The 72,089-nt window shown below is 40.2% G+C and overlaps 3 protein-coding genes across 3 annotated transcripts; all 3 read right to left on the bottom strand.

The window, feature by feature from the left end:
• Nucleotides 1-19,646: 19,646 nt before the first annotated feature.
• Nucleotides 19,647-21,780, bottom strand: LOC124260318 (chymotrypsin A-like). Its single transcript, XM_046694597.1, has 4 exons — nt 21,654-21,780; nt 21,264-21,422; nt 20,469-20,626; nt 19,647-19,985 (listed from the first exon to the last, which is right to left on the bottom strand). Exons 1-4 carry the CDS (start codon nt 21,778-21,780, stop codon nt 19,782-19,784), a joined length of 648 nt encoding a protein of 215 aa, XP_046550553.1. The 3' UTR covers nt 19,647-19,781.
• An 8,896-nt stretch (nt 21,781-30,676) lies between these two features.
• LOC124260332 (plasma kallikrein-like) lies at nt 30,677-38,837 on the bottom strand. The gene is made up of 6 exons (XM_046694619.1): nt 38,701-38,837; nt 37,705-37,912; nt 35,725-35,885; nt 34,597-34,755; nt 32,898-33,055; nt 30,677-31,067 (listed from the first exon to the last, which is right to left on the bottom strand). Exons 1-6 carry the CDS (start codon nt 38,759-38,761, stop codon nt 30,870-30,872), a joined length of 945 nt encoding a protein of 314 aa, XP_046550575.1. The 5' UTR covers nt 38,762-38,837; the 3' UTR covers nt 30,677-30,869.
• Nucleotides 38,838-46,579: 7,742 nt separating this feature from the next.
• Nucleotides 46,580-71,751, bottom strand: LOC124260317. The gene is made up of 17 exons (XM_046694596.1): nt 71,380-71,751; nt 69,661-69,997; nt 68,999-69,019; nt 68,538-68,724; nt 67,871-68,001; nt 67,145-67,291; nt 66,262-66,419; nt 65,763-65,909; nt 58,031-58,118; nt 56,411-56,631; nt 51,294-51,630; nt 50,619-50,639; nt 50,108-50,294; nt 49,437-49,567; nt 48,163-48,309; nt 47,134-47,291; nt 46,580-46,782 (listed from the first exon to the last, which is right to left on the bottom strand). Exons 1-17 carry the CDS (start codon nt 71,749-71,751, stop codon nt 46,633-46,635), a joined length of 2,940 nt encoding a protein of 979 aa, XP_046550552.1. The 3' UTR covers nt 46,580-46,632.
• Between the last annotated feature and the right edge of the window lie 338 nt (nt 71,752-72,089).

Genomic DNA, 72,089 nt, shown 5'->3' with positions numbered 1-72,089 from the left:
GTTGGACCCTCCCTGCCCTCATGATCACCATTTGTCCATCCGCTTGCAAATATCTGTTGCCACATTAAGTTTAAGACCAACACTTCATATTGAAACACGTTTTTAGTCACTGGGTAGATTTATAATTTTCATATTTAGAAAAATCTACCACAAAATCATCCAGGCAAATGCTGCCAGATTTCTCAGTCCACCTTGATGGCTTCGGAAAGTGCTGGTTAAACGACTGATTCTGATTTAATTTGTAGAACCCCATGAATCTGACAAAAAGTAAATAAATATGACACTCGAAAATAAGTCCATTCGTTCTGGTTCCATGACGTATTTCAACGGCATTTAGAAATGATACACATAAAGGGTGAGACTTCATGAATGTCAACTTATTTATTTTGAGGAACATGACGTTTTGGAGTATATTCTGAATCCTCCATCAGTAAATGAAAAACTAGAAAGCAGATAGCATGTGAAACAACAACAGTTATAACATAACGATGGTGTGCACTTAAGAAGGGAAACCAATAGTTAATTGACTGGCAATGGCAATGAAGAAGAAGCCTGGTATTAATCCAAGCACAAAAAGTTTCATGACGTCATCATCTTTGATCCTGTTTGCCCTTTAAATCACCAAACTGCAATAGTTGAACACGAAAACGTCTTTAAACTTGTCAACTCTTATAATGATACAGTCGTAACGTTTATTCAGACGGGTAGGAGGTACACTGTACAGAAAAAAATACGAAAACATTGTCATATTCCTAACCAACTCTTAAAAGCGGTTTCCATTATACGATTCTGACTTCAGCACAAACATGTGTTAACGAGTCACTATCAAAAAGTTAAGATACCATGTTTTCGCGGTGAACGTATCCTGCCCCACCGGTTGCAAACGCACGAAATGGCTTGTCAAAAAAGTCCAGCTCGTGAAAGCATGCTGCCGTGACACATGCAGCTCAAATTACTACGTTTATTCAGGCTTTCAGACAGCTAAATTCACTGAGCGATGACTACGACCAATACGAACTGAACGGTTTATGGTGGCATAATAAAGTATAAATCTGTGTTCCTTAGTTCGCTATAACACTGGAGCAAATGTATGAGACCGACAAATACAGGAACACTGTGGACCACTCGCGAGGAGAAGTGGTACTGCATGAATTTACTGTGAACAGTGTAAAGACATATCTCGACGCATAGCGTTCCTTTATCGTGATGGTAGTTCGTGAAGAGCGTGAAGGCACGGTGTTCTCTGTTTAACCATAAAATTATGTATAGCATACACGTTAATTTAACGACAAATGACCCCCGCTGGGTCGGTTGTCTTACGCGACAGTCGCATGAACGAAACAACTGTTTCAGTAAGTATTCCTGCCGGTGGTACTTGAGGTCGCATTAGACTGAGGCTAGTAGAGTTAAAATGGATTTGAATCCATAGCCAGTATATCAATGCAGATCAACGCCATGAAATTATGGGAAAGAACATTTTATTGAACTAATATAATCTGAGCGACATATGTCTCCTCGCTACTGGAATAGTTGTTGGCGGTGGAGGGATAGGTGGAGTGGTTGGAGATGTCGATGGTACCGTGGTTTCTGAAGTGTCTGGGCTCGTCGATGATGTCACGGGTGTTGTTAAGCTAGTCGGAACAGTTGTTGTTGGTGCTGTGCTTGACGGAGTAGTTGGTGATGTCGATGGTACCGTTGTATCTGAAGTATCTGGAGTCGTCGATGATGTCACGGGTGTTGTTGTTAAGGTAGTCGGTGTTGTTTCCGAGCTCGCAGTTGTTGAAGTAGCAGACGAAGGGGACGTTGTCGTAGGTGTTGTTGTAGTTGTTGTTGTCGATGCTGGTATTGTACTTGTTGTTAGGGGTACTAAAGCAGAAACCAAAATAAGCATCGATGAATAATCTTTCGTTTACACAATGGATTGACAAAGGAATGACAAGAGATATAAAATTGTTACTAGCCTGGAAATGGTCGCAAAATTCATATCCAAGAACCATCAACGATACCCCCATTACACAAGTCACAGCGAAATACTCTTTGCATTTGTTATATTTTAAGCCACCATCAAATATGGGTGTTTACTTTTTTTTGACTTGTAGTATATCATTGACATCAATATCACCCCGGCACTAAGGTCTTGCTAACGACTGTTTTCAGACTAAATCGGATTTTCTGGTCAGGTAGGCAGGTTCCATGTCATACGGCGGGGTATTCATGATATCAGCCACCGGCGTGAAATAGCTGATAATTCTGGCTTTGGCGTTAATCAACAACATTTAATGATAAGTTATCTTACACAAAAAGCACCCTGGCCTGCGACATTGTCCAGTCTGACTACTTTCTCCGAGGCACTGCCCAAACTGACATGTCCTTGACCTTGTCCTTACTCCATCACCGCAGGATGTTGCGCAGGTACTCCAGGCTGTCCATGCCGCCCATATTCCAGCAGACCGATCTATGACAAACATACGTTATTTTTGGTTTACATATCATATCCATCGACGCTAATGTCAGGCATGTCGTATTTGTATGTTGTTTAATCTTATCTTATTCACATGACTAGTATTCCATGCAGTATGTGACATTATCCTCATGTAAACGAAATATGTATTAATTGTGTTTTAATTGTAAATCTGAAGGGATAAAACAAATTAGAAATCAAGATTTTGTGAAAAAGGAATTGAATCAGACGAAGCTCTTTCTGTTTAATAAATAAATAAATACATTCCATTTTGTCTTTTCTTTGGACCGTTTATTACAGTTGTATCCGCAATTTATGTGAATTCTTACCAGATTTACAACACGATCCTCCTCGACAGAAAAGGACTGAGTCGGGCACAGGAAAACGTCTTTCAGAGCCAAGACATATCGTTCGGCATGTTCCTCGATACAGCTGCCTACACACTGCAACAAAATCACACACGTCCTTGAAAACAGCTTCAGCGGGAAGAGAGCAAATTCTGCCAATCATTTTATCATGTACCAGAGTATTAAGCCACAGGAACACTTCATCTGAATGTCCACACCTTGATCAGTGTAATTTCAGTTTTTCACGGCGGTCCGTGAACGTCAACCATATCAGCGAGTAGATTGAGTATAGTTTTACGCCATTTTATGCAATATTCCAGCAATATCACGACGGGGACACCAGAAATGGGCTGCACACATTTTACCGATGTGGGGATTCGAACTCGGGTGTTCGGCGTGAAGAGCGAACTATTTTACGAGACTTGGCGACCTACAGCTCACAAGCAAGTAGAAGCATGGTCAAGGCCGATATATGACTACTTCTTCAAGCTTTTTTTCACGGTTGTTAGGCCAATACACACATAAAAGCAAAGAGGAAACATGTATGTGTATTTGCTGTGGGTTAGTGAGTGGGTTTTACGTCGCTTTAATTATATACCCTGTTTCAGGTTTACGTGACAAGAAATCCCCAACTGATGCAAGTCTAGGACGTTCACGACATTGGTGAACTGAGCCAGGAAAAAACCCAATAATCTACGTCACGAGGAATTTGAATCCCGAACCCACTATGTTGCACTCTTGTTTCAGTGACGCTATGGCTGAAACATTGCCGATGTGACTCTAAATCATAATCCCCTCACTCACTGTGTTGCACTCAGTTTTATTCATTTGTTTTTTAACGCCGCACTCCACCAATATTCCAGCAATTAGGCGGTCTGTAAATAATCGAGTCTGGACCAGACAATCCAGTGATCAACATCATGAGCATCGATCTACGCAACTGGGATACGATGACATGTGTCAACTAAGTCAGCGAGTCTGACTACCCGATCCCGTTAGTCGTCTTTTACGGCAAGCATGGGTTGCTGAAGACCAATTCTAACCCGGATCTTCACGGATATATTGCACTCCGGCAAGCCGACAACATATATCAAACACAAGAATCCGGAAGAATTTAAACCAGCATAAGTATTTGATAATGTTTAATACTTACATGAGTTTAGTGCGAACTGGGGACGAACTTGGCGTATACAGAGATACGTTAACGAGAATACTAAGCAAACTCGTTTCACTAACATTTTCAACAAAATCAACACCTCTTTGGCTATAACAAATGCAGTCCCCCTTATAAAGGAGTTATGCACAATGCCTTTACGACATCGTAGTCGTCTTAACACGGAGACACCCATAGCTTGAGGCGTCTTAAGCAGCTGTTGGGAGACAATGCCTTTGGTATTCGTACCTGGTCGAGTTAGGTGACACGAACATGCACGACATAAACTGTCCAGGGTCTTCTTTTCTTGTGATGTAATCGAGGTATGTCTTCTTTCAAAACAGCCACTCATCCTTCATTCTGTACATAATGAAGACTTTCACAGATGAATTGTTAACCGGATAACAATGCGTGTCATGGCGGGGCAGGAAAACCCATGTGATTATCTATTTCATTATTTGTTTTGAAGTAAGTTCTTACATAAGCAACCTTTTGGGAGGGTGAGTAACCGAACAGAAAGAATACGTGTCGTGATTTCATGTTTCAATTGAGGTCAGTTTCACAGGTAAATTTGTTGAAATGAAATGAAAATATTTTTCAAAATGTTATCATAATTTTTCTATATTTTCCAGACAATACAATAAATTCAAATAATATAGTGTCATTGGTATTGCTATGTATATGAATGTTTTATCGTATTCAAGTAATAGCGACAATACGCAATCCGTTATCTGTAGTCCCTTCTACAATTCTGGCCCTTTCACAAGCACGTGATTATATATAAATATCAACCAATGTTGATGATAGGCTTTCGACAAAGGGTAAACGTATCACCACTCATCAGAAACACGTGCAAAGGCAAGTCAATTTTTCACTGAACAAAACACGGTAGCATGTGGTAAGTCAAAATGAACTTGGTGACTGAAGATTAGATTTGGAAATATTGAATGCCTTGAATGTGGTCTATCAAGCAACTTTTGAGCAAGAGCTGTATGGTGTCTTTTGGAATTTCTGGAAGGAGCAATACTGCTCGACATGAAAATGAAAACAAATCTGACTTTTGGAAAGCCGAGGTTATGCCCCTTGTCATACCGTCTTATGTATAGTTCCCTCTGAATCGTTATACACCGATGTAAATTTAGAATAGATAAGGTGGTTCCAAATGTCTCAAATGTCTAGCTAGAAAGGGAATCAGTTATTTGTACATTCTCGAACGAGATCATCGACATACCTGATGGCCAAATCCCCTTGATGTTAGGAGTCCGAGAAGAGTCATATGCATACGGAAACTGATCAACAAGACATGGAGCACAATAAGGGCGCATAGGAGTGCCTACAGGTAACAGTTCTCTCTAAGAGAGGGATGTCATAATGCCCCAGCGGTCGTGTGATGGTTTCTTTGTCGTGTTAAATCGTGATGTACAACGATAAAAAATCAAATGGTAAAATTAAAACATCGTACTTTTCCGAGACTAAAGACTAAATTTTGGCAATACTGCAGTATTAATGCCATTTGTTTCAATGCTGTCTGTGCATAAGAAGCCCTTTCTTGTTACGGAATATGGTTGATCTTTTAGACTTGGATGTGGTACATTTGCTGGAGATATAGGAGATGTGGGCATAGAAGTATATATCTGTTCAGAAAAAACGTCACTGCATCTTTAAGATTTTTATTGGTACAACGTATACAGCAACAAAATAGGCCTGTAATAACACATTATCATCACGCTGAGGACTCGATGCAGAATACATTTAAAACACTGTCTGTCCGACGTTGCTTCACACAAACCGATTTATGCATAGGGTTAATGACAATAACCTATATTACTAACTGGGAAAGTGAGTATTGTTTTGCGCCGCTTTAATCAAAGTTGAAACGCGCCATGGGGGTAGAGGGCACCGAAAATGGCATATTGTCACTTGTACGCGGATGACAACCAACTATACTCGTATATCGAACCAGTACGCGCCCACCATGGTGTGACTACAATTGGGAGCTTGTATTGCCGATATAAGAGAATTGATGGCGCTTTACTACCTCAAGCTGAAAGACAGCAAAACCGAATTTTTAACTCTCAGTTCAAACAAACAGCTTCAACAACTGCAACCATCACCCTGTGTCACAATCGGCGACTGTGAAGTACCGGTGTCAGCCAGTGCCAGAAACCTAGGGGTACCATTCCAGAGCAACATGTCCATGGAACAGCATGTCAACCAACTCTAAATGGCCTGTTTCTTCCAAATTCGCAGCATCAGCAAGGTACGATATCTCCTGGACACAGCCACAACTAAACTCATGATGCAAAACTCTCGTCACTTCTTGCACTGGCTACTCCAACGCTGTCTGTGTCAACATCTCAACCTCACTCATGTCAAAACTACAGAGAATTCAAACTGCAGCAGCACGACTAATCTCAAGAACGAAACGATCTGACCATATCTCCCCAGTTCTCAAATATTTCCACTGGCTTCCCATCAAACAACGCATCAGCTTCAAGATTCTCCTCCTCACCCATAACTGCATCTTTGACGACAATTCCTGTTCTTATCTCAAGGACCGTGTCATTCTCCACAAACGCAGGCGATGTCTTCGCTCTGGCGACCAGTTCCTTCCCTCCACTCCACTCAGCAAAACAGGAATGGGTGATAGAGCGTTCTCCATCGCAGCTCCCCATCTTTGGAGCAGTCTTCCACTATCACTCAGGATGCCTATGACCACCACAAAGTTCAAATCTGATCTGAAAAATCATCTCTTTCTGCAAGCATTTCAATACCTCTCACTCGTGTACAGTGCCACAGAGCACCTTCTAGATGGCTTTTCGGCGCTATATAAATGTATTATTATCATATATTACCAACACTGGGAATAAAACCCAGGCCTTTGTCTCGACTACCCTACCCGACTTCCTTACATGTAAAAGAAAGTATTATATTGTGTTTTCTAGTTATCAATACGTGCATACTATTCAGTATTACAGCCACACCATGACGGGGACATCAGATAAGGGAGATTAATAACATTTAAATATATCTAAAACGTTTTGTGGAATAATTTGTTGCAAACATGACCAAAGAGTGTATATCAACTGGTTTAAGAAGATGTGATCATATGATTTTCATGTTTCGGTGCTTACAACGGGAAAACGTTCGACATTTGTAATGACAGATGTCACCGAACATACTTGAAACAGCAGTGGAAGTCTTCCATGATGCATCCATCTTTCGGGATGCATCCGTGGAGAAGTCATTCCAGAATCCTATGGATGTTATGTAGGCTTGGTTGGCAATAACAGGTCTGTGCAATGTTAACTGTGGATTTGTTTCAGGAAAGTTATAATAATTGGGCCGCTTACGTGTGTAAGGAAGTAAACTCAGTTTGGACTTTAGGTCTTCCAGCCTTTACTATCTTGAAGTACAAAATGTCTTTCGGGGAATACCAAAGCAAATATAAAATTCGTTCAAAACTACAACCAAGTTTGGGTAATGGATTAACGTTGTAATGACGTACTGAGTGACCATGAGGCCTTTCAGAAATACCAAGGGAGGACTATTAGAAAGCTGTCTCTGAACCTAGCCAATATCTCAAAATGTTTCAAAACTATTGTATGTGTAATGCCAAACCGTGGCATAATAGTTACAATCTTTGGTGATTCCGGCCTTGGTAAAAGAACAAACCATCGGCGTTTGAAATGGTAAACCCAAAAAAGTCACATATTTTCGAGGACCTCTCCGATCCAATTAGTGTACATCTGTTTTCCCTGAAATATCCCTTGGAACCTCGGGTCACACCGTGTGTTTGCAGGCTAGTGAAGGTTGGAATGTTGTTCCTGTCGTCCAGCATCCAACTGAAGTCACTCTGAAATGACAGAATCAGTCAAGTAAAACTCGATTGTCTATATGCCACTGAGATAATATTCATTGCCCATCTTGACTAACTGCCACTAAATACCATGTACGTTTTGTCTAGACATTCAGGGTTAAAATAGGTCCCAAGAAACCTATACTTCTATACCATATGGATCATGTTGATCAGACTGTGACTTGGCTGACAGCGTGTTATTGTACTCAAATGGCGTAGGAAGTTGATTATTGCCTCGATCACTGGTTCCCGTCAAGACTGTCATTTACAGGCAAACATCTTAGGGCTACAATATTGCTGAATGCGACGTTAAGTATCAAACAAACTTCATTTCTTCACTTCATGCATACCAAACCCTAACTATAGCTTCTGTTGAGCTGATGTCCGAGGTCACTGTGGTTTGTTTGTTTGTGTGTGTGTTGTTTTACGCCGCACTCAGAAACACTCCAGCTATAGGGAGGCGGTCTGTAAATAATCGAATCTTGACCAGACAATCCAGTGATCAACATCATTCGGATACGATGACATGTAAGTCATCGAGCCTGACCACCCGATCCCGTTAGTCACCGCTTAAGAATTCGATATATCGATGATCTGATACCGTAAACGGTCAAATAACATACCCCTTCCCCTGATTAACGCCCCTAAAATTAGAAATATTAGACACAAATGAAAACGAATCGTTTCGTTCATAATTGCATCTTTGCACAAAGATTTAAAGTAATAGTTTGAACTCTGGACCAGAGTGTATGACAAGAAGGATGGCATCAACTGTTCGATATTGAGCTTACAGCAACACTATTCCAGCAGTTCTAGCCTTTAGGGTTTAAATTTCACATTTCCTTAAGTACAATCGAACATTGCCTTCTTACAGATATTTCAGAAAGGCATATAAGCATTGTTCAAAAGGTCAACGATCAAGGGTTACAATACACAGGCCCTTATTAAAAGTTGTATAGTAGGCATGTAGAGGACATTTCCATATTTAAAGTATCACTGACAAAAATGATGTCTGATACGTATACAATTGTTTGGAATCCGAGAAGGGACATGGCGCGTTGTTGGATTGTCGCCCTCTCAAAAACAAATAAAATGAGGCAAAATATACCAAAACGCGACACGCGACATCGCGACATTTCGCCTATTTTTCGCATTGTCGCGATGTCGCGTGTCGCGTTTTGGTTAATTTTGCCTCATTTTGCTTGTATTTGAGAGGGCGACAACGCGACAATGTCCCTTCCAGGATTCCATACAATTCCCTATTTGTGTGTGCTGTATGTTCCCATGATGTTTCTGATGAACAAATCACATAAAAGAATTTAATAATTACAGCCCAGTCCTTGTACGACGTGTCCCAGTGTGATCCAAGCTATTGAATATTCTATAACTACAGCTGCAACTACATGGCAAATGTATCACATCGTCGGTGTTCTAGCCGTTACTATAACTGCTTTACAACCGTAAAATACACGCGTTTGTACGTCGATCTGACTGTAACTGCAACCTGTATGTGTAACATTTATCCTGAGACTTTCTATGGATTTGATCTAAGATCTATATTGCGTTCGATCGTGTTTGTGACTGATGCGACGATAGCCCTACTGAGGTTTTCTCTTTCAGGAACATCAATTTCAGTTGCGGCCAAAAATCAACATTTGAAGTCAAACATTACATAGCAGCTCTGTGAAAAACACCAAGGAATCAGATGATACAAATGCTTATTCAAGATGCATTCTAGGTCATTATGTACATATGAGTTTAAACAATACCAGTACTTTTTCCTGTTGTCAGTTCAGTTCCATTGCCTGGAGATGACGATCTGGAGCTCAGTGGGCATTCGCCATTGTTGCAGATGTCAAAATCAATCATTTGACCAATACATCCCTCTCCATCACACTCGCGGCGTCGTAGTCTCACACCGATGCCGCATGAAGAGAAACACGATCCCCACTCCGCCCAAGGGGACCACGTCGACGCCGATGTAGTGGGGCAATCACCGGAGATGCAGAAGTCAACGTCGGTGCTCGGACCAATACAACCTTGGCCATCACAGTCACGGCGTCTGAGGCGTACCCCGATACCACATGCAGTCGAACATGACTCCCACGCCGACCAAGACGCCCATGATGAAGACACTAGAAAGTGAACGAATGATTACAGCATAGCAAGATGTAGAATCTTCACAGAGATGATCATAAACAAATCTTAAATCCCTCAACCGAGAACAAGGGAACGCAAGAATGCTTACCCGAGTCTGGAACAATCAATTTGACACACATGTAAGGTTATTAACCTTTGATTCAAGAAATGCTTTAGCTGCCCTTTACGAAAGAGGATTGATCATGATAGCGGTATTACAAAAACCCAATTGACATGTTAAACTATTATGTTTATGCAACGTCTATTGACGTTAAGTCATATTAGGACGGGAATAACGTTGCAAAATCCAGGATTTTGGAGAAGGGGGGAGGGGGGCACCCAACCTCTGGATCCGGCCTTACATCGGTGCACGTGAAGTTTTATTTCCACCAGAGTTCCATATAATCTTAGACTATTATATGTATCGACCCTGTTTGTGAGCTGAAGGTGAAGATGGCTTTTACGAACATCATGACATTAAGTAAAACGTTTTTTACAACCGTTTGATAAGTACGAAGGACACTTTATATCACTCTTTACTGAACTTTACCCTGACATATTGCTTATTACTACCGTACTAGCATCGCTCCAGCAATGACCTGCTGTGCAATGCAGTGTCCCTCTCACCTATCAAAATGCCTATGTAGTAATGACAATGCAATGCTAGTTATATTCCGCATGGGTTTTTAACGACACCTGTGGACGGCGTTGTGGTTGCTGATATTGCGGTAGTTGTAGTAGTTGTTGCTCTTGCACTTGTAGTTGTTGTTGCTGTAGTTGTAGTATCTGCTGCTGTTGTAGTTGTTGATGCTGCTGTAGTTGAAGTTGTTGGTGTTGCTGTGGTAGTTGTTGTAGTTTCTGTTGTTGATGTTGTTGTGGTTGTAGTTGTAGCTGTTTCTGTGGTAGATGTTGTTGCTGTTTCCGTAGTTGTTGTTGCTGCTGCTGTTATGCTGCAGTCGTTTGAGCAGGCCTGTGTCTCAAACCGGGGTCCGACACATCTGTTACCCGGACAAGTACGATATCTGAATCTCAGTCCTGACCCACAGCTCTCCGAGCAAGATCCCCACTCACCCCATGATCCCCACTCCGGGGTAGCTGCAGGCAGAACAAATGCTTGAGACACATTATTTAACATTCTGAAGGGGTCATGGGTTCCTTTAAAAAAAATTCTAGAAACTGTTGGAAAACTATACCTGTTTCAATGTTCATGAAACATTGGTTTGCTGGATTTATGCTTGTATTGATCAAAATATCTTGTGAAAATAACATATTTATTACACTCCCACTTTCCTCCAAAGCAAGTGTTTGCTTATTAAGACAGTAACATAGATACTTTCTTATATTTATTCTTCGATATATACTCGAACCAAAAAATACCAGACACAACCACAGTTTTGATTTTCAGAAAATATTATGATCAGTCTCTCCCTCTTTCCCGCTCTAAAAAATAGTATATAAATGCATAAATGAATAACGTGATAAAATAAAAATAAAATAAATAAATAATTAGATAATAAATAAATAAATAAATAAATAAAATTAAATAATAATACATAATAAATAATAATAGACATAAATAAATAAATAATACACAAGTACACAATTAAATAAAAAACGTGATATGAATATTGCAATAAATCATATCGCTTTCAACAATATTTTAGTTAGTCCCGACGTGTGAGCTTGATGCGGAAGGGAAGTCTGAATGTGTGCTTCCATTAATCGGAATGAGAACGGGGTCACGTATAACGTCTTGAAGACGTTACGAAATGAATACGTTTACTTTATCTAAAACCTTCAACATTCGTATTTCCATTATCACTATCAGTGGAAGATTGTATACCAACATGGAGATGTACCCACCTTGCTGACAGCACACACCAACTGTACATAGGCTGGCAATGGGTTGTTCTGATACTGGGGAACCACATTCAGTTCGACATGTTCCCCCATACAGCTGGGCACACACTGAAACATTGCAATGAGTGTTTGATATGTTTACCGCATTTCCGAACACCTGGTGTCAACACTGATTTTCTGTGATCCATCCATGTAATGTTTAGGAGATAAACGTACTGTGTTTTGAAATTAGATGAATGTTAGACCGAATTGATAGTCTCTAAATTTCATTTGAAGCCGAACGCGTAGCGTGAGGTTTCAAATGATTAATTTAGAGACTATCAATTCGGTCTAACATTCATCTAATTTCAAAACACAGTATGTTTATCTCCATTCTACCATAACCGATTTAACATCGAACTTCCTCGTCCTGCGGAAGACACGGCGTAATCCGGCATGGGACGAGAAGGCGAATTGAACTCGTCTGTGAAGGGAGTGGTAGGTGCCGTTCGTATTTTGTTAACATTGCAACATAAAAACTATTCTGTCCAAAGAAAACAAACTACTGTTTATTCAATAGAATAATGTAACACCTAAGAGCTTGGTTTTTATAATCGTAACTCCACACGACCGAAACCAGCCTATTGTTTTGTGTGCCGTGTTACTGTACCCCCCTGGCCACACTATAATGGAATCGTCTGACCTACTTATTTTCTTGGAAGTAGACAGTTACGCAACAGTTTGAAATGGCGGACGAGCCAGTGTTTACATTTTGCGAAAGGTTGAAATTCGAAGTGACAGTGGAAAATACTTGACTGACTGTCGAACCTGAAGAATATATCCTTTTCTGATCGACCTATGACCTGTAACTCATCAAAGACTGTTGATTTTTATGACCGGCGAGTGTCGATCATAATTTCACGTACCTGCCTCCACCCCGGCATGCGACAAAAGAGTGTCAGTGACAGTACTGCTTTGTGTACATTCGACTAACTTGGGATTCCTTGGAACATTGTTCTCATCATTTTGGACTGGATTGTGGCCAAGCTTTTCAAAATGTACGAACATAGCAGTGACAGCCTTGAGGGGAAGGTGGCAGAGCGCGGAATACTCGTGGTTCAATTTTTGACATTTTGAACGATGCAACGGGACATGATGGAGTATGAGTGGCCTAAATTTTGTGTTTCGCCTGACCGTTATCTTGCGAATTTCTCATTCTAAACGGAAACAAATATACCATTTACCAGGTAGGTAAATGTTTACGAACGTTTTGCCGCACAAATAGGGATAGATAGGGATGTATTTTTAATTTTTTACAAGGTTTTGTGATTTATATGTTAGATATTGTTTGTTTTTGTTTGGGGCTGTGTATTGTAATTGAGTTTGGATATTTTTATAATAGAAGGTAATAATTACGATAGTGAGGTTCCCTAATAATTGAGGAGGAATCGTATAATTGTATTTTTTGAGTTTTAATAAATGTTTCATCAGCATTTCCATCACGTCGATCTGTTGTGTTGATAATATTAGTCATGTTGGTGGCCAAGTTGAAGTAGTGCGGCAATATTGTATACGTGCGCAGTGAAGCGCCGTGAAATCAGACGCATTTTCAATCCAAATTGATACCGTCTGATTTTATTGATTGACCAATCAAATTCGAGCATTTCACGTATCCATGGTAGAATTACTGCTGTGCCTTTCATCCCAAACACAATCCGTGTTACTGGATAATTTAGGCTGTTTTTCTGGTGTTGACGTTTGAGGCGTGTCAATCTCTCTCTCTCTCTCATATTCTCTTTCTCTCTCTCTCTCAATCTCAATCTCTTACTCTCACTCACTCTCTTACTCTCACTCTCTTACTCTCTCTCTCAATCTCACTCACTCTCTTACTCTCACTCTCTCTCAATCTCACTCTCTTACTCTCACTCCGTCACTAACTCTTACTCTCACTCTCTCTCTCACTCACTCTCTCTCTCTTAATCTGTTAATCTGTGACATTCTGTCTCTCACTCTTTCCTAATCTCTCTCTCAAACACACTCTCCTAATCTCTCTCATTCTCTCTCTCTCTCTCTCTTGATTGTGAAAAAAAGGTAAATAATAATATAATTTAATAGATATGTGGTTTACCGAGGCACAGATATTATGATAAATCCTACTCGTGTTAGAAAATACATTTTGAAATTTAGTTGAAAATTCTGATATTATTTGGAACGTTTGAAAACAGAATAATCAACACATTTTGATAGAATATCTTACGAATAAAAAAATATACTACACAATATTCAACAAGCACGGTGAATATAATTGACGGGTATCGTGTAAGACAGCATTTTCCTTTGAGTGTTAACGTTAACTTTGTATACTGACAAAAACATAAATGTTAAGGTATTACCTTGAAACAATGACATCAACAGCCTAGGATTTAACTTTGAACAAGGAAACTTAAATTTAAAGTCCAGAAATTAAAACTCGCTATCTTTTTTTGAACTAATCATATTATATGTAGGATATCGTATTCAAGTGACTGGAAATTGCTTAGAGCAGCATTAAACAACATATATGCATGCGCAAATAAACAAACAAACAAACACCAAAGAGACTTCCATTGGCAGTTTACAGGTGACGGACACAAACAAATTGTCAACAGTTAGAATATAAAATTTTACTTACGAGTGTGGGGAATATACTGAGCCGTTAAGCTGCTCAGTTGCATAATAATCAACCACGGCGTTACTGATGTCATTGTCGGGTGAAGTGAGAGTAATTGTTAGCGAACGTCTCTTATATGTGGTCACAACTGGAGACAGAACAAGGAAATACAAGAGCAGTACAATTAGCAACACAACGCTTGTTACCAGAGACGATTGTTTCTGACATTCCTCATATTGTTATAGCCATAGGCGTCTAGTTCCACTAAACAGAACAACGTTCCAGGGGATCGGTTCTCAAAGTTTTACACGTAACCATCAGGATATACTGAGGGAAACAAATAAGGGAACACCACTTCATGGCAGTGTTCCTTTATTTATTCTCAGATTTCCTCCCACAGCGCTATTCAAAGTTGGTGATGAAAACTGGAAAATATTGATTTAAAGGAACACTTGAATTTTCCTATGTTCCTTTATTTGTATCTTTCAGTATATATACGGCGAATCAAGGATGCGTATATCCTACATTACGTGTTAACCTATGTCGTTCTGAGACAATCCGTTTGAAGATTCTGAAACATGTGTATGATTTGGTTCTCAATATTTACACCCCACCCCAAGTACTTTCTGCAAAGCGAAAGCGGTACGTGAAGCTAGACTAGATTTCTTCTGTGTCTCCATACTCAATGGGGCTCCTTTTCAGTTAAAACGGAATTGTTTGTTTCTAACAAAATAATAATTAATTATTCGCGACTAAGAATAAGTATGGCTATAAGGCCAGTCATTCGCCTCATGTGCAATGTAATAGAGTGTTTCGAGCAACTTTCTACTGTGAAGAATTTCGCCTATTTGTAAACCCAGTTCATTTGGGAATAGAGGCTCTGCTTCAATGTCCCGTGAAGTATTGCGCCCTTCGGTCTTGGCAGGAATCGTATCTTCGAATCGGTCTTTGCCCTGACTTTGACCTCTAGTACAATAGGGTAAAGAAAGTGGTTGACATCTATAGGTTGCACCCCACATTAAGCTGCCATACCCCAATGAAAGCGTAATGCTTGTTAATTTCGAGCCGCACCAAATACAGCTTACCGAGTTTAAGATTGTTACAACACAGAGCAGCCTTGCAATTATGTTTGAAAATTTCATCACGAAATAAAATCTCAAAAGAATGTTTGCTTTGTAACAAGCACGCTTATGACTCTGACAACCATGTGATACTACACTGTGAAAAATTATTACCTCTCCGAAATAACTTTTTCTCATCTCGGATTGATGTTGAAACCTATGTAAATTTTGAAATGTTGGAAGACGACGAAATGCTGTCAACTCTCCAAGGTGCAGATACACAGTTCACACGATCCCCTAGTGAGGGACACATATCATGTGGTCATTATAAACTTTGCAAAATATGTCTGTCATTTGAAACGATATCTTGAGTTTGTATTTTATTGGAGACACTCTGCGTACAAGTGACGCCATCCCTTTGTGAATGTTTGATTATATTTCTGTACATATCAATTGTCAACTATGAATGACATTGTCATGTATGTAAATACTAATGTGTTTTATGTTTGATTGAATTCATGTATCAATAATCTTCGGATTGATTTCTGGAGGAAATAAAGAATCTCCATGGTGTTGACGTTTGAGGCATGTCAATATCTCTCTCTCACTCTCTCTTTCTCTTACTCTCACTCTCTCTCTCTCACTTACACTTACTCTCTCTCTTACTCTCAATCTCTCTCTCTCCCTTACACTTACTCTCTCTTACTCTCAATCTCTCTCTATCTCTCTCTACTTATAAACTTATACATATATATATACATACATATATATATATATATATTGGATATATATATATATGTGTGTGTGTGTGTGTGTATATATGTATATATATGTATATATCTCAACCTCTAAAGAGGCGACTAACTGGATCAGGTGGCCAGGCTCGCTGACTTGGTTGACACATGTCATCGTTTCACAATTAGGTATAACGATGCTAATGCTGTTGATCACTGGATTGCCCGGTATCACACCCTGTAATACGGCCGTTACGGTGCTAGTGGCCGTTACGGTTTTCTAAGTACAGAGTAACGGCTCGCTACGGCTGAATAAGTTTGGTTGCCTCACGGTGACAGGTAAATTTTATCACCTTTATACGCTATATTGTAAACATCTTGTCAATCATAGATAGCCAGTATTTAGATGCAGTATTGGAAAATGAGAATGTGTTCAAAGGAATTGTTTTAAATGTGAATTTACGAATTTATGACCTGTTGATTCCAAACAGTGTTGATGCTTTCGATTTCATTTGTTTATTATTATCTAAATTTGCCGTCAAGAGAAATTCAACTTATATATCTATTTTCAAGACGCGTTTCAATAACATGATTGTTAACTGCATTGACCGTAATATGTCAGGAAAGGCTGATATGACATAATATTCGCCACATTTTATAACTTTGATGCTACTGTATCAATGGTAAGCCATGTGTGTAAATACGGTTTGCTATGGTGCCTGATACCGGTTCCTAATGGTCACCACCATAGCGACATCAATACACTAACATTTATTGCAGTTTGTAAAACTCATTTCAGAGATGAATTAACTTGAAAATAGCAATTTGATGTGCGTCATTTAGTCAAAACCAAAATAACGGTATATACAACAAAAGAATTCAACCCGGTTCCATTTGGCTTGCATTCTCTCGCGACTTTCACCAAAGCCAAGGCAAAATCTGATATTCCTGTCTTGCAGACCTTAACACGAAGGTTTGTAAGCATATGGCGAGAATCAAGTTCACAAGACTGTGGATCTATACTTACCGGTTAAGTTATTAATACCAAAACCTTGGAATATCTGAATCACCAACCTGGACAACATTTCTGTGGAGAGTTGTGGATTCCCATTCTGCATATCGGGTGGCATATATGTCACGAGCCCAGGTAATGTCCATAGTGGTCTTTTGGAACTTGGAAACTACCTTCTTACACAACACGGTCAATGATTGAGGTGGCTAGTTTTTCTTACTTTTGTGGTTGGTTCAGTTTTGTTATGGATCACATCATACAGCTTTTGACTCAACACACTCTTTAAGCCGTGATGCGGACGATGGGTCTTTCCTTAGATGTTTTCCATCAAATGTTGTAAACAAAGTTGCATTTCTTTCTTGTTCTATTTCTGAGACAAGCATTGGAGGGAACTGAATATCTCTACAAAATGCAGGTCACTGATACCGAGATGATTCTTCCGTGTAGGCTTGTAGTTCTCGTGCAAATACTTCCGAAGTGACAAAATATCTTCTGCCTTCCTGTGTGCTGTCTTGGCTTCCCGAAGAATCAAGACCGCCTCCGTGGTGTAGTGGTTAGAGCGTCCGCCCGGAGAGCGGAAGGTCGCGGGTTCGATCCCCGACCGCGTCAAACCAAAAGACGTTAAAATATGGTACTTGTTGGTCCCTGCCTGGCGCTCGGCATTAATGGGTACAAGAAGGACTGGTCGGCTTGGAGTCAGTATAATGTGTCTGAGTGGGGTATTCATGCTTCACTGCGGCATGGTATCTCAGTGGGCTAGCACTATAAAACCAGCTTCAGTCTGGGCTAGTACAAGCAGCCGCACATCCACGTACTCGCGCATGCACGTCGTCATATGAGCGAAATATTCTCAAGTACGACGTTGAACCCAATTTCACCTCACCTTCACCTCCCGAAGAATCAGAGACCACTGCCCTCAAAGATTCACTTTCCTGAACAAGTCCTTCAAAGTTTTGTCAATGTCATCTCAATAATTCCTGTTCAACAATCAGTCAGTCTGTACAATAATTGGGTTAATTAATCAGGCAATGTACACAATGCCTGGAAATTTAAGACAATGTACACAGTGACTGAGTGAATCAGGCAATGTACACATTGACTGGTTATTTCAGTCATTGTACACATTGCCTGATTGTAGACCTTGACTGTAACATGTATATGTTGTCTTGTTAAGGCTAAGCGAGAGCATGATCCAATAAATATATTTGCTGATTTTTTCCAACATAAACAGGAAATAGTTCTGTGTTCGTTAGTGTAGGCTTTTAGCATTATCATCTTTTACTACAGACATGAGGGGCGGTGGGGTAGCCCAGTGGTTAAAGCGTCCGCTCGGCACGCCGAAGACCAAGGTTCGATTCACCACATGGCTGCTCACTAAATCTTGCAGACATTGACAGTTGTGAGGACAATGTTTTCTTTGGGTTTCAAGGAGTCAAAAGTTAAAAGAATTCAGACGAATTCAAACTCACGTTGGTTCATGAGAACAGTTTCGTACCATTCCATGTAGTCATCAGATGCGGTTGAGGTGTCCCTACAAATTGACTCACCAACTTTCTTCCAAATCAACCTCTCCTTAGAAAGTACTCGTGAAGGTCCGGGCTAGAATGAATCTTCAATAACCCATGCTTGTCGTAAGAGGCGACTTGCGGGATCGGGTGGTCAGGCTCGCTGACTTGGTTGACACACGCCATCGGTTCCCAACTGAGCAGATTAGAAAGTTCAATCATGGGAAGTGCACAGAGTGTGCAAGTAAACGCTATCCTCATTCCACTTTGATTAGAAAGCAACCTTTCCGTGTTGGAAGTCATGAAATATGAATGAGTGAGTGGTAGACTATTTAATACTCCATAATCATAGTAAATGTCCATGTCCATGCAAACTAGCTTCTGTCAGTCAATGTTGTCGATGTACACATAGGGTATTATAGGTGCCCCAGGTCAAAACAGTGTCCCCGTTAAAAATCTTATAAACTGCACATGTAACCAGTGATCTCAATTGGGTCAGTTGTCCAGAGGAGCATGATACCATGTTCCCGAAAAATAACTGACTTTTGTATGTATGTATGTATGTATGTATGTATGTATGTATGTATGTATGTATGTATGTATGTATGTATTGGTGTGTGTGGGTGCGTGCGTGCGCGTGGGTGTGTGTGTGTGTTCCTATTACTGCTGTGAGCGATGCTATTATTTTTACTGCCATCCTTCCACATTAACTCAAGAAGACAAGAGTCTGTATGTAGTTTAGAATCAGGGAGTCAGTAAACAGAATTCCTTTGTATTACATGCCGCTTTTTGGTCATATTGACGTGTATCCCCATTAAATGGGGAACGGTTAATAATACACATTTAAAATGTATTGCCATAACATATTTGTTTGTATTGACACAATATTCATTATACAGTAGTGGTTATATGCCAGTGCAGGCAAATACAAATGAACGTGATCATTCTGTATGTATTCTCTGACAATTCTCGTAATGAAACTGTAATGAACAACTATGGTTTGAAGACTAGGATCTCCAGTCTAAACTCTTCGAGTTGGGCAACTGTCGATGTTGTTCAGACAGGTGTCGATCCACTGCTTGTAGTTTGCCACCTCGGTGATGAAGATGGGAGGCTCGGGTGTCGCCACTCCACCTTTGCTGACGAGGCAGTTGTTGGTACTGATGATGCCTCTAAGCCACCACTTGTTGGACCTCCGGCACACCACAATACCGCCCCAGTCTGACTAAAATGGTCATTTGTGGTCAGGAATGTCGTAATATGGAACAGAAATCCCTATTAGTAATATTTTTAAACTTGAATTTCGGAGAAAAATCCGTATTAACTGAATGTTCTTTAAAATAGTGACTGTTTTATTTCCACTGAATTAAATAGAAGGCCAAATCAGACAAACTATGTCGTGTAATGACGTGTAAGGCAGAATGAGGATAAAACAGGATATTGTATCTTTGCACAATCTAACATAGAACTGTATCAATCATAACATAATTAACATAACAAGGCGTAATTGTTTTGCTAGCACTATTCCCGTAGGAATCATGATATCAATGACAAATGTATCACAGATAACAAACAAAATTCATGGAACAAGCGCTCGAACTGGTGTAAATGCATATATCCCACGTTCGGCTCTACAACTGAACTGAACAATCGCTTGGAAAAGATATAAAAAGGATAGCGTGAGAATGTATCTATATGTTGAACGTACCAGACATGTTTGAACAGACGGGTTCTCGGGTCTGCCTATGACGACACCATCTGGCAAAAACTGGGGATACACATACTGCACAATAGCTTCAGTGAGTTGTCTACTGTACAGCTTGATGTGAGCCTGTTGTGGGATGTTGGGTGGTTCAGAGTTATTATCTGTAAACAATCAATCTTCCGATGAGAAAGTTTCAGTTGCAAACTGTTATGTTGAATGATTGACTGAATATTGTGTTACGCCGCGTTTAGCAATTTTCTAGCAATATCACGGCGGGGAACACCAGAAATGGGTTTCACACATTGTACCTATGTAGGAACGGAACCCGGGTCTACAGCGAGGCGAGCGAACGCTTTTACAACCAGTCTACCCCACCGCCCTGGTGGACGTTAACCGTGTTGATTAACCAACGTTCATGGGTATTGTGTGCAAATTGTAGTCATGGTGATACTGGGAGTCTTGGATCCCTTAACATGGAAGTTTATACTCAAGTTCTGCACACCCTTAGTATTGAAATGAGCAAGCTGGTTACCCATACTGTGAAATATTTGAAGAATTATTTTTCATTCACAGCTATTGCCAATTATTGCAATGAGCAGAGAATTGTTTACATATTGCATGCAATGGGCACGTTGTACAGATAGGGTGTAACATATACACACCGCCTCAAGCCATGTCCGATCATCAACCTGTTAAACATATCAAAGTATCAACGTATAAGCCATTATTCAACATTTACGGGTTGACCTTTCTCGGAGTATCAGTTGTACTTGGCATTAAGCCAGACAGAAACCTTACTACTCGTGTCACCAACAGAGGCCATGATGCACGTGTCATCTACTTCCGGTACGTCAAGGGCGCTTGTAGCGGAGGTGCGCTGAGGTTCCAGACAAGCTGGCTGTTTGCAGTTGTTGTACTGGATGCGGGTTCTCAGTTTGAAGATAGCAATGTTGTTGCCTTGGAGAAAAAACATGAATCAAAACTATTATGTATGTCTTGGATTATTCTTTTGTTGTTTAACGCCACACCCAGCAATAATCCAGCCACACCCAGCAATAATCCAGCCACACCCAGCAATAATCCAGCTATATGGCGGTTTGCAAATTATCAAGTCTGGCCCAGAGAATTCAGAAAAATTTACATCCTTATCGATCTACACCATCAGATGCGCGAAACAAGTCTACGAACCTGACCAACCGATCCCGTCAGTCGTCACTGAGAAGGGTAGGATGATAAAGATCAGTTCTAACAAGATCTTCAGGGATCTTCCAAAGAATGTCCCACTTCCGTCTTCATTGAGAATAATTGGCCACATCATGATTGGTACATGATTCGACATGTACTATATTTTGTTTTCAATTTGATTGAGGTCAACACGCTTTTTGGACAAGTTAAAGAGCTTCTGCTACATAATTCTAACATGACATAATACTACATAATTCCATGACGGTTCACAAGTCACTAGTGATCACTCAATGCAATATATCTATGAACATGAACATGCAGGCTATACTAACTTGTTGTGATATTATTATAGTCTTCGTGAATCTTTATTTCCTCCACTTCAATGGAATCTTCAGGACGACCGTCACTGCCATAGTCAACGGTTCTGCTGTCATAACTTCCAATGATAACTCTAGTGGACTGGCGTACAGCTACGGCATTTGGTCCGTATAGTCTAGGAAATAATATTTGTTACATTAATGACTTCAAACAGTCTAATAGTTTAAAAAACGAACTAAAAAAAATCATATCATGAATGTGTTCAATTTTAGTTATAATGATTAAAGCCCTTGATCATCCCGTTAAAGGTTCGGGTTCGATTTTCCATTAATGCAGTTCGTTGTGTTGACTACCAGCTAATATGTACAGCATCCCTTCTGGAGTATCCGCTTGGTTTTTCTTAGTACAGCTAATTGTTTCCGAAACAGGATCTAACATAAGGGTACCGAGGTGTGAAGCTACGTGGACCCTGATGACTATTGCTAACCACAGTGTAAACATCCTTCCTGCCCTCAATACCCCACCCACCCCTCTGTGTGTAAAGGTCATCCCCAACCCCCACCCACCCTCTGTGTGTAAAGGTCATCCCCAATCCGGTTCAACGCCATACTCATGATACTGACAATGAAAAAAATGTTGCAAATAGGTCCACTGACACGTAGGAGTCCGAGAGAAATCCTGTTTGAGAAACTACATCCGGGTCACAAGTGAATGAAGTAGACATTTTCCATCTCAGCCAAGCAGAATTTTGGAAAATATAGTGACATACACTATGCAGTTATTATGCTGATGGTACTGTAACATTATGAAATGATATCAATAAGTCTGGCCACTCAGGTGATAGAAAGAATATTTTACTGTAATGAAATTAGTAGGTTGTTCTAATTTCCAGATTGGGAGTTATTCCCACGGGACCCGAGAAGATCCGGGTTAGGGTTGGTCTTCAGCAACCCATGCTTGTCGTCAGAGGCGACTAACGGGATCGGGTGGTGAGGCTCGCTGACCGCCGCCATACAGCTGGAATATTGCCGAGTTTGGCGTTAAACAAGCAACCAAACCAATCAAAATACGTGCTTGTTTTGTAGTCACGTATTAGTAAAGTAGTCAGTAGGAAACGTTTCCACAATTCTTTACCGTTGGCACTATCGCTTTGAAGACCTGGTCCTCAGCGTAAGAAATGATTATAACAGAAGCTTGATCGTGCATGTGGGGAACATCTGGGTAAAAAAAATGCATGGATTAACTGTTTTCATTTTCTCTAATTTGCCAAACCACCTACACCGCTTTTAGCAATATTCCATCAATATCATGGCAGGGGACACCAGAAATATGCCTCACGCTTTGTGCCCATGTGGGGAATCGAACCCGGGTCTTCAGCGTGACGAGCCTTACCACTGCTACGTTACCCCACCTCACTTTGTTACACAAAGAGGGGCGGTGGGGTAGCCTAGTGGTAAAAGCGTTGGCTCGTCACGCCGAAGACCCGGGTTCGAATCCCCACATGGCTACAATGTGTGAAGCCCATTTCTGGTGTCCCCTGTAGTAAAGTAGTCAGTAGGAAACGTTTCCACAATTCTTTACCGTTGGCACTATCGCTTTGAAGACCTGATCCTCAGCGTAAGAAATGATTATAACAGAAGCTTGATCGTGCATGTGGGGAACATCTGGGTGAAAAAAAATGCATGGATTAACTGTTTTCATTTTCTCTAATTTGCCAAACCAAACATTGTCAGCGGCGTAAAACCAAACTCAGTCAGTCAGTCAGTGTTACACAAAGAAGTATGGGTATGGTGCTAGAAAACCTGTAAACATATTGAGGGCGAATTTGAACCCTCTGTAAAAGGGCTTTGGGGACTGAGGGTCGCAACTGTGCACCCTGACTTAGTCTACAGTACCATCTGCGCCCCCCAGATATGACTATTCAAAGGAGGTAATACTTACGGAGCTGCACACACAGCGGAAGTAAGGATATATTGGTCACTGATGATTGCTCCACCACACACGGTCAGGTTACCAAAGTTGAAGCTGTTGCTTAAGTTGGAGTTGTAGTAGACTTTGATGCTGACAAGAGGGGTGTAGGGCCACGTGCACTTCAAACTGTTTTGACCTCCCAAAATTCTTGAATGTACTACTTCTTCACCGCATCGATCTGTGGGCATGATATATAAGTTAAAAACATCTACAATACTATTACCAACATTCACATCTGTTTGAATCGGATCGAAACCAAGCCGGACACTGATTGTCTTGCACGTACGTGTGTGCATGCGTGCCTGCGTCCGTCCGTGTGTGGTCACGAACCAAAATGAGTTTGAATCAATCTAAATTCTTTGAACTTTGGACTTTTTGAAATCCACAGAAACATTTTCACTACTGTGAACGTCTGCAAGAGTGGATGAGTGAGTGAGTTGGGTTTTACGTCCCTTTAACCAATATTCCAGCAATATTACGGCGGGAAACACCAGGAATAGGCTTCACACATTGTACCCATGTTGGGAATCGAACCCAAGTCTTTGGTTTGACGAGCGAACGCTTTAATCACTAGGCTACCCCACTGCCTCTGTGATTTCTAAAAGCGTCGTGGAACACAACTCACTCACTGATGTGGGAGGACATTTCGAAATGATGGATGTCTCAGTTGTTTACCGCTGTGGTGAAACACAGAGTACGGTTATGGCTGACAGATACCAGGATACTACTCGGATACTACCCAACGGTCATTAAATCCTGATGTGCCTGGGGGGTGCAGCCCTGTACACGAAATTGCGGCGTCTTAAACGAAATGGCCAACTGTGTCCCAAACAATAAGGCTGACTGACTGAGTTTGGTTTTACGCCGCTTTTAGCAATATTCCAGCAACATCATGGCGGGGGACACCAGAGATAGGCTTCACACATTGAACTCATGTGGGGATTCGAACCCGGGTCTTCGGCGTGACGAGCCAACGCTTTAACCATTAGGCTACCCCACCGCCCCCAAAACAATAAGTATATATCATCATTATGGTGAAACTTGCGTCACTTGATTTTGTAGAACGTTAATGATGTTCACATATCTGATTTTACATTGTGCCCCCTGCGGGCGATCAGTGCTACCTTCCAACAGATTTTGTAAACATCGTTGTGTTTGAAAATATTGTCCAGACGAAAAGAACAGTTTACATTTATTGAGAAAGGTGGGTTTTTTTTAAAAACAAAAAACCCGTGTCATTATCGGCGTCGTAGCCATTTCTTATAATCGATTTAGTCAATAGCGTCACTTTCACTTTCTCATCTCGGTCGTTGTGATTGGGTTGTGACGTAACTTTGAGTATTGTGTCATGTAACTGGCTGAGTATGGTTTTACGCCGTTTTTAGCAATATTCCAGCAATATCACGGCGGGGGACACCAGAAATGGGCTTCACAAATTGTACCCATGTGGGGAATCGAACCCGGGCCTTCGGCGTGACGAGCGAACGCTTTAACCACTAGGCTACCCCACCGCCCCTGTCATGTAACTGCTCATGGCAACGTATACAAACACTGTATACGAGGGATCAATCTTACCTGTAGAACATTGGTTTTCTGTGCATGGTTGTATTTGGAAATCTTGCCCAGAACAGTATCCCGAGACGCACGTGCGAGATCTCCTCCGTTCCCCTTGTCCACACGTGACAGAGCACGTGCTCCACGTGGACCACACTGACCAAACACCATCCTCTGTACATACAAACCTACTGTCATAAGTAATGTACTACACATCAGCCGCACAATTTGGAATAGTGATGCATTTGTATCATGGCGCATCAGCTGTGACAGACAGGTGATACTGGACTTCTTTGTTAAATTTCAATTTGAAATCTCTCTATAAGTGTTCTTATAAGATTTATATGTTTGTAATCGACGCAGGAATGAAATGTTCTTACTGTTTATCTTGACTGTTCCGTACGTTGACCTGAAAGGTTTTTCTTTCTTAAATGTTGTTTCATTCGAGCGAGTAAGTGAGTATGGTTTTACGCCGCTTTTAGCAATATTCCAGCAATATTACTGGTATCCCCCGCCTTGATAGTGTTGGAATATTGCTGGGATATTTCAAAGCGGCGTAAAACTAAACTCACTCACTCATTCAATGTTGTTCCAATCGAACGATCGAGTGAGTTTGGTTTTACGTCGCTTTTAGCAATGTTACAGCAATATCACGGTGGGGGACACCAGAAATGGATTTCACACAATATACCCATGTGGGCAATCGAACCCGGGTATTCAGCGTGACGAGCAGACGCTTTAACCATTAGGCTACACCACCGCCCCTCAATTCAAGCATCGATTATATATTTTTTAGACAAATGTATTGTATCCCTGACTGCGATGACACCGACAACTACCATTACATACCACCACCTTGCCGACAGCACACGCCGACGAAACACAGTCTGTCATACGTGTTTTGTTGTTGTGTCTCCTGGTAATAGCATGACGGTCGACATCTTCCGCTATACAGCTGGGCACATACTGAAACGTTTAACACTATTATATGTATTATCGAAACATCATTATCACACGAAATATTTTGTTCAGCCTAAGGCATGAAAAATATATCTGATTTCGGTATCGCAAAAAGATGGTTCTTTAATTAATCACGTTGATTTGTTTTTGCATAATATATATATTGACATGTAGTGTGCCTAAGTAAACATATAAAATGACAAATTTGTTATAAATAATTTCAACGCCAAAGATCGTATAGTCTTTCTTGCCCGCCGAGACAGATTCCATTTGGCGTAAACGATAAATTAGTGGTGTAGATTAAATGAGTGATTCGCAGGAATCAGGATGACACTAGGTGTTCGCAAAAAATCATTTTACAGAATAAATTTAATAAAAGTATGCATCTGAATAACTCACATGTATGGCGGATAAACTGAGCTCCCGAGAATGTCAGTTGCGCTAGAAGCAGCACGATAGTCACAGTGAAAATTGTCATCTTCAACCCTTCCTGGAGAACTGTGCTTTATATAGCCCAGGAAACTATGTGGACAATAACACTCCTATAACACAGAACTGTTTAACGCCCAATGCCAGGTAATTAGATAAACTGAACTCTTAAGGAAAGATTGTTCTAGAGGCATTCCCCATGGTGTTATACGTATAGGTGTTAGATCTTTTGTAGTCTACAGATGATGCTGTTTTTCTGTGAAAGTCGTTGGTTGTGTTTGGGTTTGGGTAACAGAGCTAATGTATAGTGCACACGGCTATCTTGCACCCTCAAAAACAGTTTGAAGATTAGAAAATTTAATTAAATACAGTAAACAAATGGACGTGTTTTGACGCTGCCGATTGTTCCTTTATCTATGCTCTTGGGGGCGGTGGGGTAGCCTAGTGGTTAAAGCGCTCGCTCATCACGTCTAAAACCCAGGTTCGATTCCCCATATGGGCACAATGTGTGAAGCCCATTTCTGCTGTCACCCTCTGTGATATTGCTGGAATATTGCTGAAAGCGGCAATAAACCATACTCACTCACTCACTCACTCTATAGTCCTGGGGAGTGAGTCACTTTCAAAACACAGATCGTACGCAGGAATGACATGCCGCCCTTCACGAGTCGTTTATATTGGCTCAAGTAGTAATACATGGTTACAATGTAGACTGTTTAAGCAAAGTTCTTTATTCATGAAAGTAAAATCTCCGACTCTGCTATGTTATGTTTTAGAACATTTACTCTACGCTTGGCAAAGAAAATCCCTGAGTGTCCTTTGTCTTGAAATAGATCAGTACAAGTCAAAATAAGTTTCATTCTCCAGAACTTGCCGATGGATGTTAAACTTCAAACGACGAGTGTTGATAAAATTTGATATCAAAAGACACAATGGGAGATTGTATTTATCATCTAATATCATTCAGCCAACTTTACGTGTTTGAGTATGCAGACAGTGTAAACGAGTTTCTGGACCGTAAAATGTAACGGTAACCACCTTCAGTTGCAGAGATATGTCTGGTGGCATTTCATTGTGACGTCATGGTAACCGAACCCGTGAACAAGGGAGTTAGAGACTGACCTCAGAGGCGACTAACAGGATAGGATTGTCAGGCTAAGTTACAGAGTTCATGCACGTCATTGTACCCAGATTCCGTCGATCGACGCTCATGTTGTCCACCATTAGATAGTGTGGTTCAGATTCGTTTATTTACAGGCCACCGCCATATGCCTGGTATATTTTATTATGTGTCGCGTTAAACAACAAATAAAGCGGCTTGGTAACGGTTTAGTCTCTACTCGCCTACATCTCAATTCGCCTACATCCCATTTTGCATACAAAAAAGACTGTAGGCTAATTGGGATTAGAAATTGCACCCCTACTCTAATAATGAACCTGACTCACTGGTCAGTGCCACACTACATCTTGATTGACTGTTGTTATAAAGATATGTGTTCGATTCCAACGAAAGGTATACACAGCTAGGTTTTTACCAATGTAAAGTCAACATATTTGCCTCTTATGAAAATCAGTTGCCATCACTAATCTCTAAAAGTGACAAGTTCGTGGATCAGTGAATTTGAAGGCTCATTTTCTGAATTACCTACAAGTACCAACATCATACCTTGCATATCCTATGATTAGATGGATTGTATGTTGCCTAACATCCAAATTCACTGTTGTTCTGCATGCACAATATGTGAATGACTATAGAAAGTCTGAAGCCATATCATGGTTTCTTTCATGTTTTTTATAACCCCAAGCTTTACGAAAATGACCTTATCAAGTTGAAGTGAGATTCTACCATGCCTTCAGTAAATACTGGATTGTGGTTAATCAAAGTCATTCAGAGGTATAGAATCACGTTTCACTCATTTTCCAATACAGTATGTATTATTTTTAATCTTAATAACACGGCTATAGTAGAATAGAGATAAAATTATAATAGCTCTGAATTTTGTATTTAAAACCTCACGCTATACGTAGGGTTTTAATTCAAATTTAGAGCTATTATAATTTCGTTATAAACCTCTAATTTTCCAACACAGTATGTTTATCTCCTAAATGGACATCGGCACAAGTTAACTTCCTTAATACTAATGTGATATGATGTGGATTTGTGATATGATGTGAATATCATTGTGATCGGGAAATGACAAATAACAGAATAAATAAATAACTGACAAATAAGAGAAATAAATTCTTTTTGTCCTTCAACTACTTAAACTAGAAGAGTCCACTTTTAGATCATAGGGGAGACACTGGTTTAACATTGCGTAATCAACAGTCAACAGACCATGAAATGTTGTTTTAAGACTGTAGGCGAATTGGGATGTAGGCGAAATGAGACTAGCAAAGATGCAATTTCGTTGTAGCCTTATCTCACTCAAGCGATATCGCCCATGGAAACAAATTTGTATGTATATTGACCTCTTATAACTGATCCAAAAACATACAGTGGGGTTGACCGGCAGCATCAGCACTCGACGGTAGGAAGATCAACATATGGATAGATCTCTACTAATGGGATCGGGTGGTCAGACTGGCTCCCGTGATTAACAAATGGTATTGTATCCCGAATGTTAGATCGATGCTTGGTGATGGACATTAGGTTCCCAGCAACCTAACGTTCTCATAAGAGGCCACTTAATGAGATGAGTGGACACCCATGGCTTGGGTCGTTGGTCATAATATCAATCAGTGGATTGTCTGGTTCATACGCGAATATTTACAGGTTGTGACGGAGCTGGAATATAGTGCGGCGTTAAAGAACATACACCCAGTTCTAAATCACACCACCCGTGAAGATCCGGATTAGAAGTGATCTTCAGCAAACCATGCTCGAGGCGACTAACGGGAACTGGTGGCCAGGCTTGCTGATTTGGTTGACAAATGGCATTGTATCCTAAATACGTAGATCGATGCTTGTCATGTCGATCACTGGATTGTTTGGTCAAGACTCGATTGTTTAAATATATCTGGAATATTGCTGGATGAGCGTTTTACAACAAATATAGCATGATCAGAGAGCACACATGTATAGGTTTTCTGCTGGACATTTTTCAGTTACACATTGGACATCAACACCATTGATACGAAACTACGTGTTGACCAATGGTCGAATGTCTTTTACCTGGATGCTTTTTCTGGTCCTAGGTTCGAATCCTGATTATAAATAGGATTCTTCATCACCGAGGATTAACCTATAAAGTTGCTGTGATTCTTACAAACATTTGTAACACTTCTACACTCGTCAGATGGGAGATAAAAGCGACGATATTCGTCGAGAGATAATGATCTGTGCAATGTCTGTACCACTCCAACCTGTCTGTAATTGAAATGACAATCAGATCAAACAATGCATTACAGGCGCTCATTAAAGATGAAAGATAACATGCTCGTATGTCTTGTTTGTTTGTTGTTTATCGCCGCACTCAACAATACCCCGCCTACATGGCGGCGGTATGTAAACAATCGAGTCTGAACCAGACAATCCAGTGATCAACAGCATGAGCATCGATCTACGCAACTGGGATACGATGACATGTGTCAGCCAAGTCAGCAAGCCTTACCACCCGATCCTGTTAGTCGCCTCATACGACAAGTATGGGTCGGTGAAGGCCCATTCTAACCCGGATCTTCACGGGTCCACACTCGGATGAAAAACAAAATACGCACATCCCGGATATTCTTCAGAAAATTGAGGTAGTGATATTTGTTAGGACACGAACCTGTGAACACTCAAGAAAAGATGACATTCCTTACAAATTTATTTGTCAACATGAACAACCCACACAAGACACGTAATAGCAACTGTTGTATGTACAGCATAAACGGCAAACGCAGATGCATTTAGATAGGAAATATATCATTATAGAAGTGGTATTCTTGGTGCGATCATCATCAGATGTTTTCTGTGATGCATCCCCGGCAATCCCTTATTGTTTATAGAGTTGGACAAGCGGAAATGTTCTCCGCGCAGGTCTGGATCCAGTCCTTGTAGTTTGCCACCTCGGTGATGAAGATGGGAGGCTCGGGTGTCGCCACTCCGCCGTTGCTGACGAGGCAGTTGTTGGTACTGATGATGCCTCTAAGCCACCACTTGTTGGACCTCCGGCACACCACAATACCGCCCCAGTCGAACTGAAACCGAACGTTTTATATACTACTCACACTTTGCTAAGGAACACACAAATTCACAACTTTACTTAGACGTAGATTTATAATTTGAAATTCTATCCATTTAAAACTGGATAAATAATAATATGGTAACCCATCTTTAGGCAAACAGACACTTTAATCAAACCTCATGCACTTGATACACGAGTAACCATAAAAATTGTTTTCATGGCACCAATCAACCATTTTGCAAATCATGCAACGGGTCATTGACAAATAAACAACACATGTCAATAGCAGGTATGGGATCCACAAGATGCAATGACATACTGAAACCTAGGATCCATACTTACAATAAACTTTGGTATATAAACCAAATTTTACCCCACATAATAGTTTTCTGTTGAATCCATGATTTGATCCTTAGCAAAGTGTGAATAGTATATTAGAATACGCATGCTGGAGTTGACGATCACGCTCCAAATGCGATCAGTTGTGTGTTTTATACGGTCCATATATGTTATGTTAAGAAGTTCTACAATACCTTGCAGTGATACATCTTGCCTGTTTTGCTTCACAAATAAACATTAAAACATATGTTATTGTTGTCTTATAATATATTTTACTCACTTCCGTTTCAAATATTTTTAAGTATCTTGTGTCAATATGTGTTTTTTCGCTGTCATATTAGCTATTAGTAAGAACAGTACCAGAATTGTTTTTATGAATTTAAACTATTATTTAATTGCATATTTAGACAAAATGTGTCAAAACGGCTGATTTCTTCATAAAATATTTTTCAACATTTGAAAACGAGTACATATTTGCTCTATAAATACAAACACATGGTAGAAACGTTATTTTTTGTCGCAGAATCGACATTAACATGTGCCCGTTTATTAACATGTGCCCGTTTCACTTTCAAAATATGACATGTCCGAATGCGAATATGATCCCTTAACTTACCTTTAAGTTAACATTTCATAACATTTCTTGTTGAGGTGAAGCATTTACGTTTTGTGTGTGTATATATCGAGCCCTACATAAATGTGGTTCCTCTGCGATGAGATGTATTTCTTCCTTAAAGTCTAATAGTACATCGATTGTATACCGATACAGTCACCCTGGTTACAAAGCCCCTGGTTATAATGCCACCCTGGATATAATGCCATGTTTCTTGTTTTGGAACAAAAAGTCATTTTCCCCTGGTTATAATGCCAATTACTTACACTGACTGCATGTAGTGTATCAATGCTTTAAGTAGTCTTGTAATCCCAGATAGGATAACACATGTGACATTTCACTTCCTGTCACCTACAACAACAAGTCACCTACAGCCCCAAGGCGTTGTGATTAAAGGCTCATTACAGGAGACATCAGCTCAATCTCGAATCCCCACATGGGTACAATGTGTGAAGCCCATTTCTGGTGTCCCCCGCCGTGATGTTGCTGGAATATTGCTAAAAGCGGCGTAAAGCCAAACTCAGTCAGTCAGTCATCAGCTCAATCACCTTGTTAATTGCATAGGGTTTCCAGCTGTCTTACCTGGTTATAATGCCACCCTGAATATAATGCCATATTTTTCCAGGACAAACGGTGGCATTATAACCAGGGTATACCGATATATTGAACCGTACAACAATGCGATTGCTCTATATCATGATGTGTTTCATTAAAATATTCCATAAGTGCATCATCTGTATGCTTGCATAATGAACCCTAAAGGTAGGTTTTGAAAAGTGTTCCTATAAATGCATCCCATCAGCAGTATGCGTGTATATAGACAATCTGTGATTCTTCAATACTGAGATGTCTTCCCTCATTACATTACATTAATACATCAATTCAACGTACCAGACAGGCTTGGACCGACGGGCTCTCGGTTCTGCCAATGACGGTGCCAGCTGGGAGAGGGTTGTTAGGAGCTTGTCTTGCAATGGCTTCGGTAACCTGTCTGCTGAGGAGCTTGATGGGAGCCTGTTGGGGGATATTAGATGCTTCTGCATCGTTGGCTGTAACAAGAATTTGCAATTCAAGTGAAATTGGTGTATAACGGTAAATGATAAATGTATATTCATAACTGCGCCATATCACAGCCAAAATGTCGGATCACCATGTCAGCCAAACGGGTACCTATTCATGATCACTGCTTGGTGACAGGTTTTGAGTAATGTCACTTGTCCAACGAGACGCCATTTGATACACAGTCTGTGATTAAGTCATCTATCTCTCTGTTGTTTTGGGGCGACGGGGTAGCCTAATGGTTAAAGCATCCGCTCGCCACGCTAAAGACCCGGGATCGATTCTCACTATGGGTACAATTTGTGTGAAGCCAATTTCTGGTGTTCCCCGCAGTGATATTGCTGGAATATTGCTAAAAGCGGCGTAAAACTAAACTCACTCACTCACAAACATATAAATCTTATAAGAAAACTTATTGATTTCAATATTGTGATATTGCTGGAATATTGCTAATAGGGGCGTAAACCTATGATCATTTAGAATCGAGTGGTAATTTTCGTTACCTATCATCATTAATGTTAGAAAAATCTTAGGGTGACAGTGTAGCGCAGTACTTTACTATTAATGTCGAGCTCGACTCTCTTGTGACTTAACGTATATGCTTTGATTTCTCCGCCTCTATTTCGTTCTGTTCTCAAGGCGCCTGTACTCGTTCTTTCTCAATTATTCACACAGTCTCCAAGCATTTTAAGTCATTCAATATTGTTTTGTAACATTTTTTCAGTATTTTTATGTTTTGGTTCTCAGCGTAATTGTCACTGGGACACTAATGCAGACCGTGCCATGTTGCATAAATGAAGGGTTCACTAATGGTGAGGACATGACGAAGTCTTGACCGAGTCATCTCAAACATTTATTTTTGGATTATACACATACACCCTGCCTGGTTTCTTCCTTGCCTGCGCCCTTGCAATACTCCGGCAAAGTGTTCGTGTGAGAGAGAGAGAGAGAGAGAGAGAGAGAGAGAGAGAGAGAGAGAGAGAGAGAGAGAGAGAGAGAGAGAGAGAGAGAGAGAGAGAGAGAGAGAGAGAGAGAGAGAGAGAGAGAGAGAGAGAGAGAGAGAGAGAGAGAGAGAGAGAGAGAGAGAGAGAGAGAGAGAGAGAGAGAGAGAGATTACACCAAATCCTTCCTTTTTTTTACCATAACTCGATACCTCTATATATTCCTGTAATCATCTGTTAATATCGAATATCACCCAGTTTGGGGAGTATAGAATTGATCTACAAATTGATTATGTTATCTTTTTTACTCATGGGTCTGTAAATAATCGAGTCTGAACCAGGCAATCTGGTGATCAACATCATGAGCATCGATCTAGGCAATAGGGGATATGGTGAGATGTGTCAACCAAGTCAGCGAGTCTGACCAACCGATCCCGTTAGTAGCCTCCTGCGACAACCACGGGTTGCTGAAGACCAATTTTTACCTGGATCTTCACTGGTCTCTACAAAATGAAATTGTGCGCAAGCCTATGCCGTAAACTGTCACTGAGTATCACATTAATTAGCTGCAATTGCAAACTAATCCTTACGACTTTTAAGTCCAACTGAAGCCATGATGCACGTGTCATCTACTTCCGGTATGTCACATGTGCTTGTAGCTGAGGTGCGCTGAGCTTCCAGGCAAGCCGGCTGTTTGCAGTTGTTGTACTGGATGCGTGTTCTCAGCTTGAAGATAGCAATGTTGTTGCCTGAAACAATATACGAATAGAGACTATGACACTTATCTTCCAGAAGAATTGTTTTATCATGAGGCATACTCAAAGAACATGATTCATGGACATCCAATAATAAGTCATCACTTTTCAAATTAGAGGTTAATATCGTCATTAGAGCATTTCCTCATGTCAGTTGTTCCAACAAAGAATTGCGTCTACGCTTATCAAAACTTTCTGGTCGTTGGTTCGTATCCCAGATACCCGTTCCAATCATCATGAAAGGTCTGTTAGCTCCATGCCTGACCTCTTTGGTTCCTGCAAAGTTGCAAGCGTCAAAATCCTGCATCATTAGGACATCATTCCAACATCTAGCTGACACCCAATGAGTGAGTGAGTGAGTTTAGTTTTATTCCAGCTGTATGGCTGCGGTCTGTAAATAATCATGTCTGGACCAGACAATCCACTGATCAACAGCATGAGCATCGATCTACGCATGTGTGTCAGCGAGTCAGCGAGTCTGACCACCCGATAGCATAACTGATAACGGAATTGACAAAAGCTACAAAACCCGTTCTATAATATGAAATCATATAAAAATCCTTTGTATGATACCAACAAAATCATTAGCACTGTCAAATAGTGACGACACTATGTTTTTGCGAAAATGTTGTGAAACTTGTCACAAACACGCACAGAGACAAAATGAATATTTACCTGAACCAAATTGTTTAAAAAACACGCGGGAACTGATGTTACAATTAAAATCAAATATCTACATCGAGCATCATTTTCGTCACCAGTGCCGCCAATTCTGAAACTTCTTGTGTCTCAGAAAAAGCTGTACGAAAGCCTTGACTGCTATGTTCCTGTTCTTGGAAATCTTGGTAGAAAGAGCATGTTGAATTGCACCTCGAACGTTGTGAAATGCCAACAAAGAAATCCCCCAACATCTATTTAAGGGAAACAGCAACTAAACTTATTGTATGACGCATGTATACTAACTTGTGGTGATGTTGTCATAGTCTCGGTGAATCTTCACATCTTCCAGTTCTATGACATCTTCGGGGCGGCCGTCATTACCGAAGTCTGTGAGTCTGGCGTCGAAGTCTCCAACGACAACTCGTGTCGACTGACGTACTATGGCTGCACTTAGTCCGTACAATCTGTCAATTAGAATTCACCATTGTCATGATCGTTATATAAATTCAGACTGCAGATCACTTATTAAGTGTTTATTTAGCTGTAAAGAAAACAAATATATTACCGAAGATTGTCTATTTTTTCTTTACTAACTTTACGGAAGTATACTTAGGAAAACATGTCAGTCGCAATGACCTCCAAATTTAGTCCTTCCAAATTGTAGTTAAGAAAGTTTATAGTGATCTGTTTGATAGACATTTTGGAGGTTCAGTGATAAGGAATGTAATACTATGCTACCCTAAGGGTGACACCTCCTTTACTATAATATTATTATATGATGTAACGTTTTGGTATTAATTCTCATACCATTGTCAAGCAAGAGTGCTTGACAACGGCATTACAATCTATACTTCACAAAAATGTATGTTATAATAAAGGAGTTGTCATCCATATAGTATCTTACCTTACTTATGAACGTATATAGTGTTCAGTGTATCTATGTGTGTGAGAGAGAGAGACAGAGAGAGTGAGTGAGTTTAGTTTTACGCCACACTCAGCAATATTCCAGCTATATGGCGGCGGTCTGTAAATAATCGCGTCTGGACCAGACAACCCTGTGATCAACAGCATGATCATCAATCTACGCAACTGGGAAACGATGACATGTGTCAACCAAGTCAGCGAGCCTGACCACCCGATCCCGTTAGTCCTCTTACGACAAGCATGAGAGAGAAAGAGAGAGAGAGAAAGAGAGAGAGAGAGAGAGGGGGGGGGGGGGAGGGGAGGGGAGGGGGAGAGAATGAGAGAGAGGGAGATTAGGGGAGGGAGAGAGACGGAGAGAGGGGGAAGAGAGGGGGGAGAGAGAGAAAGGGTCGGGGAAAGGGAGTGGGGCAGGGAGAGGGGTAGAATGTGTCACAAAACTATACATTTTGATGACCTACATATACCTTTTAGGACCTGAATAATATAAAGTGTAACTAATTAGATGTACTTTCAAGAGTCAATATGAGAGTTATTGTTGATGCAAACCTGACGATGAGTAATCTGCTTGAATATCGCTCAAAGTACACGAATCATAATACACATCCAACAACCACCCTTTGTAAATACAACGGTATAACGGAATGTTTGTATAGATCTGAGTTATGAAAGCATCTGACGCATGGTTAGTTTTCAATGTTGTCAGGAAATACTCCTAGTGTTTCCATGCACACAGTGTTACAACCTTCTCATTGACGACGTTTTCCGTCAAATTGATAAGTAAGAATTTATCTTTAAAATGTAATTTTCTAGTTTCACTAACCGCTTACTTGATTTTTGAACAATGTTTACTTTCAGTTGTAATCATTCATTTTCATTACATTTTGAATACTTTTCCTACCATCTTGAGGAATACCATCAAAATTAATTTAATTCTACTCCAAATTCTACTTCACGAAGACAAGACAGTGGTATTGGTGGCGCGAGTTCGAATCCCGATTTATCTTAGACAATGTCCTAGCTTTGTCAGCACTTAAAACTGTGTTCGTTTACAAGAATAAGGAATGTGGAAGTCTAAAAAAGGCACAGACCGTAATCTTTTGTGATTTTATGAAAACAATAAAATAGTCTGTACTTCTCTAGACATTGGACGTGTAATTATTACAAGGCTGGAGCCGTTGGGTAGCATCGCGGTTAAAGAACTTGCTCGTTATGTCTGAGGTCCGGGATCGATTCCACAATAGGATACAACTAATAAAGCCGGTTTCTGGCGTCTCTTGGCTTAATATTGGTGGGATATTGTCAATCGCGGCGTAAATCAATACTTGCTCACTGTTACAACCCTGGAACTGTTATACTTACGGAGCAGCACACACAGCGGAAGTAAGAATGTGCTGATCACTGATGATTGCTCCACCACAGATTGTGAGGTTGCCGAAGTTGAAGTCATTGCCAAAGTTGGAGTTGTAGTAGATCCTGATGCTGACTAGAGGGGTGTAGGGCCACGTGCACCTCAAAACGTTTTGACCACCCAAAATTCTCCCAGACACTGCCTCTTCACCACAACGGTCTGTGGACGTGGACAAATAAACAAATATATATCCTCATAAAACTACTTTTACAAATCTTTCTACATAAATTGTCTATTTAGTTGATAGCAATATTTAAAGCTCAAATCATATGTAGAAGACAAATGTGTATTTTAGATTAAAAACCAGGGTTTCTGACATCAACTCAATATTAACAGCCAGGGTTTCTGACATCAATTGGATACTAAAAGCTAGGGTTTCTGACATCCATTTGACATTAAAAGCCACGGTTTCTGACATTAATTTGATATTCAAAATTCTCAACGAAAGCTTTACGGCCCTTATAGATATTTAGAAGATGGGTTAAAACATGGCACGGTCGAAACACTCTTCATTATATAAACACAACGTTACAGAGTGGATTGAAGATATTATTTGCACCAATAACATTAACATTTCGCTCCTTGTGCTGATCAGCTGATCAAATGTACTAAAAGATAATTAGTTTCTTCTTACTCATTGTTAGCAATCTGTATTTGTTTTGGAACTAAATAAAAGTGCAACAAAACATGTAAAATAATTATTCTAAATTGTCCTTCAATTAGCTTGACTGACGTTTGAGATAGTCACAAAAGAAAACCAAACTTAAGGGCCTTATATGGAGACGATATTGTAATGCTTGTTTTGATAAATCAACAAAACAAAATGTTTTTGGACAAGGATGAACAGCTATATTTTCCCGACCATTCAATGTGTATTGTTTTCATATTGCAAAACAACCTGTGAAATATTTTACAAGCAACAAAATATCAAATAATGAACTCCAAACCTGGTAACTGAGCATTTGCAATGCCGATGCAGACGGCGACAAAGCAGATGAGGCCGTTCATGACGTAGATCCTCTCAGTATCTCACGTTGATCGGTCGTGCAGCCTCTGAGTGAGACCAGAGAAGGATGGCCGATACTCAATGTGAAGATCACAGGAAGATGTACACACTACCCCACCTTACAATTAAACAAACCTAGTTCATTTGTTTGAACAGGAGGCAACCCGTGTTCGCGGTGACACTTCATTCCTCTGTGATGGCCCAATCTTCTCGTCTGTAGGCTGTTCACACACATTCACCTGGCTACGTTCGTGTGATACCGTAACCTCATCTAGGTGTGAACAGACTTCGCAATGATGAAGGATGGACCGCTAATTGTTGTTTGACTTTGATTGCGCTGATAATGAATGAATTAACCAGGTGTTGGGTACATCTTAAGAACTTTTTAACAAAGCCTGATTTTTAATCAAAACAACATCGAGATGCTTTGCATGAATACAATTTGCATATATTAATATTCTGAATACATATTGAAACCGTTTAAAGTCAAAAAGCTTTAAAGCTGTAATTTTACAGGTCAAGGAAGTTGTGTTGGCCAGAACATGTAGTATCTGTGAAATCATAATATAGTTTTAACAGCTAATATTGAAATATATTATAACAACTATATAAGTTATGGTTATACGATATGTAGACACATCAGCAAGACCAATCGTAAGAGGCGTCTAACGGGATAGGGTGGTCAGGCTCGCTGACTTGGTGGACGACCCAACTGCATACATCAATGCTCATGATGCTGATTGCTGGATTGTCTTGTCCAGACTTAATTATTTACAGACTGCTGACATAAATCTTTAATATTGCTGAGTGCGGCGTTAAACAGCAAAAACAATTGAGTTCAGAGATAACCGAGATAGCAGTTGCTGTAAATTGTAAATGTTGAGATAATTCACGATATTAAAAGGCCATTGCTATGCTAAGTGGGGAACCAAGCGTGTTTCCCCAAGGCGCCTAATTCGTCTTGCAAAATTGCGTGACTTTGACTATACCAGAAACCTATGATCTAGAGTTTGAATCCGGTTTCCCTGATTAGGTGTCTAGGTTTGTTGGCACCACATTGTTCCTCGAATATTTCACCAAGGTGATACATGTCTAAGACTCACATCATTTCAAGCTTTCATTCCACATGAAGCTGAGTCCGCCTGATAATACTGGAATACTGTTCAGGCGACGTCGGCGTTGAGAGGCCTAGTGGTTAAGGTGTTCGCTCGTAACTCTTAAGGTTCGGGTTCGAGTCCCCACATGGGTAAAATGTGCAAATCTCATTTCTTGTGTCCTGCCGATATTGCTACAATATTGCTAAAAGCTGCGTAAAACCCAACTCACTCACTCACTCGACGTCAGACCCATTTCACTGACTCGCTCCAGTGTTCTCATACATAGTTATAACCAACTGCCCTGATCAAAGCACCAAAACACATCTTTATCACAAGTAAATGCAGCAATAAGAAGGCAATAGCACCCGTTATGACACTTGTGTCAATATTTAAATGCGTATAATAGGCACTATTTACATGCCTCCCAATGGCGAATGGGATGACCTTCCGGTGAAGCTATCGGTGAAATGTCAACACAGGAGACGAATGCATCCTAACGAGTAAACAGTCAACCTTTGCAAAGATGCAGTTGTAGCCTCATCTCTTGCGTAACTAAATATACTGTGGTTTACTAACGGACACTCCTGTTGAAGGAATAAGATGTTTGGTCATATGCAATTTGAGCTTATTAAAACGGTCTGTGTGGTATGAAGCTTTTTCATCTGTAACGTCCGTCATTCAATACGTTGCGACTTTAAATTGTTCGAAGAAACACTGTTCTTAAAAAATAATTAATAATTTATTTACATTATCTTCGATTTTTAAAAATATATAATAAACATATTAAACAATATTTATTATATTAAAAAGTACATGTTTTGGCATCGCATATTACTCATGCCAATAATGGTTGTCAACCCCTTCAATTTTTTTAATTGGAGAGGGGGTGTGGGGTTGGGGTGTGAGGTGTATTTGGGGTTGGGGTGGAGAGGGGGGTGACAACCATTATTGGCATGAGTAAATATTAATTATGATGATCAGATAATTATTCAAAATAAAAACAGTTATCATACTAAAATAATGACATTATTCGGACAAAGAAGTCGTTGTGATCAAAACATCAGAAGAAGCGTCAATATAAAACCAAATATAATACTTAAGAATTCAAAGCTGTTCTATCTACTCTGTGGAGTGTTTAGTTTCAGAGTTCCATGTGTACATGAATGGTTAGAGCCTATTTAAACAACCTCTAAATGTATTCGTGTTGACATTGCTCAGTTCTCCTACCTCTTATACACCTTAAAGGAAAACATATGATGACATCCTTAGATTGGGAGCAATAGTTTTATTTTAAGAGCTGTCATTCATTCCACTTTGGCTATGCCCATAGAGTTTCAGCAAATAGAAATTCGGGTGGTGAATGCTTCGAAACAACGGTCCTCAAATAGAACATTTTCTTGAGGATACGTGGAGAGATTTCAATTAGTTTTGGGGAATTCTTGTCCTGGTTAAACTTCCTTATACATTGTAACGATATTTGTGCACAAAGACACACGAAATTTAACATAATAAAGGAAATCCATGAGCTGATTGCCAAGCATTTTTCCTAAATATTTTAAAGAATTAGTCCTTTCAAGAGTTGTGAACCATTACTTGAGAAAAGGAAATCCTTATATTGACTATAGTGAATAAAATACATTTCCATAATCATAAGAAATGTCTACTAAAGACAGATTCCAATGTAATATTCCGACTGTATTATAAGTTTATGTCCATGACGTCCTATCAAATATGATCCTGGTGCTTGTATAAATGTGAGCATTTCCTGACCCGTCAATGGCACCCGTCAGAAACACATGCCACGGCATTCTGTCACTGATGTGTCCAATTGGAAACGTCCTTTACATGTCTCCTATGAAGGTGTTGACGATTAGCTGAGACCATGCAGGTATCATTTCTACATTAATTTAAAATGGCTCAAATCCTCATTGAAGAAAGTCCATGTTTGTAGAACTGCTGACTGAGCTATGGACATGAAGTATTGATTTCAGGTCATACCAATGTATATTTAAATACGAAGTCGTTCTGATATTGTCGTGCTTGTGGCAGGTAAAGAATAAAGAGCTGTATCCTCAAATTGATGAATACATATGTAGACTGGGGTTTCTGGTACAAGGCGCCTACACCTATCAGCGCTTAAGTCACTGCAGGTGCGATGTCAGATGGCCCATACACCTGCAGATAAAGTGAAACTTCTTAGGCAAATTGACTTGTTTTGATTCGCCAGTCTGAGCGGAAATTCCTGTTCATATGCACAAAGACAGAGATAAGCAAGAAAGGGTGTACAGCTGATGCTCAAGGGAAGCTTTTTTTTGTTTCAAATTAAGTTGTATATAAAGAGTTTAGCTTGTTTATCACATGACGCCAAGTTGGTAAATACTCACAAAGTCATAGATACTGCACCACAAGGATGTTATTCAAATTACTGTAGCCATCTAAACAATAGTTGTATACTAAAGACACACATGGACCAAAATTGAAGTATCCTTCATTTTCTCCATTCGATATGTAAAGTCCCTTACATAATCATTAACGGCAGAGGAAAGACTATGCAAACACTACTACTACTACTACTACTACTACTACTACTACTACTACTACTACTACTACTACTACTACTGCTACTACTACTACTACTACTACAGCTACAATTACAACTACGACGTCTACCGATACAGTTTGATATGAACAATGAACTTCAAACTTGTCATAAGCGGATATTTCTTTATAGTATTATTGAAATAGTTTTGTCGTTTATATTGGGACTATAAATGAAACAAAATCTTGTTTGACAATATTGTTTACGGCCCTCCCAATACAAATATATTAAAAAAGACAGTTGTAAGTACAACACACAATGTGATTAGCAGTTCCTGAAACACCTTCTGCAACAACGTAGGGTAACATACCTATTTCAGACCCGTGAAGGTCCGGGTTAGAATGAACCTTCAGTAACCCATGCTTGTCGTAAGAGGCGACTAACGGGATCGGGTGGTCAGGCTCGCTGACTTGGCTGACATAGGTCATCGGTTCCCAATTGCGCAGATCGATGCTCATGCTGTTGATCACTGGATTGTCTGGTCCAGACTCGATTATTTACAGACCGCCGCCATATAGCTGGAATACTGCTGAGTGCGGCGTAAAATTAAACTCACTCACTCTCTCACATATTTCACGTTAACTTCTTAGCATGGCAAAGGGAACAAGGTTCCGGTAACGACTTTAGATTAACATGACCAATGACCATGATACCTGGCATGGAAATAAAATTGTGTTCTGGAGCAAAGGCAAATATAGTGATAGACTGATTTGCAGTGAGCTCGCAAATTCTCTTTCATGTCTTCAGTCACAGTCATTCTGCTGAAAAGCTAATTAAACATTTTTATTTGATCTATTACATTCTTTGCTCTCAGCATTAAATAGTGTCAGTGAGTAATTAAGCCAAATGTAAGAACGTGTTTTTGACTTGTTGTACTATTTTCATTAACTATAGCGATCACTCAACGAAAAAAATATCATAATGCATTAATTAAGGGTAGTGGATGATGACCTCTATCAATTTTAGGGAATAGTTGAAAACTGTTTATCCTTTCAATTGTAGAAATATCCTTAATAGTAGAAATATGTGTTGTTTCGAGTTGAACATTTCTGGTAATGAGGGAAGAAGAACACGTACGTATGGCAGTGAACTGTGAGAACTGCAGAACGCAGGTTATGAGACTTGTTCCAAATAAATCATTAACCTTTACAATATCCCTGAATTCAACATGTAATGAAACCTTGTTTGCCTGATCTGACATAATGTTATAAATGGGTTATCTCCCTTCCACTGTTAATCGAATAGTCCAAAAGAATTACCACTCGCTGAAGTGAATATTTGGCTTTTTTCTAGGTTTATACCGATAGTTTTCGCCTTATAGTGTTTGATAACTTATTGTTTCTGTAAACGTTATGTTAAATAGAAACATAGAATATGGTCTTTAGCATAAATGCCACTATTCATTTTACGATCCTTGTCATCGACTATTGTTGAACAAAATAGCTACGTCCACTTTAGCTCAGTCACTCGGTGGACTTTGAACATGAATGTTAATAATAACCTGTGCTCATTAACTGACACATAAACTCTATGAGTTGGTTGGTTCAGATGAAACGTGATAAGCACCAAATCAGTATATTGCATAATATTCGTTGTTGTATTGAATTTGGACATCTCCCTCCCTCCCTCCAACCCCCCCTCCCCTGAATTTTGGGAGATATGGTGAAATACACTGTGCAATTATTAAAAACACACAAGAAATACTATGTTGTCATCCTCTTCTTAATTCTTCGTATAAAGATTGTGCCTCAAACGTCACAACACATATCGAAATAAAGGGAAAGCTTAAGTCATCCCTCAAGTCCTACCGTCTTGTCACGATACATCTTTAAATATAGACATGAATATGACAGTGACGAAGCAGTTTCCAAGGTTTATGGGATGGTAAGGACGATAAAAGGAAACTGGCTATTTGACCGCCACTGATCAACGTGAAACATCTTAATCTGAAGTCAAGCTGAGTACACAATCATCACAGCCACTGACAAAGAATATAGGATGAAAGATGACAGAGTTACATTGATGCAGTAAGAACCTAAAGTGTGTATAGGTATATTTACATTGTTCATGGGTCAGACAGAAAGGTTGTTTACTGAAGGAAGTGTTGTACAATATTAGCGTCATGTTTCTAAGACGTCCTCCTCACAAGACTTAATGTACGGCCGTGACACTGTAGCTGTATGTACGTGTAGTGTGACGGCAGGGCGGGAGGTATCGTCAGGAGGTTGTATGTCACACAGAGGGAATGGACACCATGGTGTGGGTTCAAAGAGGAGAGACCTGACCTCATGGGAGGATATACTTGCTAGCGTAGAGGGAATTTACAATGTCAAAAACAACTGATTCTTAGTAATGACCGTTTCATTTCAAGAGTAATTTATATAAATAGACGACTATTCATTGTCAAGTTGTCTCTCCCATCAGTATAACCTTATATTATTGAACATGCATCATTCCACATATGATTGTCACTGAAACAACTGAAAAAATGCTGTGATGATTGTCACTGAAACAACTGAAAACGTGTTCTGTTGATTGTCACTGAAACAACTGAAAAAGTGCTGTGATGGTTGTCACTGAAACAACTGAAGACGTTTTCTGATGGTTGTCACTGAAACAACCGAAAACGTATTCTGATGGTTGTTACTGAAACAACTGAAGACGTGTTCTGTTGATTGTCACTGAAACAACTGAAGACGTGTTCTGATGGTTGTCACTGAAACAACTGAAGACGTGTTCTGATGGTTGTCACTGAAACAACTGAAGACGTGTTCTGATGATTGTCACTGAAACAACTGAAGACGTGTTCTGATGTTTGTCACTGAAACAACTGCAGACGTGTTCTGATGGTTGTCACTGAAACAACTGAAGACATGTTCTGATGTTTGTCACTGAAACAACTGAAGACGTGTTCTGATGTTTGTCACTGAAACAACTGAAGACATGTTCTGATGTTTGTCACTGAACCAACTGAATACGTGTTCGGATGGTTGTCACTGAAACAACTGAAGACGTGTTCTGATGTTTGTCACTGAAACAACTGAAGACGTGTTCTGATGGTTGTCACTGAAACAACTGAAGACATGTTCTGATGTTTGTCACTGAAACAACTGAAGATGTGTTCTGATGGTTGTCACTGAAACAACTGAAGACGTGTTCTGATGTTTGTCACTGAAACAACTGAAGACGTGTTCTGATGGTTGTCACTGAAACAACTGAAGACATGTTCTGATGGTTGTCACTGAAACAACTGAAGACATGTTCTGATGTTTGTCGCTGAAACAACTGAAGACATGTTCTGATGGTTGTCACTGAAACAACTGAAGACATGTTCTGATGTTTGTCACTGAAACAACTGAAGACATGTTCTGATGTTTGTCACTGAAACAACTGAAGACATGTTCTGATGGTTGTCACTGAAGACATGCTGTGATGATTTTCTCTGCAATGTGATGATTGTCACTATCCTGATGATTGGGTTCGAAGTGTGGTGACCTGACCACTTGGGAGGATATACTTGCTAGCGTGGAGGGAATTTACAATGTCAAAAACAACTGATTCTTAGTAATGACCGTTTCATTTCAAGAGAAATTTATATAAATAGGCGACTTTGTATTGTCATGTTGCCTCTCCCATCAGTAAAACCTTATATTATTGAACATGCATCATTCCACATTGTCACTGAAACAACTGAAGACATGCTCTGATGAATCGTCATTGAAACAACTGGAGACATGTTCTGATGATTGTCACTGAAACAACTGGATACATTTTTGGCGATGCAAAAAAATCGCTGGTCTTAAAACAAGCATGTCACGTACTGAAAACTAAACGGCATTCTAAATATGTTTACCTGACTGCGAAGCATTAAGCTGTTGTAGCATTAAACTTTGCAGAAAACCCTGTTTGTTGGGATCAGGGGGTCAGGCTTGCTGCCTTGGTTGATTGTTGTCATGGTATCTCAGTAGCGTAGGTCGATGCTCATGTATCAGTCACTAGATTGTCTGGTCCACACTCCATGCATGAAAGACAACCGTGATAGATCCGATGTATTACTAAGTGTTGCATGAAACAAGTAAACAAACAAACACATATCTCAATGAATGCAATAAACAAGGCGGAACTATGTAGCGAATCTGTTTATTTCATGAAATGCAGGGAAAGCAGGTTGGCTTGATCAGTTACTTCTGATAAAGTTGAGGATGTCTGGGTCTCTCAGGTCGACACCGAGGGAGGGGAAACTGTCGGTGCAGCTGGGGTAGTTAATGAGGGACTGAAAAATCCATTTGTCTTGTACCAGACATCTGACCATGCCCCCTTCGTCGCCCTGAAAAGTAAGGTCTTCAAAGTGAAATAGCCATCCTGTAATTACTAAATATACGATGTTCTTTATACAGCATGCGCTTGGAACATACACGACTATCACCAATCACTAGAGGTTTCAAATCACAACAGACCCCTCTGTTAGACTGTCAACTATCGAGTCTGGATCAGACAATCAAGTGACGTGAGCCTAGATCCATAAACTTAGTGTAAGTTGAAACTTTGGACAAGCTTATATTGCTCAAGTACTAATTGGTTCCAGGTAAAAGGTTATTTAGTGCTATGAATGAAAGTGATAATCCAGCAGGTAAGTACGATGAATTGACGGACAATAATTCCGCTTGGCAAGTCATACCTGACACGGCGCTTGTGAGGGGTCATGTGGCACTAGGCAGACAGTGTTTCCAGGCGGGCTGCGCCCTCTTGTCTGTGAGTAGACGGCGTCACAAACCGTAGGGTTTAGATACTTTCCCCTGGTCTCTCGCAGTCGGCGGGAGAGAGACAATGTCACATCTGAAATCAGCATACAATACATAGAATTGATACGAGAACAGGGATCTAAGATACGTCAATAGAAATGTTTGCTCGTTGTTTAACGCCACACTCAGAAATATTCCTGCTATATGGCGGCGGTCTGGATAGGACATTCCAGTGATTGATATCATAAGCATCGATCAACGTCGTTGTGATGCAGTGACATGTTGCAACAGTCACCGAGTCACACCACTCGACAAGCAGAATATCAGTTGTAACTTCACACGTGGAACGTTAGAATGTGAATGGCATTTTTAAGGAAGTATATGCTTGTGTAACGCAACCTGTTCCTGGAATAACATTTCAAATATCCACGCATCAATCTGACTGGTCCATGGGATTCCTAGTCAGATCGACCCGTGAAGGTCCGGGTTAGAATGAGCCTTCAGTAACCCATGCTTGTCGTAAGAGGCGACTAACGGGATCGGGTGGTCAGGCTCGCTGGCTTGGTTAACACATGTCATCGGTTTCCAATTGCGCAGATCGATGCTCATGCTGTTGATCACTGGATTGTCTGGTCCAGACTCGATTATTTACAGACCGCCGCCATATAGCTGGAATATTGCTGAGTGCGGCGTAAAACTAATCTCATTCACTCACTCACCTAGTTAGATCTGATCATCATTAATATGTACTTTAAGTGGCGGCTTTAAAACTGTGTCCAGGCTTGAGTTGGTTGATAGCGCGTCATTGTAACCCAAGGTCAAGGACTGTAATATCTGCTTATTCCAGATTCTATCATTTACAGGTAGACATTAACTTAAATATTTACTGGCATACGTCTGTCCCTGGCGTTAAACAAGAGTAGAAAAATATCCATATTTTTAGCTGGTGAAAAAAGTTGACGCACCGCTGTAGATTCCCCAACCAGCAAAGGAACATGTCCCCAAGGTGGAGTCTCCACATGAGCTGTCACGTGGTCCAGGAAGACAGGCGGGGAGGACACATCTGTTGAAGACAACGTCTTCCTCAAGATGAAGAACAGCAATGTCGTAACCTACAACAATGGAAAGGTTTGTTAAGTGACTGTGGTATGTCGAACTGCTCTTTGAACAGTATCTCGTGGCTGACACATTAATATCAGGATGAGGTAATGAGCTATAACACAAGGAACATATGTACCCATAGGATAATGAGATATGGACGCAAGGGACCTCGATACCCATACGATAATGAGATATCGACACAGGGAACACCGATACCCATACGCTAATCAGCTACAAATGCAAGGGACCTCGACACCCACAAGGTAATGAGCTATAAATGCCAGGAACCACGATATCCATACGATAATGAGCTATAAACGCAAGAGACCTCGATACCCATAAGATAATTAGCTATAAACACAAAAATCACGATACCCATATGATAATGAGCTATAAACATCAGGAACCACGATACCCATAAGATAATGAGCTATAAACACGAGGAACCTCGATACCCATAAGATCATAAGCTATAAACACAGAAGACCTCGATACCCATACGATAATTAGCTATATACACAAAGAGTCACGATACCCATCAGATAATGAGCTAAAAACACAAGGTACCATGATACCAATAAGATAATGAGCTATAAACACAGGAGACCTCGATACCCATAAGATAATGGGCTATAAACACAAAGAATCACGATACCCATAAGATAATTAGCTATAAACATCAGGAACCACGACACCCATAAGATAATAAGCTATAAACATGAGGAACCTCGATACCCATATGATAATGAGATATAAACATGAGGCACCACGATACCCATAAGATAATAAGCTATAAAAACGAGGAAACACGACATCCATAAGATAATGCGCTATAATCACAGGAGACCTCGATACCCATAAGATAATGAGCTATAAACATCAGGAACCACGACACCCATAAGATAATAAGCTATAAACACGAGGAACCTTGATACCCATAAGATAATAAGCTATAAACACAAAGTATCACGATACCCATAAGATAATGAGCTATAAACACGAAGAACCACGATACCTATAAGGTAATGAGCTATAAACATAGGAACCACGATAATTAGCTATAAACACTAGGAACCACGATACCCATAAGGTAATGAGCTATATAGTCAATGGAGACTAGTAAGTGATCTTGTATTACCATTGCCTGCATGCTGTGGATGGATGACAGTTTTGTTGATCTTAACAACAACTTCAAAGTTGTCTGCATTCAAGGCTTCATTCTCCAACAGCAGGTTGTTCTCTCCAACAATAACACTGTGTGGGGTGTACCTGGGAATGAGATAAGTTTCCCAACACTGTCAATTGCCTGACATGACCAATTCTGTTTCGATGTGGTTTCTTATTAATTTGTTGATATTGAACCAAATGGATGCTAACAGCATTCGTAAAAACGACGAATAATCGACAAGTGTGCAGTCGTAAGTTATTCCAAAAATTAATGTTTTGGATTAATATTACATACCAATCATTGACATTTGATTCTCCATTTTGTGACGTAATGCAAGTTTTGTCACAGTGTTACTTGGGTGAAATAACACTTTGTCATCAGTGACACTCGTGTGAGAAAACACATGACAAGGAGAACATGTGTTTTCACGTCAAACATCATCTCATCGACTGACTTAATTGGGAACGTTGATATTTGCGTGCGAGTGGCAGCGTGAAAATGACAACTGTCTAATGTCAGTCGATAGCATTAAAATTCAACATCCTCTATTTACATTATGTTAGTAAAGGCAATGCTTTTACCCAAACGATTGTAATGTGATCAGACATTGAATTGCGTGATTTCTGTTTTTGTGCCTGTACCTTGACGCACAAGAGGCGGTTGTGATCACCTTCCTCTTCCCGATCAGAACCCCTGTACACCTGTGAGCAGGGATGTTCCCAGGCCCTAGCCGTACAGACACCATCCAGGGCCACTCACACAACCCAGCAATGGGGGCATTCAGCATTCGGGCAGTTACTGTTGGCAGTGCAGCTTCACCACATGGCTCTGGGGAAAGAAATATCAATAGTAGCAACGAAAACAGAGTCTGCTTTGAAACTTCAACAAGTCTCCTGATCATACTGTTCAACACTGGATTGTCTGGTCCAGAGACGCAAAACCAAACTCACTCAGTCACTCAATCTGAATTGATGAACATAAACTGACCTTGAACAAAAGATAAACTGACTTACCACCTTCACCACATGGCTCTGGGGGAACAAAACTATCAACAGTGACATCGAAATATAAGTCGCGCTATGAAACTTCAACAAACTTCAATCTGAATTCATGAATAAATACTGGCCCTGAATAAAACAAAAACTGACTTACCATCTACTCCGATTTCCTTACCTGGAACAAAAAGACATAACGGTACACATGGAATGAATAATAGCAACCATGGATTCAAAATATGTAGACACAAATGACCAAACTGGCTCAATGATACATCGAGAGTTGTACAATCGCTTTTTCATGTTACGATATGACATCTCTGTCTTTCACTGAGTAAACAAGAAAATCTCGGAGTGGTTTCGATGAGATGCAATACGGGTTAAAACCATTACTTTGACAGATTGTTTGCTGTTAAACGCCCCACTCAGCAATATTCCAGCTATAATAGCGGCAATCTGGACTAGACAATCCAGTGATCAACAGCATGAGCATCTATCTACTCAATTGGGATACGATGACACGTTTCAACTAAGTCAGCGAGACTGACCACCCGATCCCTTTAGTCGTTTCTTACGACAAGCATTGGTTATGGAAAAACAACTTTCCCTAGCCAGTGAAAAGTCTGCAGACATTCACCCAGAGACTACATCCAAAACCTCTGCCACAAACAGTAGGAATCAGCGACCTCGAACTAACTCCTCCCCAGGACACACAAGCACACACACGCACTCCCCACATCCATGTGCACATCCAGTATATCTCTGGGTGAGGTGTCCAGATGTCCAGTACAATACCCGGGATGTCTATATGAGAAGGGGATTTTTAACTTACACGTTGTGTTCTGGATTTCGTCTTTGACAATTCCCAAAGCACTGAAGTTAGCAGCTGTGAATACCAAGCTGTTGTTTGATGCTATTGCTCGGAGTTCCTCCATGTTAACACCGCTTCCAACGCCAATAGAAATGACCTTGATGCCATCTTGGTGCAACAGATTTGCTTCAGAGGCTGTGTTAGCCCTGTTCGCGGACTGACCGTCTGTGATGACGATGAGGACTTGGGTAGCTCCGGTGCGACCTCCATTAATGGGTAGAAAGCTGTTTTCTCGGACGAAGGTGAGCGCACTTGCTGTGTTCGTTCCACCGCCGCGGTATCTCACAGACTGAATTGCCTTCAAAACAACAGATAAACTGAATATGTATTACCTGTAATGGTCATTTTCAATGAACTCTCACTTAATTTCCTAAAATCAGTATGATCTCACACGAAACCGTTTTCCTTTTTATGCCAATTATTAACTTATTAACATACTTTCATTCAATTACAACCTCTTAAATATATATAAAAATCATGTATTTTGAGCATTATTAATGGAGCTCTAAATTAGTCGAATTAAGTCTAAATGATTTAATTTTTTGTCATGATACTTACAAACATACTTTCATTCATTTACAACCTCCAAAACATTAAAAAAACATCTTTTAGAGCAAAAGTAAATATTCTCGTCCATGGGCCAAATTGTTTTTCACCCATGGGCGAGAATTTTAATAATTCTCTAAATTTGTCGAATTAAGTCCAAATGATTTAATGTGTTTGTCAGTATACTTATAAACATACTTTCATTCATTTACAACCTCCAAAACATTAAAAAAACATCTTTTAGAGCAAAAGTAAATATTCTCGTCCATGGGCCAAATTCTTTTTCGCCTATACCTACATTCAATTACAACCTCTGAAATATTAAATAAAACATGCATTTTGAGCATATTAATAACCCTCTACATTAGTCAAATTAAGTCCAAAGTATTTAATGTTTTTTCATGATAATTTTCTCATGATACATTCATTAACTTACAACCTCACAAACATGAATTCGAGCGAGTTAATATTTTGAGTTTTCGAAAAAGAAAACAGTTTTTTCATTATTATCATATATTCATGACAACTGCATGACGTTTATTTTTTTCAAATCCTTTGCTGAGAGTTTCTGGACTTTAAGTGTCCAGAATTTAATTGTGACGTGTTAAATAATGATAGCCTTGAGTGACTACGCCTGGACGAGCTCTTGCAGTTTTGCTCGTCAACAAATGGCCGTCAAGTTTTTCATCTGTTGGTAACAGTCATTTATTGTTTAACGCAACACCCCAGTCTAAGTAAAACTAAGCCTCAGAATTATTCGTTACACTGTTATACTGAGTCTAACAAAACCTTGCGGAAGGTCGCGTCAGGTAACCTTTGAGCGACCTATGACCGTCCAGTCAAACGCGAGACGACAGAACAGATTTAACCAATCAGACAACGGCTACTATTTAGGGTTCGGCGGGACTTACAAAATGGATTTACTCTTCCCCGGTCGCCAACACTGATCTCACAACAAATGAAAACCCGCATAAAACACAGATATATGACCTGCAGAATATACGCTTTTGGGTTTCTGTTGACATGGTTATCATTAGAAAATATTTTCGCAAGCTGACATCCTTGAATACTGACAAAACGCTATTTTCAGCGACTGTTTACTCACGGTTGTGGCGTGCTCCATGTGCATCACTCGGAAGCGATCGTACGGAAAATAGCATTCGGAATCGTTAGGGTACAAAACGATTTCGAGATAAAAATTCAAAAGGTATGTGCGAATGTCAGCTTTTGCGATTGGTAAGCTGTGTTCTGATTGGTCCATTGAAAAGGTTAGCTGACGCGACCTTCCACAAGGTTTTGTTAGACTCAGTATAGCAGTGTAACGAATAATACTGAGCCTAAGTTTACTTAGACAGCACCACACCCAGCCATACTCCAGTTGTATAATGGTGAACTGTTTGACTGGCATTTTAGGGGTTAGTGAGTGACTATTAAAGGCAACATATCTATACTAGCCACATAAAGAAACTGTGCATTGTAAAATATGATCCCAGTTGATAAGTACGATAACAATGTCAAAGGTACATATAAACTTTAATGGAGGGATCATGAGACCATAACAAGTCGGGAGAATTTCAATTGAAAAGTCAATCACAATGACGTCACGAGTCCACAAGCGGGACAGGGGTCAAACGACCATGTCACAAGCTCAGGAACAGGTATGTCCACCATCGGCATTGAGAACAGCAGTGCATCGACGACGCATAGAGCCTATCAAACGTGCAAGGAAGGCTTGTGGGATGTCACGCCAGATTCTCTCAAGTTCTGTTGCAAGGTCAAGGACGTTATCTGGCGGATGAGGAAGACGGCGTAGACGTCGATCCATCTCATCCCAAACATGCTCTATCGGGGAGAGATCCGGTGAATTTGCAGGCCAAGGCAGTAAGTCAACGTTGTGGTGTTGCAAGAAATCCATAGCAACCCTTGCCGTATGAGGGCGGGCATTGTCCTGTTGGAATGCTAACCCAGGGCCATGACGTTGCAGAAAAGGAATTGCCACAGGTCGAAGAATCTGATCCCTGTAGCCCACACCAGTTAAGTTGCCCTGAACAATCACCAAAGGAGTTCTTTGGCGTGCTGTTATTCCACCCCAAATCATCACGGAACCACCACCAAAGCGATTCCTCTCCAAGACACAGGCCTGTGCATAACGTTCTCCCACGCGTCTATAGGCACGTTGACGTCATCACTATGGGAAATGTTAAACCTGGACTCATCTGTAAAAACAACATTTCTCCACCAAAACAAGGGTCTGCGGACATGATTTCGGCACCACATTCGGCGAGCTTGTCGATGACGTTGTGTCAGGATAGGCCGTATGGCGGGACGTCGTGGTCTGATCCCGTGATGACGTAAACGTTGTCGAACTGTGTTGGGGTGGATACGGCGAAGTCCTGGGATGGTTCGGGCAGTCATCACTGCAGTCTGAAACCTGTGGCGAAGATGGGTCACCCTTATCCATCTGTCCTGTCTTGGCGTTGTTACACGTGGACGTCCAGAACGTGGCCGATCGATGACGTCATTTGTGTTCTGGTAGCGTCTCACCAGTGCAGAAATGGTGTTCCGGTGGCAGTGGAAATGTGCAGCCACTTGTCGTTGAGACATTCCCCCACGGACCATCCCAATGGCCTCATGACGTTGTGCAGACGTGAGCCTTGGCATGCTATGCGTTTCAATAGCCGTTTAATTTTTTGAACGATCGCAAGGGCAGGGGTTGAGCTTTCCAAAGTGACAGTATTGTGTGGCATTCATTTGCTCTGTTTCTCTTTCCCGGAATGCACGTGCAACAACGTATTGCACGTCATAAGGACGAACCCACTGACGTCACGGAACGTGGCACGTGCATGCATGTTGGATACATGTCACTAATCTCTGAGTTTAAATCCTTATGTGTCTACACAGGTTTGATAAATTTAGATTTAAATTTTTGTATGCACAGTTTCTTTATGTGCCTAGTATATATGCATTACTAATTCTTAAAATACTAGATGCCTAAACCAAACGAGCGTGTAATTGTCATCACGAGCATCAATCTATCCAACTAAAGTGCATGTACAGACCCGTGCAAAATGTATTCGGACACTTCACGTAATTTCCATAGACTTACATGTTATTTCAGTGTAGCATAAATAAATTTATGAAGTGAGTTTGAGGTGGATCTTTGTAAAATCTGACAGGCAAATTGAAATCATCTCTGCTCTGGGCACATAATTTCAGTAAACTTTTCCGACCACTATTTAACTAATGACATCACATTTATCAACTTACGTACAGTTCCACAATGCACAATCCCATAGGCCGCCATGTTAAAGGAGTTCACGGCACTGTACGTACATGTGTTGATTAAATTGTTGCCATTCGATAAATAAGCAACGGAAAATCAAACAAAAATTATGTGATTGTAGGTAAGGAGAATACAGTACAAAATAATTTGCATCACCTACTCAACCCTCTACGACATCAATTCACCAGCTTACCTCAAAGACATCATAGAAATTTATCATCCAGCTCGTGTCTTGAGGTCAGAAAAAAGAGTCAGCCTGAAAATGCCAGCAACAAAAACATCCATGGGAGACAGAGCTTTCAGTGCTGCAGCACCAGCTTTGTGGAACTCTGCCAGTTGAACTGAGATCAGTATCTTCCCTGGAAACATTTAGGAGCCAACTAAAAACTCATCTCTTTCTAGCTACCTACTAGTTTTCCACTTTCTCTGCACAGCGCCACTGAGCAGCACTGGTTGGACATTAGGTACTTAAACAAATGCATTATTATTATTATTATTATTAAGATGATTCCTCACAAATGTGCACATTTGACTTGGATTTTAAAAATTAAATTCACGAAAAATATTTATGCCACACTAAATTAGCATGCAAGTCTATGGAAATTACGTCAAGTGTCCGAATACTTTTTGCACGACTCTGTACCTGACCACCCGATCCCGCTCTAACGACGAGCATGGGTTGTTGAAGACCAATTCTAACCCAGTTACTCACGGGATGTATCAGGCATAAACGTTATCAGTTTAGAATTTAGCCCTGCATATCTTTAATGTTTATTTGATGATTTTGTTGTTTTGTCCTGTCGTCGCCTTGGGCCCTTTAATAAATTGTCATGGTCTGTTTAACATATCTTTTAAACTCATAATTTGACTTCGTTTAATAATCGTACAGTGTAATTGACTCACTTATCAGTGAGTGAGTTAACAGTTGAGTCAATGATCGAACAAATCACAAAATCATGGTTCAAAAATGTGCAATGAACTAACATTTCTAAACGACCCAATCATATTTCGTTGACTCTTCTAACAAGCACTGCAGTGATGGAGGTCTATAATAAGAAAGAAAGATGTATGAATACATCCGGGTTAAGCGCACCAGCATGCGTGAGTGACTTTATTTTTGGGGACACCAGAAATGGACTTCACACATTTTATAATTACCCATATGTGAAATCGAAGCCGGGTCTTTGGCATGTCGAGCGACCGCTTTAACCAATAGGCTACCCCACCGTCCCGATGTGTATAACTGTACCTGAACAAGATCAGCACGGTTGTCGTATCGATGAAGGCTGAATTGATTTAAGACACTTGAGGAGAAGAGGACCACACTAAACTGCACTGCGGAGGGACCCACAGAAAAACCTTGGACGAAGTCGGACACAAAGGACACTTCCAAGGCAAAATCCGTTGGTCCCACACTCCCGGACGTGTCCAGAAGGAACACGATATCGGCTCGAGCTGAGGTACTGCATTCTATAATGTCAAACACGATATCAACATGAGCCAAAGTACTCCATTCTACAATGTCAAAGACGAAATGAACATGAGCCGAGGTACTACATTCTACAATGTCAAGCATGATATCAACATGAGCCGAGGCACTACATTCTACAATGTCAAACATGATATCAACATGAGCCAAAGTACTCCATTCTACAATGTCAAACATTCTACAATGTCAATGTCAAGCATGATATCAACATGACTACTATTCTACAATGTCAAACACAGCCGAGGCACTACGAAATGAACATGAGCCGAGGCACTACATTCTACAATGTCAAGCATGATATCAACATGAGCCGAGGTACTACATTCTACAATGTCAAAAACGATATCAACATGAGTCAAAGAACTCCATTCTACAATGCCAAAAATGATATCAGCATGAGCCAAAGTACTCGATTCTACAAAGTCAAACATGATATCAGCACGAGCCGAGGTACTACATTCTACAATGTCAAACACGATATCAACATGAGGCAAAGTGCTCCATTCTACAATGCCAAACATGATATCAGCACTGGACGGGAAATTGTGTTCTACAATATTCAGTATTCAAACACAACCAATTTACTGTATTTTACAACATTACTATTATCAACTAAAATACCGTATTCTACAATATCGTACGCGAGATAATCATCAGCCGAGGTTCTCCATTCTGTAGTGTCAAACATGATGCATAAACAGGAGTTTTGGTACTGCATGCTACAATGTCAAACACGATATCAGTAATTCATTCTGCAAATGCAAACATGCTATTAAGAAGAGTTAAAGTATTGATTTTTTACAATATCAAATACTATTTCTGCCTTCTTAGATTGGCATTACAGAAGTTGAGGAGATGAAGAATGAGGACAATTTTTATGGATACACAACTTCTTTATTCTGTATAGGCGCCGTTTCGACATAGATTCTAATGCCACTTGCTTGACAACTCTTATACAGAATAGGCAAGTTGTATTTCCATACAAATGTTCTCATTCTTTATTATTTCTACCTGTCAGATCAAGGTTGTAGAGCATGTCAGAGGTAAGACGTAGTAATCAATGCATAGGCACCTGGGAGGTGATCATTATTTTATACATTTCGCTGAGTCGTTGTAGAAAACTACATGCACCTGGAGCAATTATATTTGGTATGTTAGATCCCGTACAAAGAAACCATTTGAATATCAGGTCTTGATTTCTCAATTATTTGAATACTTATGACAGTTTTTATCGATAATGCCTCAAATACACTTTGAGCAAAATAATACCACTGACCAAAAATCCCAAACTGGATTTTTTAACCATATTCTAGTATTTGTTTCTACAGGTTTCATTTAGGGAGAACATTATTTTAAAACCGTTGTCTCACCAGAACTTACCAGTTGTAACTTGTCCGATTGCCGACACGGGCATCAGCGCCAGGATGAACAGGGCACCTATCATACTGCACCGGACAGCTATTCGACTCTTGCAATCACGTTGTAATCAGATCGTTATCGGAACGATACCCAATGATCTGACTAACCCTTCTGGGTTCGCCTCACCGTTTATAAAGCCAATCAGTGTAGGGGTTTTTAATTTCTTGGTACAAGGAAGTGAAGCACGTTTTGTGGATATTTTCTACAACTTGTAGAGCTAATGGGTTTCGTGTAGTTTTTGTAGTTTGAAATTTCCGAATCGACATTGTAAAGAAAATATGGCGGATCGTTGTTAAAAAGTAAATTACTAATTCACCAGCATCCTTCAATTTGATTGGTCAAAGTTCCTTAGAGTTGGATCAGAAGCAACCACTTGTGAAGGGAGTTTTTTTCCACATCTTTACACAAGGGGGATATTGTACTCCAGTAAAAAGTCGTATTGTAATGAGTTTCGTTGTACGTCAGAACATCACATTCAAGTATTCAAACCATACATGATATCTTGTTTTCGTCTTTGGAATTATAAACACCTTTTCCACTCCTTAAGTCAACTATGTAAGCAATGAGATGCCTGTGTACAGAGTCTTTGTAAACAGTGTTGGAACGTTGTCAATATAACAACCTCTCCATTTATCAGTGACAAAATCTTATCAAAAGTGAATATATATTTTTTTCAACATGAGAATCTAATCTTCTTTATTCATCATACAAACATTGCTGAGTAAATTTTCATTTAATTACGCGGATTGGCCTGGCAAACAAGACATTGTTGGTTGCATCTAGAGGGTGTCTGTTTGTGAAATTCATGCACGTAAGCCTGTACAAGCTCTCTTGATTTGGCTACTTGTCTCCATTTGCAGGTGAGTCTCCATTTGCAGGTGCACATGATGTGAACTGAGATGACACTGGGGCTTTCTTGGCAGTTTCCAGGTGCACATTTTCAGTGTATAATCAATGTTTAATGATGTGCAGTGTTCCATCATCGTCGTCGTCCTCATCATGACAGAACTATGGTTTGTTTCAAGTCTATTATCGTTGTTTCATATCGTCACTCATTTCACTCAGATCAAAAGAGCGATTTTTTGTGGGTCCACCATATTTTAAATCAGTGCAAACCTTCAATGTTTACTTTCGATTCTACAAAATATACATGTTGGGAGGTATGCGATTACGAAAGAGATTTATTTCACTCACTCAAAGATTTTACTTCACTCACTTCAATGTTTACTTTCGATTCTACAAAATATACACGTTGGGTGGTATGCGATTGCGAGAGAGATATACTTCACTCACTCAAAGATTTTCATTTGAATAATAATTGTTTCAGTCAATCGTATTTGAAGTGATTTTGTGTAACCCTACAGCGTCTATTGGCGGACCATCGGTAATCCCTGGTATTGACGTAGGACAAAGTGGATATCGTAACCACCTATAAATATGGGAGTGCGAACTCCATACCTTAAACATATCAATAGGCACTGTTTTGTGTCGATTTTCAAACTAAACTGAAACAGCACATCTATGATGAAATCAATACACTAAATAATTCAAATTTTATTTATATTATATACTTGTTTAATTAACTAGGTTTACAAATCAATCGAAAGTACTGCAAAATAACTACAATGACGCAATAGAGTGAAGCTACATAATTCAGTGGCAGAAAAATTGCAATTGTAATATGATAGCAGTGGTAATAAATGTGGCAAGTGGTAATAGTGTTCTCCCTGAAACATCAGTCAGGCTTCCGAAACAGACCCATTCTACAAACAGTGTAATACGATTACATCATCATTTAAGAATACTGCCTTACAACAGTACAATGGTTGTATTTTTTTAGTGGAAATGAGTGAGGAGTGGGTGTGGTTTTACGCCGCTTTTAGCAATATTCCAAATATTCCAGCAATATCACGGCGAGGGACACCAGAAATGGGCTTCACACATTGTACCCATGTAGGGAATCGAATCCGGGTTTTCGGGGTAACGAGCGAACTCTTTAACCACTAGGCTACCCCACCGCAGGTTGTGTGGAAATTAACCACACATGCAAGACATTGTCCCGCTGGAATGCCTCGCCAATTGGTATGGTCTTATTTGAAATGGAAGGTTTGACGAAAATGAAAACGTTTTTAAATGTCTAGAGCGTAGCTATTTGAATAGATGGTGAACACTGTCTGCCATATCGGATAAATTACATCAACATGTACATAACGGTTGGGTTAACTTGTAGTCACCGATTATTACATTAATATATTATTATAGGATATTTATATAACGCACATATCCACGCAATTAGTACATGCTCAAGGCGCTGACATTCAAATCAACTAAACTTTCTCGTCAATTTACCAGTCTACCATCTGGCACTAACAATTTGCTCTTCTGAATTGGTATTTTGCAAAGCATGTTGTTGACCCCTTCCCGCCTCCCACACCCCCCACCTAAGTGGTTATGCGCATGTTATACGCAAACAAAGACATGCACACTAGGTATTATGTGTAGGCCCCTAGGACGCCACAAGGAGCATAAATAACTTACCAAGGGAATTCTTGGTTACATTAAATCCCCAGACACATGCACTTGTGGGTTAAAAGGATGGGTGGCATGTTAAAACCCGGAACTAAACTTTCTACGTTTCATGATACATTGTGAACTCCGTTTATTACGAATACACGAACTGAAGGATATAACGAATTTAGCTTTTTTTACCTGTCCTCTTGGTCTATATTATACTCGAAATGTGTTTAATTTACTACGGTGAGTACGAACTAAACTTAGCGGTCACTTTGAGTTCGTTATATCTGTACGTCAGTTGCTGTTCAGGAGAACGTAAAATCCGAATCACTCATAGATTTAGCACTTATGTTATTAAATCTTTGTATGTCATCACACACACATTCATGTAGGCACCGTGTGTATATGTGTCTGTGAACGTGTTTTGCTTAACAGAACAGTCAGTAATAATTCTATTAATGTTTCATTTTGTAAAAAGTTGCAATGTTAAGTGTAAAGAGTTAAACAGCATTACTGGAGAGCACAATGAGGCCGAAATGAGGCGTTTAGCACGGCAGAGAAAATAATAGTGACGTCATAGTCCGCAGGGCAAGCTGCTTCAAGCTCGTGTTGTGAATGTGTAGGTGCGCGCACATAATATATATGTGCGTGTGTCCGATCTCGCGTGCCTGCGTGTGAGATATGTCTAAGATTTGAATATCGAGGCAGTTCTGTAACACGATAAACAACCGTTTTAATACTGCCATTGTCAGTGAATTGCCCGCTATACAGTCACTCAACATGTTTTACCAATCCCATAGCAGCACGCGATTTGGTATTGTCCAGTTCATTTTACTGTATATGGGTTATTGTGTAAGTGAGAACTTACTTACAACTGGAACACATTTTTTCATTCGATATATTTATTACATGACCAAGTATATACATATATAAGGTGCAGCTTCGGCGCTGATTAGCATATGGTTCCTCTTGTATAGGGCAATGTTTCAGTTTGAGTTTATGAAGTTGATGATTGTGGGAGCGCGCAGATCGACGCCTAAAGTGGGATACGTGTCTTGACAGCTGGGCACGTTGATAAGGGACTCCAGAATCCACCTTCCTCTTTCAGCACAAGCCACCATTCCACCTTCATCACCCTACAGAGGAATCAAATATAAATCGACATTAATTGTTTGAAGCACGAATACAAATCTTTTTGTAGCCATCGCTAGAACTTGCTGACAAGAAAAACAGATTTAGAGTTATCTCCCTTCCATCAAATTTGCATTCGCAAAACATCGGTAATTTCCGTACATCGTACGTGATTCAATGTTATTCGAGATAAAGAATTACTACCACGAAGTACAAAAGTTGATTGACGGCGGGCTACATTGAAATGTTACTCGCTTGTAAGCGGGGTACATTGAAAATAATAGATGAGAGCTCAGCCAATCAGAAAGCCACATTTATGTGTGAGGTAAGATAATGCATCATATTCGTTACTGTTGTGTTAAATCTGGACATCTCCCTCCCTCCCCCACCCCCCTCCCCACCCCTGAAGTTTGGAAGATATGGTGAAATACACTGTGCAATTATTAAAAACACAAAAATAATAAGTTTAGAATTTTTTACCAGGTCTCCAATGTTGTCACTTCCTTCTTAAATCTTCGTAAAAAGATTGTGCCTCAAACGTCACAACACATATCGAAATATAGGGCAATCTTAAGTCGTCCCTCTTGTCCTACCGTCTTGTCACGATGCATCTTTAAATATAGACATGACTATGACAGTGACTAAGCAGTTCCACGGGTTTATTACAACCTGGGATGGTAAGGACGATAAAAGAAAAATGGCTATTGGACAGCAACTGATCAATGTGAAACATCTTAACCTGAAGTCAAACTGAGTACACAACCATCATGGCCACTGACACAGAATATAGGGTGGAAGATGACAGAGTTGAATTCATACAGTAAGAACCTAAAGTACGTGTGTATACGCATATTTACAGTGTTCAGGGGTCAGTCACAAAGGCTGTTGACTGAAGGAAGACTTAGTGTTGTACAATATTAGCATCATGTTTCTAAGACGTCCTCCTCACAAGAATGAATGTACGGCCGTGACACTGTATCTGTATGTACGTGTAGTGTGACGGCTGCAGGGCGGGAGGTATCGTCAGGGAATGGACACCATGGTGTGGGTTCGCAGTAGAGAGACCTGACCTCATGGGAGGATATACTTGCTAGCGTGGAGGGAATTTAAAATGTCAAAACCAACTGATTCTTAGTAAGAACCGTTTCATTTCAAGAGTAATTTATATAAATAGTCGACTATTTATTGTCAAGTTGTCTCTCCCATCAGTAAAACCTTGTATTTTTGAACATGCATCATTCCACGCATCATTGTCATTGAAACAATTTAAAACGTGTTATGTTAATTGTCACTGAAACAACTGAAAACGTGTTCTGATGGTTGTCACTGAAACAACTAAAGACGTGTTCTGATGGTTGTCACTGCAACAGGTGAAGACGTGTTCTGTTGATTGACACTGAAACAACTAAAGACGTGTTCTGTTGATTGTCACTGCAACAGGTGAAGACGTATTCTGATTATTGTCACTGAAACAACCGGAGGCGTGTTCTGTTGATTGTCACTGAAACAAGTGGAGACGTGTTCTGATGATTGTCACTGAAACAAGTGGAGACGTGTTCTGATGATTGTCACTGAAACACTGGATACGTGTTCTGATGATTGTCACTGAAATAACTGGAGACGTGTTCTGATGATTGTCACTGAAACAACTGAAGACGTGTTCTGATGGTTGTTACTAAAATAACTGAAGACATGCTGTGATGATTGTCACTGCAACAGGTGAAGACATGTTCTGATGCTTGGGTTCGAAGTGTGGAGACCTGACCTCATGGGAGGATATACTTGCTAGCGACGGGGAATTTAATGTGTCAAAAACAACTGGTTCTTAATAATGACCGTTTCATTTCAAGAGTAATTTATATAAATAGGCGACTTTGTATTGTCAAGTTGTCTCTCCCATCAGTAAAACCTTATATTATTGAACATGCATCATTCCACATTGTCACTGATACAACTGGAGATATGTTCTGATGATTGTCACTGAAACAACTGGAGACATGTTCTGATGCTTGTCAGCTTTACCAAATACATTTATAGCGATGCATAAAACTCGCTGGTCTTAAAACAAGCATGTCACGTACTGAAAACTAAACGGCTGAGGAAACAATAGCCCTATGTTTAATGGTGGTTTAGTATGAAACAAGCATCAAAATGATATTAAATGGTGATGCATGTGATGAGTGTGTAAAACATAATTACACTGCTCGCAGATCAGGCAGAAAGACTGTTGACTGAAGGAAGTGTTCTACAATATTAGCGTCATGTTTCTAAGACGTCCTCCTCACAAGACTGAATGTACGGCCGTGACACTGTATCTGTATGTACGTGTAGTGTGACGGCTGCAGGGCTGGAGGTATCGTCAGGAGGTTGTATGTCACACAGAGGGAATGGACACCATGGTGTGGGTTCAAAGAGGAGAGACCTGGCCTCGTTGCCAATGTGGAGGCAATTCAACAAGTAATGGTCTTTGTTTAAACTGTCATGATTCTTAGTCATGACCCTCGATGTTTGCGCGAAGCAAACTTGAAATCATTATGCGTGCAATTTATATAGATAGACGGCGTCATATTGTCTCCCTTTCACCGATACGCTGACAGTACGGTTAAACTGTATATCTATGGACATGCATCATTCATCATGTGATTGTCACTGAGACAACTGAAGAGATCTTCTGATGAATGTCGTCTTCATTGAACACATTTACAGAGGTGCATGTAACTGACTCGTTTGGCTTAAAACAGGCATGTCACGTTCTGAAAACTAAACTGCCAAGGAAACAATAGTCTCATGTTTCATGGTGGCTTGAAATAAAACAAGCATCAAATTGCCATTCGATGGTAATGTATTGTATATTGGTATCGTGGTTGTGTTTTGGACCTATAGTTTGCATTATTCTGACGACTTCTTTCAACATAGCAGCATTTTATAACGTTTTGTATCATATGTATGTGTATATATATTATGTATATTTTGTTCCAGAGTACTACCTCAAGGTTGAAACGATAGTTCACATTTTTAGGAATGTTTCAATAAACTTTATGTACATCTTAATCAAAACTTATAGGCGCCATCAGCTTCGCGGTACGCGGTAGTTAACAAGCTCCAGTAGCCTACTGATGGCTAGTCCTTGTGAAATAAAAAAAGTGACCCCATATCATCGTGCTACTGTGGAGGGTGCGCCAAATGCATCTTAATAGACTATAATGCCTAATCCTGTTTTAGTGCACGGACATGGCGTCCATAAGTCAGATTTATCCACTAGCGAAATACTTTGTTCCATATGGGTATGCACGTCACGAGAAAACCTGTATACAATGTTTGAAGTCTCCTGTCGTGATATTGCGTGAATATCGCTAAAAGTGGCGTAAAACATCACTCACTCACTCACTTTTAATTTGATCAGTGTTCATTTCCTTTCAAACAAAATACCAATGCTCAAGACAGACATTGGGTTTTGTTTAATATCTGGAATTGATTAAATACAACAAGAATATATTGTTGATAATTCTAACAAGGAAAGCTCGCTAGTTCTAATAAGACGATTCGTACGGCAATCATAGGCAGCTTGGGACAAAATGCAAACCGGAATCATACCGTTTCTGTATTGATAATGCAAGTGCATAATAATTATTCAATTGTTGTAAACGCCCATTATTGTATCAAATAATGCGTAGACATGACCTTCTTACGATGGGTACCACTAACATTCTAAATATGTTTACCTGACTGCGAAGCATTAAGCTGTTGTAGCATTAAACTTGCAGAAAACCCTGTTTGTTGGGATCAGGGGGTCAGGCTTGCTGCCTTGGTTGATTGTTGTCATGGTATCTCAGTAGCGTAGGTCGATGCTCATGTATCAGTCACTAGATTGTCTGGTCCACACTCCATGCATGAAAGACAACCGTGATAGATCCGGTGTATTACTAAGTGTTGCATGAAACAAGTAAACAAACAAACACATATCTCAATGAATGCAATAAACAAGGCGGAACTATGTAGCGAATCTGTTTATTTCATGAAATGCAGGGAAAGCAGGTTGGCTTGATCAGTTACTTCTGATAAAGTTGAGGATGTCTGGGTCTCTCAGGTCGACACCGAGGGAGGGGAAACTGTCGGTGCAGCTGGGGTAGTTAATGAGGGACTGAAAAATCCATTTGTCTTGTACCAGACATCTGACCATGCCCCCTTCGTCGCCCTGAAAAGTAAGGTCTTCAAAGTGAAATAGCCATCCTGTAATTACTAAATATACGATGTTCTTTATACAGCATGCTCTTGGAACATACACGACTATCACCAATCACTAGAGGTTTCAAATCACAACAGACCCCTCTGTTAGACTGTCAACTATCGAGTCTGGATCAGACAATCAAGTGACGTGAGCCTAGATCCATAAACTTAGTGTAAGTCGAAACTTTGGACAAGCTTATATTGCTTAAGTATTTAATTGGTTCAAGGTAAAAGGTTATTCAGTGCTATGAATGAAAGTGATAATCCAGCAGGTAAGTACGATGAATTGACGGACAATAATTCCGCTTGGCAAGTCATACCTCACAAGGCGCTTGTGAGGGGTTATGTGGTACTAGGCAGACAGTGTTTCCAGGCGGGCTGCGCCCTCTTGTCTGTGAGTAGACGGCGTCACAAACCGAAGGGTTTAGATACTTTCCCCTGGTCTCTCGCAGTCGGCGGGAGAGAGACAATGTCACATCTGAAATCAGCATACAATACATAGAACTGGTACGAGAACAGGGATCTAAGATACATCAATAGAAATGTTTGCTGGTTGTTTAACGCCACATTCAAAAATATTCCAGCTGTGTGGCGGCGGTCTGGATAGGAAATTCCAGTGACTAATATCATAAGCATCGATCAACGTCGTTGTGATGCAGTGGCATGCTGCAACACAGTCACCGAGTCACACCACTCGACAAGCAGAATATCAGTTGTAACTTCACAGGTGGAACGTTAGAATGTGAATGGCATTTTTAAGGAAGTATATGCTTGTGTAACGCAACCTGTTCCTGGAATAACATTTCAAATATCCAAGACAGAGCAATTGCGCAGATCGATGCTCATGCTGTTGATCACTGGATTGTCTGGTCCAGACTCGATTATTTACAGACCGCCGCCATAGAGCTGGAATATTGCTGAGTGTGGCGTAAAACTTATCTCATTCACTCACTCACCTAGTTAGATCTGATCATCATTAATATGTACTTTAAGTGGCGGCTTTAAAACTGTGTCCAGGCTTGAGTTGGTTGATAGCGCGTCATTGTAACCCAAGGTCAAGGACTGTAATATCTGCTTATTCCAGATTCCATTATTTACAGGTAGACATTAACTTAAATATTTACTGGCATACGTCTGTCCCTGGCGTTAAACAAGAGTAGAAAAATATCCATATTTTTAGCTTCGTGAAAAAAGTTGACGCACCGCTGTAGATTCCCCAACCAGCAAAGGAACATGTCCACAAGGTGGAGTCTCCACATGAGCTGTCACGTGGTCCAGGAAGACAGGCGGGGAGGACACATCTGTTGAAGACAACGTCTTCCTCAAGATGAAGAACAGCAATGTCGTAACCTACAACAATGGAAAGGTTTGTTAAGTGACTGTGGTATGTCGAACTGCTCTTTGAACAGTATCTCGTGGCTGACACATTAATATCAGGATGAGGTAATGAGCTATAACACAAGGAACATATGTACCCACACGCTAATGAGCTATAAATGCAAGGGACCTCGACACCCACAAGGTAATGGGCTATAAATACCAGAGACCTCGATATCCATAAGATAATGAGCTATAAACGCAAGAGACCTCGATACCCATAAGATAATTAGCTATAAACACAAGGAATCACGATACCCATATGATAATGAGCTATAAACACGAGGAACCTCGATACCCATAAGATAATAAGCTATAAACACGAGGAACCTCGATACCCATAAGATAATAAGCTATAAACACAAAGTATCACGATACCCATAAGATAATGAGCTATAAACACGAAGAACCACGATACTTAAAAGGTAATGAGCTATAAACATGAGGAACCTCGATACCCATAAGATAATAGGCTATAACACAAGGGACCACGATACCCATAAGGTAATGAGCTATATAGTCAATGGAGACTAGTAAGTGATCTTGTATTACCATTGCCTGCATGCTGTGGATGGATGACAGTTTTGTTGATCTTAACAACAACTTCAAAGTTGTTTGCATTCAAGGCTTCATTCTCCAACAGCAGGTTGTTCTCACCAACAATAACACTGTGTGGGGTGTACCTGGGAATGAGATAAGTTTCCCAACACTGTCAACTGCCTGACATGACCAATTCTGTTTCGATGTGGTTTCTTATTAATTTGTTGATATTGAACCAAATGGATGCTAACAGCATTCGTAAAAACGACGAATAATCGACAAGTGTGCAGTCGTAAGTTATTCCCAAAAATAATTTTTTGGAATATACATACATATTATTGACATTTGATTCTGCATTTTGTGACGTAATGCAAGTTTTATCACAGTGTTACTTGGGTGAAATAACACTTTGTCATCAGTGACACTCGTGTGAGAAAACACATGACAAGGAGAACATGTGTTTTCACGTCAAACATCATCTCATCGACTGACTTAATTGGGAACGTTGATATTTGCGTGCGAGTGGCAGCGTGAAAATGACAACTGTCTAATGTCAGTCGATAGCATTAAAATTCAACATCCTCTATTTACATTATGTTAGTAAAGGCAATGCTTTTACCCAAACGATTGTAATGTGATCAGACATTGAATTGTGTGATTTCTGTGTTTGTGCCTGTACCTTGACGCACAAGAGGCGGTTGTGATCACCTTCCTCTTCCCGATCAGAACCCCTGTACACCTGTGAGCAGGGATGTTCCCAGGCCCTAGCCGTACAGACACCATCCAGGGCCACTCACACAACCCAGCAATGGGGGCATTCAGCATTCGGCCAGTTACTGTTGGCAGTGCAGCTTCACCACATGGCTCTGGGGGAAATGAAATATCAATAGTAGCAACGAAAACAGATTCTGCTTTGAAACTTCATGAAGTCTCCTGATCATACTGTTCAACACTGGATTGTCTGGTCCAGAGGCGTGAAACTTAACTCACTCAGTCACTCAATCTGAATTGATGAACATAAACTGACCTTGAACAAAAGATAAACTGACTTACCACCATCACCACATGGTTCTGGGGAACAAACTTTAATCTGAATTCATGAATATATACTGACCCTGAATAAAACGAAAACTGACTTACCATCTGGTCCGATTTCCGTACCTGGAACAAAAAGACATAACGGTACACATGGAATGAATAATAGCAACCATGGATTCAAAATATGTAGACAAAAATGACCAAACTGGCTCAATGATACATCGAGAGTTGTACAATCGCTTCTTCATGTTACGATATGACATCTCTGTCTTTCACTGAGTAACAAGAAAATCTCGGAGTGGTTTCGATGATATTCAATACGGGTTAAAACCATTACTTTGACAGATTGTTTGCCGTTAAACGCCCCACTCAGCAATATTCCAGCTATAATATCGGCAATCTGGACTAGACAATCCAGTGATCAACAGCATGAGCATCTATCTACTCAATTGGGATACGATGACACGTTTCAACTAACTCAGCGAGACTGACCACCCGATCCCTTTAGTCTTTTCTTACGACAAGCATTGGTTATGGAAAAACAACTTTGCCTAGCCAGTAAAAAGTCTGCAGACATTCATCCAGAGACTACATCCAAAACCTCTGCCACTGCGACCTCGAACAAACTCCTCCCCCAGGACACACAAACACACACGCACTCCCCACATCCATGTGCACATCCAGTATATCTCTGGGTGAGGTGTGCAGATGTCCAGAACAATACCCGGGATGTCTATATGAGGAGAAGGGGATTTTTAACTTACACGTTGTGTTCTGGATTTCGTCTTTGACAATTTCCAAAGCACTGAAGCTAGCAGCTGTGAATACCAAGCCGTTGTTTGATGCTATTGCTCGGAGTTCCTCCATGTTAACACCGCTTCCAACGCCAATAGAAATGACCTTGATGCCATTTTGGTGCAACAGATTTGCTTCAGAGGCTGTGTTAGCCCTGTTCGCGGACTGACCGTCTGTGATGACGATGAGGACTTGGGTAGCTCCTGGGCGACCTCCATTAATGGGTAGAAAGCTGTTTTCTCGGACGAAGGTGAGCGCACTTGCTGTGTTCGTTTCACCGCCGCGGTATCTCAAAGATTGAATTGCCTTCAAAACAACAGATAAACTGAATATGTATTACCTGCAATGGTCATTTTCAATGAACTCTCACTCAATTTCCTAAAATTAGTATGATCTCACACGGAACCGTTTTCCTTTTTATGCCAATTATTAACTTATTAACATACTTTCTTTCAATTACAACCTCTTAAATATCAAAAACCCATGTATTTTGAGCATTTTTAATGAAGCTCTAAATTAGTCGAATTAAGTCCAAATGATTTAATTTTTTGTCATGATGTTTATAAACATACTTTCATTCATTTACAACCTCCAAAACATTAAAAAACATCTTTTTGAGCAAAAGTAAATATTCTCGCCCATGGGCCAAATTGTTTTCGGCCATACCTTCATTCAATTACAACCTCTGAAATATAAAAAAAATATGCATTTGAGCATGTTTAAAACCCCTATACATTAGTCGAATTAAGTCCAAATATTTAATGTTTTTCTCATGATACTTATAAACATACATTCATTCACTTACAACCTCAAAAACATGATTTCGAGCGAGTTTATCATTTTTTCATTATTATCATATATTCATAACTGCATGACGTTTATTTTTTTCAAATCCTTTGTCAGAAAGTGGCCACAGTGCGGAGAGTTTCTGGACTTTTGGTGTTCAGAATTAAATTGTGACGTGTTAAATAATGATAGCCTTGAGTGACGAGCCTGGACGAGCTCTTGCAGGTTTGCTCGTCAACAAATGGCCGTCAAGTTGTTCATCTGTTGGTAACAGTCATTTATTGTTTAACGCCACACCCAGCTATACTCCAGTTATATAACGGTGAACTGTTTGATTGGCATTTTAGGAGTTGGTGAGTAACTATTAAAGGCAACATATCTATATGCATTTACTACTTCTTAAAAAAACTAGATGCCTAAACCAGACGAGCGAGTAATTGACACCATGAGCATCGATCTATTCAACTAAAGTGCATGTAACTAATCTTTTAACTCATAATTTGACTTCGTTTAATAATCGTACAATGAAATTGACTCACTTATCAGTGAGTGAGTTAACAGTTGAGACAATGATCGTACAAATTACAAAATCATGGTTCAAAGATGTGCAATGAACCAACATTTCTCAACGACCCAAATGGTCTATAATCAGAAAGAAAAATGTATGAATACATCCGGGTTAAGAGCACCAGCATGCGTGAGTGAGTTTATTTTTTCTCCGCTTTTAGCAATATTCCAGCAATACCATGGCGGGGGACACCAGAAATGGACTTCACACATTTTACCCATATGGGAAATCGAACCCGGGTCTTCGGCATGTCGAGCGACCGCTTTAACCACTGGGCTACCCCACCTTCCCGCAATAACATGAAGTATCCATATTAAAATGAGTACAACTGTACCTGAACAAGATCAGCACGGTTGTCGTATCGATAAAGGCTGAATTGATTTAAGACACCCGAGGAGAAGAGGAGCACACCAAACTGCACTGCGGAGGGACCCACAGAAAAACCTTGGACGAAGTTGCACAGAAAGGACACTTCCATGGCAAAATCCGTTGGTCCCACACTCCCGGACGTGTCCAGAAGGAACACGATATCGGCTAGAGATGAGGTACTGCATTCTATAATGTCAAACACGATATCAACATGAGTCGAGGCACTACATTCTACAATGTCAAACACGACATCAACATGAGCCGAGGTACTACATTCTACAATGTCAAACACGATATCAACATGAGCCGAGGCACTACATTCTACAATGTCAAGCATGATATCAACATGAGTCGAGGTACTACATTCTACAATGTCAATTCTACAATGAAACATCATATCACATGAGCCGAGGTACTACATTCTACAATGTCAAGCATATCAACATGATATCAACATGAGCCGAGGCACTACATTCTACAATGTCAAGCATGATATCAACATGAGTCGAGGCACTACATTCTACAATGTCAAGCATGATATCAACATGAGCCGAGGTACTACATTCTACAATGTCAAGCATGATATCAACATGAGTCGAGGCACTACATTACAATCAACATGATATCAACATGAGCCGAGGTACTACATTCTACAATGTCAAGCATGATATCAAC

This window comes from Haliotis rubra, unplaced genomic scaffold, assembly GCF_003918875.1.
Source record: "Haliotis rubra isolate DU_JTF1 unplaced genomic scaffold, ASM391887v1 Scf76, whole genome shotgun sequence".
Lineage (NCBI taxonomy): Eukaryota > Metazoa > Mollusca > Gastropoda > Lepetellida > Haliotidae > Haliotis > Haliotis rubra.
The sequence above is the reverse complement of the archived record's forward strand: the minus strand, read 5'-3'. Positions and strand labels throughout refer to the sequence as shown.

Excerpts from the sequence above, each read along its gene's own strand:
- LOC124260318 (XM_046694597.1), bottom strand. The coding sequence starts at position 21,780 with ATGTGGCCAATTATTCTCAATGAAGACGGAAGTGGGACATTCTTTGGA. Across the intron at positions 20,627-21,263 it reads CTCTGTTGGTGACACGAGTA|ATAATAACTCTGAACCACCC; the intron begins GTAAGGTTTCTG and ends GATTGTTTACAG. Across the intron at positions 19,986-20,468 it reads CGTCTGTTCAAACATGTCTG|TCAGACTGGGGCGGTATTGT; the intron begins GTACGTTCAACA and ends TGACCATTTTAG.
- LOC124260317 (XM_046694596.1), bottom strand. The coding sequence starts at position 71,751 with ATGCTTGACATTGTAGAATGTAGTGCCTCGGCTCATGTTGATATCGTG. Across the intron at positions 67,292-67,870 it reads TCCACAGCATGCAGGCAATG|GTTACGACATTGCTGTTCTT; the intron begins GTAATACAAGAT and ends CCATTGTTGTAG. Across the intron at positions 46,783-47,133 it reads CCTCACAAGCGCCGTGTCAG|GGCGACGAAGGGGGCATGGT; the intron begins GTATGACTTGCC and ends CTTACTTTTCAG.
- LOC124260332 (XM_046694619.1), bottom strand. The coding sequence starts at position 38,761 with ATGAACGGCCTCATCTGCTTTGTCGCCGTCTGCATCGGCATTGCAAAT. Across the intron at positions 34,756-35,724 it reads CTATGACAACATCACCACAA|GCAACAACATTGCTATCTTC; the intron begins GTTAGTATACAT and ends ATATTGTTTCAG. Across the intron at positions 31,068-32,897 it reads CGTCGGTCCAAGCCTGTCTG|TTCGACTGGGGCGGTATTGT; the intron begins GTACGTTGAATT and ends GTTCGGTTTCAG.